General features: G+C 39.9%; 3 protein-coding genes, 1 non-coding gene and 3 pseudogenes across 7 annotated transcripts; 3 read left to right on the top strand and 4 right to left on the bottom strand.

Annotated features, from left to right (window-relative positions):
• Nucleotides 1-2693: 2693 nt before the first annotated feature.
• Nucleotides 2694-13869, bottom strand: LOC147474221 (DNA-directed RNA polymerases I, II, and III subunit RPABC5). Its single transcript, XM_086586485.1, has 4 exons — nucleotides 13718-13869; nucleotides 13567-13625; nucleotides 3035-3129; nucleotides 2694-2912 (listed from the first exon to the last, which is right to left on the bottom strand). The coding sequence occupies exons 1-4, from the start codon at nucleotides 13751-13753 to the stop codon at nucleotides 2887-2889; spliced, it is 216 nt and encodes a 71-aa protein (XP_086442611.1). The 5' UTR covers nucleotides 13754-13869; the 3' UTR covers nucleotides 2694-2886.
• A 4105-nt stretch (nucleotides 13870-17974) lies between these two features.
• Nucleotides 17975-18045, top strand: TRNAG-GCC (transfer RNA glycine (anticodon GCC)). Its single transcript has one exon. It is a non-coding gene; the product is annotated as a tRNA-Gly (tRNA).
• Nucleotides 18046-18086: 41 nt separating this feature from the next.
• LOC147474217 (small ribosomal subunit protein bS16m/bS16c-like) lies at nucleotides 18087-39955 on the top strand (annotated as a pseudogene). Its single transcript, XR_015210074.1, has 4 exons — nucleotides 18087-18270; nucleotides 19005-19173; nucleotides 19311-19356; nucleotides 39519-39955. The product of XR_015210074.1 is annotated as a small ribosomal subunit protein bS16m/bS16c-like (transcript).
• On the bottom strand, nucleotides 19789-33286 carry LOC147474218 (putative mitochondrial protein AtMg00370; annotated as a pseudogene). Its single transcript, XR_015210073.1, has 2 exons — nucleotides 32243-33286; nucleotides 19789-23528 (listed from the first exon to the last, which is right to left on the bottom strand). The product of XR_015210073.1 is annotated as a putative mitochondrial protein AtMg00370 (transcript).
• LOC147474219 (NADH-ubiquinone oxidoreductase chain 2 pseudogene) lies at nucleotides 23909-30044 on the top strand (annotated as a pseudogene). Its single transcript, XR_015210072.1, has 2 exons — nucleotides 23909-28114; nucleotides 29503-30044. The product of XR_015210072.1 is annotated as an NADH-ubiquinone oxidoreductase chain 2 pseudogene (transcript).
• Nucleotides 39956-50646: 10691 nt separating the features above from the next.
• Nucleotides 50647-51276, bottom strand: LOC147474216 (uncharacterized). The gene has a single exon (XM_086586489.1). It carries the CDS (start codon nucleotides 51274-51276, stop codon nucleotides 50647-50649), a length of 630 nt encoding a protein of 209 aa, XP_086442615.1.
• Nucleotides 51277-52573: 1297 nt separating this feature from the next.
• On the bottom strand, nucleotides 52574-54583 carry LOC147474215 (uncharacterized). The gene is made up of 3 exons (XM_086586488.1): nucleotides 53817-54583; nucleotides 53425-53752; nucleotides 52574-53281 (listed from the first exon to the last, which is right to left on the bottom strand). Exons 1-3 carry the CDS (start codon nucleotides 54581-54583, stop codon nucleotides 52574-52576), a joined length of 1803 nt encoding a protein of 600 aa, XP_086442614.1.
• Between the last annotated feature and the right edge of the window lie 4661 nt (nucleotides 54584-59244).

Below are 59244 nucleotides of genomic sequence, written 5' to 3'. Positions count from 1 at the left end.
AATTAGATCACGGTCATCTCATCTTGAGATCGAGGGACCAGAAAAAGTGTGAGATAAGAGTGTCACTATAAGAGTGGCACTCTAGACAAACAGATATATATATATATATATATATATATATATATATATATCGATGATATATTAGATATATCAGTGATATTTTGGACCTTGCGAAAAACACCGATTAAAAAAGGTATCCAACTTTACAAGTTTTGATAGTATGGGGACTATATTTTTTTTTCGGTCAAATTGGGAACCAAATTTTTTAATAATTTTTGTAATGTGGGAACTAGTTACATATAATTTAAATTTCTCACACAGTGTTTCATAATTCACAAATTACATATATTGTTATACACTTCCTTATCAAAGTATATCCATGCTATAACCTCATGACCATATAAATTAATTCGAATTGTGAAACACCGTGTGAGAAATTTAGATGTCATGTTACACATATCTCCACATTGTAAAAATTAAAAAGTTTGGTCCCCAATTTGATCGAAAAGAAATTTTAGCTAGTCTACATATTGTCAAAACTTATAAAGTTCGATACCTTTTTTAGTCGTTTTTTGTAAATTTGATTGTATAAAATATTGCATTTTTTTGTGGAGCTCATTGTGAATTCCAAATACATCGTTAGTATGAATTTTAACAAATTAGGCAGAATTAAGGCCTAATTGAATTCGACAAACTATTCAGAAATTTCAATAAAAGTTTCAATGTGGTGACAATGTGCGCGCCTTCGAGATCTTTCCGAATTTGGGTCATATGCGCGATTCTGACACCCGTAGCTAAAGTTATGGCCAAAATACCAAAACACAACCCAATTTACCCCAATTAGGAAAATATCACGATTGTTTGCCATTTTTGCGCTGATCCGCAAACTCATGATACTTTAGTGCTATCAATGCACAATCTGGCAACTCAGCATCATCTGACTCGAATCCTCCTCCATCACTCCTTGAGGGGAAATGAAGGCTACATTTGTTTCAAGCTGAGTTTGGTTATCAGTGTCACTTTTAAATTCTCCAGTGCGTTGATGAAATCGATTATCTCGAGAATGTATATACAAACCTTTCCGCAAGTAAAGCTGCCAACTCGAATAATCATAGTTTTGCTTTGCCTCCTTAATTTTTTCTGTATAGGACTCTAGCTAGTCTTGAGTTCGAAGTTGAGAGTAGTGAAACAAAGTCAAAGGTGTAAAGGTCGAGGTGATGATCAGGAACATGTCTCCTTCCTCAATACAAATGGACAAAAAATCCAAAAGCAAAAAGTGCGCGCATGAAGAAGGGAAGGCAACTAGGCAAGTACGCCTTCCTTATAAAAAAGAACCATAATGTTTTTACTTTATAGCAAGTGTGATCTAGTCCTGAGGAGACATATCCTTGTTGCAAGAGAACGAGGAGGCCAAAGTCGTATTTGTTGCTTGAACAGTTTCAAACCTGCAGGCTTACAGTTCTTAGGTGACATCAGTCTCTTAAATCTTAATATATCTAGAGAAGTGCATGTTATATACTGGTCGTTGATTGATCATTGAGATGCACAGAAAACTGAGCTGGATATGGTGTTGTGATACTGATGCGTGTTCACTTGCCATTGCGCCAGATATCAGAACGCCGCTGCATATATAATCCAACAAGTGGTGGTACAAGCAATGGATCCATTGAAGCCTTGAAGGAAAATGAAGTTTCCACTCTCCAATTCTTGCATAAAGGAGGATATACAATAAACTTAAGATATATATAATGAAATGATAATGCGGTTAAAAGAAAGCCGAGGAAAAATACACATCCACTTTTTAAGACAGGCGTAAGAATGTCTTATCTGGTAGAATAACATCAAACTTGGTCCGGGGCGTACTTTTCACTGAGCAATAGCGGTGGACCAAGATTTGAAACAAAGGCAGTGCTAAGTTTTTGCACAACTTCGAAATTCTGGGACTAGTATTGGTGGACCATTAGAAACAGTGAAGGAGAAGTCTTACTGGCGTACACAGGTGCGGGTGGAGAGAGATCAGTCCTATATCAGGAAATGTTGGCAATCTTGATGGGACTTAAAAGGTAGGTAGCTTCTGACTCAGAGAGTTATACAGATTTTACTGAACAACGAAGATGTACTTGGTTGATTAGATCCAGCTGACTTTATTCATGTCTTCAGAGGGGTTGCAGACTTCTTTGCACTACTTCGAATTTTTTTTATTTTCTTTTCCTAACCAAGAATTCCAAAACGATGGGTCACAAATCTGCTGCTTTAAGGAACGACTAGTAGATCATCCCTTAAAATTTGACCCTGCGGCCAGGTGGACCTTTCAAGCCTGACACCACCAAAATTGTCTCCAAGGTCCAAGGGGGTTCGTTTTGTTAAGCTGGTGTATGTGCTACTAATTGCCATGGAGAGTGAAAACCACAACAGTTCTGTTATAGTTGAAGGATGACCAATTACTAGTCATCAACGTAAAGTTACTAAACAATGTCTAATACGTACAACATAACACTATGAGATAACGTAATGCATATTTTTTGTTTGATTGGCAAGCTTGTTTTAAATGAGATCAGTAACTTTTTGATGCTGGCGGGATTCGACCTCCAGACCTCTGGTATCATCACCCAAAGGTTTTACCAACTTTGCTAGTTGACACCTGCAACGTACTGCATATTGGTCCTATAGCAAATTCAAAATACAACCAAATCTTCACCCGAAATCATCTCATATTTGTTTTAAAATCAAATCACACGAGTTAGTCTCATATTTTAATACTGAGTTCAACCATGTCTAAACATCATCACCATGACCGAAAACCACAATTTTAGTCACATAGATGATCGGTCACCTACAACTGATACAATATTAGGATGCCAGCTGAGCCGCCCAACTGTCGTCTCATTAACTGGTCTCTGTTTTCTCCAAAGCTGTAACAGAGTACCACAAGTTAGTGCAATTAGCCCACTGAGGGCAATGTCAATTAATATTTATATATGCATACGAGAGAGAGAGAGAGAGAGAGAGAGAGAGAGAGAGAGAGAGAGAGTACTGTTGTAGTTAAGCAGCTTCTCAATGAGGTCAACATGGGTCATGAGCATTCGCCTACAGCAATAGCGAACCAATCCGAGTGCATCAAGAGCATCTCTGTAAACCATGAAAAGATTGTAAAGATACAGCTCCAAAGTCTTACTCAAGAAGTGTTTCAAAGAATAGGCAGTGCATTTCTAGATTTTATTCTCGGCCCAGTCAACTTACCAGAAACCTTGACACTAACTATAAGTAAGAATATGACCGTTACGAGCAGAGATATCATAGTAATGAAACAATTAAAGCTGTTAGGCTGTTCTTACATCGAAGAAATGAAACAAAGTGGGATATCATAGTCCTAAAACTCTAAACCACATGGAACCCCTATCCAGTATATGCATGACAATGTGAGACTATTAACCCGTGGGAATATCATTCTCCGCTAGCCATGTCAACAATTTTCAAAGGGTGATCATATCAATTTCCATCAGTTATGATTCTCTATATCATAAAAATTACTGACTAGTGGGATTATCATTCTCGGTATGAAAAGAGTTTTGATTTATAAATCAAAAGCCTTTTTCCCACTTGCTTATTTGTGAGGGCATTACCTTATGTAATATTCTATGATATACTATAGTAACACATGGGTAATACGTCAAATAAAAATGAAAGTCATATGCTACATGTACATGTATAGATATTAAATCATACATCTCATATACAACCATCATATGCATATAACATGTTAAAAATTGTTAATTTCATAATGATTTTATTCCTGAAATTAACAATCATCAGCAAGTTACTGTCGAAATCCTAGCATTCAACAGCTAATATTCACCCTAGCTCAATAAGGAAGGAAAACCATTCCAACGAATGAACTTTACCAGTAATGGCGATGAAATGTGGTTTTCGAAAGCAAGCACAACACCTTCATTTGGCTTTATTGATATTACATCGGGTCAAAAGTATCATATCAAAAACTATAATCAATTTTCTTTAAAAAATACTTTTGCGTACATGCAGCAAAAACTTCCCAACCTGCTATTGACAATACTGAATGTCCACTCTACTAATAAATAGCCAACTCTTCATTTGGATGCATGCCTATACAAAGACCAATGGACCTCAAAGCAAAAGGTATTAAACTCGCATCTATAACCTCCCATGTATTAGACTAAGTTACAACATCAGAGATTTGTTTTACAATCTAGAAACATATAAATGATCCAGAAAATGCAAGGGAAACATCACTACAACAAATAAATAGTCATCAATTTAATGCATTCAAAAACCAAGAGAGAAGAGATACGCACGAGAAAGGCATGGGCCTCCGAAGCGAGGGAAGAGTAGTCTCTCCTAACCAGCCAGAATTAGCAGATCAGCTCAGCTGAAGAGAAGGAACCAATCAGCCATGGGAGAGGAAAACTCCGGATCCTGTCTTGTCTCCAAGGACCTCTCGATTGGATATATAAGAATCGCGAGATTGGACCCCCTCGTGACTGATTCCCTTATTTTGCTTTGAAAGTAGCGAAATAACGCATTCTTTTTGCCTCCTGTTGTTTGCACCTTAAAGATGTGCTGCTAAGGTTTGGAAGCAAAGGTCGAAGGACCTGTTCTTTGATACGCTTGGAATGACCTCTTTATGAGGGATAACAGCTCCTAACCTCTGGAACGATGGATGTTTTCCCAAGGGCGGAAGATCTGCCTACAACAGGCATGCTCGTTGTAAGGGAACGCAAAGGTTCTACACTTCCTAACCAGCCTACAAACGAGGAAGCGAAGGATGACCAATAAGACCGATGAATGACGATCTTAGGACAATGGGTCAGGAATTATTAAACCTGGTCTGCAGAGTCGTTGGAGCCGCCCTCTGGTTAGATCAGATTGGAGATCAGAAATCATAAGTCAGAGAACCTGAAGTCAGACGCCCGAAGCCAGAAGTCACATACCTGAAGTCAGAAACCTAAAGTCACAGACAACAAAGATCTAAAGGATTGGGAGCCAGAAATAAAGGAATATAAGATTACAGATCGGCCTCCCTCATTTTGAAGCTTCAGGGCGTAGTAGCCGTTCTCAAACATTGCTTGCACCATTCTTTCCATCTCCCAGAAGGAAAGGTAGGCTACATAGCACCCTTGCACTTGTGCATTCTGATGTATGGGGAAATCTCCGTCCCTTAGCGGGTTGGCTGGTCATGGGGAACAATTGACTCTCAAGGATAAAAGCATCCGGTGAGTTAGGTGCAGTCTCTCACTTAATTAGTGATCAGGCTGCCGAATTCCAAAGGATGGTAGCCGACAAGCATTCACGAGACAGCACTGATGGGATGGATACCGGGATTGGCTGTTCCGGCGAATAGTTTGAACCCGTCCTTCTGTAAGAAGGTATAGAAACTTTATTCCCCTTCAAACACATCTCATTGGATAAATCCTTAAGAGTCCTTATGGCTTGCTCTTGAAAAAGAATAAGAAAATAAAACTTGCTACAGAACAGACATTCCATTCCATTCTTTGCTTCCCCAGCACTGACTGACCTCTCCGGTCAGATGTTACAGTCGGCTCTACTTCTTAGTCAACTAGTAGTCTTTCAGTCGGAAATCGCTTTCACATCTCATATGACACCTGTACCAACAGAGTTCTTCGGACACCTGTAAGGTAAGTAGCTACTCCAGCTGATCTAACTCCAGATGATCCAGCTTCTTTTAAGGATAGGCTAGCTTCTTCTCCTTCAGGGGATGCAGCAAGACTACGTTCTCATCGGAGTTCCACTTCTTCCTCAATCTACTCTAAGAAAAAGGCAAGTACAGCTACTCCTTATCTATCTAAAGAGTCGATCCAGCTTTCGCTTCTCCCTCGGGGTCTCAATCAAATAGGGTATGTGGTCCTAAAACAATTCTCATTACCTCGCTGAAATAAAGGGTTTCACTACTCCGCATGGTCCCTTCCTCCTTTTAGTTGAGTTAAGTACCTTTCCTCACCAGTATGAACAGACGGAAAGAAAAAGCGGGCATTTCCTTGCTTAACAACAGCTAAGATATTTCATAACCTTTCCCTGCGAAAAGACTTTCATTAGATGTACCTTACCTCATGTGGCATCCCGCACCTCAAGTGTCAGGTGTAATGGGCTAAATCACAACTCATTCTCCGATGGTGTACTAATTTCCCGCTACCTCTTCGCCGATCAATGGTCCTGATTCCCCGAAAACAACCGATTTTCCATTTCTTTTGGATGACTACTCCCCCCTTAACTCCTACCCTGCGGCGATATCTCTTTAATCCCCGCAAGGGCTACCATTCAAGGGGAGACGGATTACTTCCTTTCTTTCTTAAATATCCGCCCTAGGTAAGATCCCTTTAAGGCCCCTACGGGTGACTTTTTATGAGATAGGAAGAATTCCTTTATCCCCTCCTGCGGTCCGATTTGAACCCCTGGAAGGGGATGACTCAGCAGCAGCCGTTGGAGACTTTGATAACATAATAAGGCTCTAGAATTAGCATCTGAAATGAAAGATCATAGGGGCACTGGAGGATTTTCATCAGGGTCTTAATCAGAAAGCGAAAGAAAAGACGGGCGAACCCGGCTAAAGTAAAGGGACTTGGGCTTGGCTAGACCAACTGGGAAAAGGCTACCGCTCTCATCAATCAAACTGGGAAAAGGCTACTGCTCTCATCAATCCAATTTTAAGCGCTTCAATGAATGAAGTCCTTGGTTCGGAAAGACCTGAACCGCTTTTCCTAGAGATCGGCAAAGCACGGATAAAGGAGCTTCAAAGACTGAAAAAGGTGCTTGTTGGCTTAGTGAATAGAATGGGGGTGAGAAAGAAAGATTGGTTGGTGGGCTTAACAGCCCCCTATCCCCGTTCCTACCGTCCAAAACTGGCCTATGGAGTATAGCCAAGTGGTAAGGCATCGGTTTTTGGTACCGGCATGCAAAGGTTCGAATCCTTTTACTCCAGATTATGAACACCCGATTGGATCTGTCAAGAACGAGCTGACGACTACAGGGGAAGCGGCTGACTGCAGTCCCTGAGCCCAGCTTGTAGCAAGCCAAAAGTGTGACTTGAGCCTACTTTGCTAAGAGAAGAGAGAGAAGGGAAAGACAGACGGCAGAAAGAAATCCTTCCAACCGGCGGAATTGAACAGAAGACTGACTTTGGCGATCGGTTCAGAGTATGACCCTCTCCTGTAAGCTTAAACCGCCTCTTCTGAACCGGGGTACTTACTGACTGAATCGGATTCTACTGAGCATTTTCATCGGGTTGGAACTACGAAGATCTAATCGGGAAGTGTTGAAATATCCCCAGCCCCTGTTTTTTTTTAAGCTGCTATAGTTGCATACCCCGCTGGGAATTGCGTGTGAGACTGTTGGCTTATAAGATAGAGCTTGAGATAGTCTTTCTGCTTGCCAATTTTCAAGACTACTGCTTTGCTTGACTATTTGACTTCTTAGCTTGCAACTACTGTAAGGTAAATCGGGAAATTAGCAATAAACCAAGGGGAAAGAAGGAAAAAACTAATAGTTGAAAGAAGGAACAACATAACATGTATACGGATGCTCTATAGGAAGACTACTTAAGTTAGAGAGTTGTTGACCCGATCTACGCATATCTGCGAACCGTTGACTGGCATCTCAGACTTTCCTGCTGGCTTTCACACTCTTGCTAATCTTTAAGAGCTCTTTCTGAAGCGACCTATTGACTAAGCGGCTCAAAGGCCCTTTCTCTAAAGGCTGCTAATGGGAGTAAAGATGTTAACTTAATTAGTCCTTGGCCTTGGACATCTCTTTCATTTAAGCTGGGGAATTTAAGACTACAATAGAGTATAGGTACTACCCGCTTGTCCTAAGGGTTGATCACAGAGGGAATTAATAAGAAGAGATATACTACGCTAAATCAAGAGTAAGGAAGATCTTTACTTTGGTTTAAGGAAGTCCATTAGGGTGGGGAATTAACTCTATCAAGTCCCTTGTATACTGTCCTCCGCTTACATCAAAAGCTGATCAGCCTCTTAAAAGAGGATCCTTTCTTTGGTCTTTCTGATGACCCTAACTAAGGACAGACGAAGTGAAGGGTGAGCCTTTTTTCGTATCAAAATTACTATATTCTACCTCACTCACTCGGGGGACTTAAAAGCTGCTTTCCTAGTCTTGTCTTAGTTGTTAGAACAAAGCTAATGAGTTATCTGTCCTCCAGTCAAAACTCCTAGCTTCCTTGCTAATTATTTTTCATTAAAGGAAGACAAATCTACAATCAACTAAGAAGAGCTTGTGTTAAACATTTAACTACGTTCACTTACCTTTCTAATCGATCATGGAAATCATACTCAAAACACGGTGTTTACGCGGCTGATTGACCTATCTTTCTATTCGATTCCCAGCTATCCTACTCTAAGATATATGTTTCAAAAGTGGGAGAAAATCGGGTTTCATCTATCTCTCATCCCATTTATTTGTCCCGGTGGATTTCATCTTTTTTTTCGTCTTGCAGGGTAGGTTTTTTTTATTTGTTGATTATGGCCCAGCGCTCTTTATGCAAACTTTCATACTTTATGGTTTGCGAAAAGGGTGCCAAAATCACCCCTTCTTTTTTGCGGTCTATATTACTATTTTAGTCTGTATCTGGCTGGGCCCCAGCATACTAAAGGACATACTCTCCCTCCCCGTGGAAGTAAAGGACATACACCCCGGGGCACTAAAGTGGATACTCTTCCCCCTCTCCGGGGCTTTTACAATTGACTTTTTTAAACTGGATACCAGTGGAACAGAGCACTTTATTGCTGCTTGTCTATCTTATTAATGCACTATTTATTTGTTTCCTATATAGGAACGAAGAAGCCGACCGCCTGTCTATCACGTAAAAGCGGAATGAATCCAAATAAGCCCTTCCCACGTGTCAAGTTGAATAAATGAAAGCAGCCGCAACCAGAGAGATCAACCTGCTTTATTTTAGGCCCGGCAGAGACGAACTAATCCAGCGACCAGCAAGTTTTTCGAAACCAGACTGAATTGTGACTTAAAAAAAAGAATGCTAGCTGAAAATAAAAGAAAGAACGCCTATTTTCCCACGTAGTTCGTTGGTCAAACCAACGATTCTCGATAAAAAAAGTAATAGAGAGTCTTTCTTTTTCTAGTTAAACTTCTATCAATGCAATGAAAGAACCATCTCTTCCTATTTGTTTGTCCTGTCAGATAGAAAGAAAATGAGACCCCATCCCTTCTTTACCACTTTTAGGGGTGGGGGTGGTGAAGGGGGGGTTTTACATACAACCGAGGCAAAGTGGTTTATGATTGAATCTCAGAGGCATTATTATCATTTGGTAGATCCAAGTCCATGGCCTATTTCGGGTTCACTTTCGGGCTTTGGCAACCACCGTAGGAGGTGTGATGTACATGCACCCATTTTCAGGGGGTGCAACACTTCTAAGTTTTGGCCTCATATTAATCCTATATACCATGTTCGTATGGTGGCGCGATGTTCTACGTGAATCCACGTTGGAAGGACATCATACCAAAGTCGCACAATTAGGACCTCGATATGGTTCCATTCCGTTCATCATATCGGAGGTTATGTTCCTTTTTGCTCTTTTTCGGGCTTCTTCTCATTCTTCTTTGGCACCTACGGTAGAGATCGGAGGTATTTGGCCCCCAAAAGGGATTGGAGTTTTAGATCCTCGGGAAATCCCTTTTCTTAATACCCCTATTCCCCCGTTCATCCGGAGTTGCCGTAACTTGGGCTCATCATGCTATACTCGCGGGGAAGGAAAAACGAGCAGTTTACGCTTTAGTAGCTACCGTTTCACTGGCTCTAGTATCCACTGGCTTTCCAGGAATGGAATATTACCAAGCACCCTCCACTATTTCGGATAGTATTTATGGTTCTACCTTTTCCTTAGCAGCTGGCTTTCATGTGATTATAGGTACTCTTTTCTCGATCATATGTGGTATTCGCCAATATCTTGGTCATCTGACCAAGGAGCATCATGTTGGCTTTGAAGCAGCTGCATGGTACTGCCATTTTGTAGACGTGGTTCGGTTATTCCCATTTGTCTCTATCTATTGGTGGGGAGGTATATGAAGGAAGTCAAGGAAGGAAGAAGTGGATTGAGGAATGAAAACTCGAAGACAAAGAGAACCGGGCTTTTCAAAAGAATTACTGCAGCTTTCCCACTCCCTTTGATTCTCATATACAAAAAAGCCTCTTCCACTTCCCTACCAAATCTCTCTGTATTCTGGCACATAAATGAAGGGATCGAAGAGATTATGGCAGATCATGTTCACCAAGAAATGACCCGAAATTGGATCTTGGTCTATTTTAGATTGTTCCTTTTAATCGTAATCAAAGATGTTTTCTTGTCTCTCGTTTTCTAGGATCTTCAAGTAAAGATTTTCATTTAGTGGATTGGATTTCGCTTGGACTATGCTATGTATGAATTGAGAGAAAGTCCCCTGAAGCGGTTGAGGGGCTGCTGACCAAAAGGAAAGCGGGTAAACCGCCGGCGTCTTATTGTTGTCAAACTGGGCCATACAGGATAGCTTGGTAAGCAAGTAACCATCGGCAACTTCCAGTTTATTCTCTTCTTTCTTTTTGTTGTCACAATCGACTAACGGAGAAGTCACCCGAAAGGGGCAATATTGGTTCAAATCCAATTCGTGAGAAGAGTCCAAGCGAGATAGGCCTATACGCTGGAGGCTCTATCATACATCAATTATAAGTTCAAGACGGGCATCCCCATAAAGTAGTTGTTCCTTTCCCAACTATAGCTGAACTTGCCCGAAGGAAATGTTGGAGATGCTTGCCGGGAAAGAGTTTTGTTACCAAGTTCAGTTACCATAAGCGGAAGTGCAACCCTTATATCTCCGATATAGTTGGTTGCATACCCAGTTGTCCTCGTTTACTCAGATTCAGTTGGAGCTCAAAAGCTTGTTCCAACATCCGAGCCAATTCGAGTACCGGAGCTCGCAGCAGAGCCTGCGGCAAAGGCAGAGTTTTTGGTTCCATTTCCCAGTTGCAGTTCGAGAAGACGAGAACCAATGCCAGTGGATCCCACAGAGGTGAAGGTTGGAGCAAAGATGGAAGCAGCTGGAGCATAGTAGGTAGCTAGAGCATAGGCAGAGACAAAGCAAGCGCCAGGGTGGGAGGAAAAAGAAGGGCATTGATTTCGACTTTATTAAGTCGTCGTTTCTTAAAGCCTTCCTTTCTATTTATTAATTTCTTTATTTATTTGAATTGAGTTGTTAATCCTCTACTAGGTACCTATACTTATGGCTTTGCTTATGCCTATGTTCCTGCCTTTGTTCTTGGTGTTACCGATTGATACCTTTGCTATTGGTAGATAAGCTGGAACTACTGGATCTTATACTAGGTATACTTCTATCTTAGCTACAGATGCTGCTGATACTATTGATGGTGTGTATGGTACTTCAAAAGGATCTGGTACTGGATACACTACTGGATTTGGGTATGAATAAGCAAGAACTTGAAAATAAAAGTTCTACAACCCTAGTTTATGCCGCCTATGCTACTGTCTCTGCCTTTGCTTATAGGTATTATTATAGGCACTTAATATGCTACAGTACTTGTTATGCTTCACTTAAAAAGTAGCCATCTTAGCTACTAATGCTACTGGTCTTTCGACTGGATCTACCCTTGTTTCCTATGCTGCTACTGATACTGATAGTTATGCTGGTGGGTTGACTGGTCTTGTTACTGGTGCTGGCTATGCCACTACTGTAACCTCTGTCTATGGTGGCTGTGCCCCTGCCCTTAATGCCTTTGCTTCAGCTGATGGGACTGGTGCTTTGGCTGGGGGATTCAATAGTTTGTTTGGCAAGGCACAAACTTGATTTTATGTATATAGATGTCGGCGCGCAGCAGGCAATGACGAAACCCCTTTATAGGGACTGAAAGAACTCCAACTTCGGTCTTGAACTGACACTGGAATTGGATTGACTACGGGATCTGCTTACTCCCCAGCACCCAGATTCGCTTTTGACTTGGTCAACCAGATATGGAACTTAAAGTACTAGGTAAACTCTGGCACCTGGCACGAGAAAAGGATCTTTATCTGGGCAAGAGATAGTAATGGCTTTCGAAATTCAATGTATTTGCTTTCGAACCGGAACAACTGGAACTACACCCAGCAAGAAAACACCCCTATCTATAGCAAGAAAATGGATCGCTAACGCGCCTTACTAGTTTTTGGGCTCAGTCCGTTGCTTGTTTGCTGCTACTTCTGGTTGGTGCTCTGATGCTGGTCATGATTCGATAAAAGAAACTGCTTACTCGGAGGCATTCACCTCTGCTACTAACTTCATTAGTAAGCCCTCCTTATGGTGTTCAGTGACTCCATTACACCCTTGCTCTTTCTCCCCGCCCTTGTTCCTGTCACGGGTTGTGCTCCCGTGACTCTCTGCGCCTAGGTTGGTTATAAGCCCGAGATCGGTATCGGTAGGCAGGCCTATGGGCAGGGCCCCAGCCGCAGAGCTTCTTTCATTCTTATTGATCGTGCCTTGTAAAGGTTTCTATCGAGCGATAAGACAGAAAATTGATACCGCTGCTGACTTTTCTCATATAGCTTCAAGAACCTCTTTGATAGGGACCCACAGCCCACTTCCCTACCCCTGTAGCCGCAATGGCACGGGGACTCATTTTTAGCTTCTTCTTCTTTTATTCTTTGCCCTCAACTATGCGAAAAAAGAAGTTGGACCGAAATGAAATAAACAACCGAAAATCTTAAAAAAACCACATTGCCCAATATTGGGATTGGGCAATGACTCTGTCAAGAAACTGCGCTTGCATTTCCTGTATGTACAACCCGTTTACCACATCTAATCCGCGGTAAAAAATCTCAGATTGAACCCCATTTCTCACTAGATCATGATATGAGTGGAGAATGCTATCAAAATCATCATATCTAGTGAATAGGTGAAACAAAACTAAATTGCGATAACCTTCCCTCCAAAGGTCGCCGCTAGTTTCTCTCAAAAGCACCTCCAGGTGGTCAAGTAGCACCCCTAGTACGACTTCATCTGCCTGTTCTTCGACCGCCTCCTCTGCAGCCTCTCTCGTTAGTTGACTAAGGTGAGAAAAACGGAGGTTATGGGCGATTATAAGAGATAAGCCAAAGCCGACTTCCCAACAATAAAAATTCTATGACTTCATGTTCAGACATTTTATTTCTTATTTCTTTTTGGCTGACTCCCCTTCCGGCACCTATTAATTTCGCTTCTTCTAACATTGATAACAATAACACAAAAAACAAATTCGAATCTTTAAACTAAAAAAGAAAGAAGAGAAAGAACTGGGAGAAAGAAAGCTACAAAAACGAACTAGAATATCTCCTTCCTATAATACGAATGAGATAAAAAATGCCATCATTAGGGCAAACAAAGTAATAGCTTCGGTTAGAGCAAAGCCTAAAATAGCATAACCAAATGATTGTTTTGCTAATGATGGATTCCTAGCAACAGAATGGATCAAAGAACTAAAGACGTTTCCAATACCTACAGCAACTCAAACTCACTAACCAATATAGCATTTTATAAACTTACCCTTCAGTGTAGTCAGCTTGAAGAAGATCGAGGTACGTGTCCCATTTGTTTCCAATTACCTAACAATGTCATTAAACACAGAAAAAAACAAAATCAAAATTGACACGAACGAAGTAGGGTTAGAAATTAAGATTTTTCTTTTTTTTTTTACCTTCCCGCAAGTGAAACATCGAACGGGAATGATCATCTTTGCTGTGCCCTAATAATTTTCTGGAAAAAAAAATGTCCTAAATGTAACGTGACACCTTTGGTCCGAAACTTTGGTCCGGTCAAATTGTGAATATTGAGGGCATGCTGCCTTACACTTGGGCTAAGTCCAATAGTTTGGTGCGCTGTCCACCAAACCACAATAGTACAGTGGATAGTGATAACCAAGGCCAAATATTTCGGGATATTAGGATATATCGGAGGGGCCAAAAAAAGATATATATCGGATATATCGATATGTCGGAGAGATAAATCGTTTTTGCCTATTTTGGTGATAAAATTAAAAAAAACGAAAAATCGGAATATATCGGAAATATCACCGATATATAACGATATATATCGGGATATATCGGTCAACAGTCAACAAAATCGGTTAAAAGTCAAACTGTCCAACCAAGTCAAACGATATATATCGAATATATCGGAATATGTCGAAATATATCGCTGATATATATCTTTATATCGGTTTTACCGATAGATATCGGTTAAAAAAATATCAAATTTTCGGAGCCGAAATTTCGGATTTTTCGAAGTCGGATGGCTGAAAAAACGATATATATCGGCGATTTTTCAAAAAATCGACCGATATTTTCGGCCTTGGTGATAACGGGTTAGCGTTTTCAAAACCAATGGTTTTTTTGACAGCCGCCAATACTAATGGCGTATAAGAAGGAATTTAGTTTTTTTTGGACTCTCCACTCTCCCAGCCGCCATTCCCAAAGACGTGTGGGAAAAAAGATTTAAAAAAAAAAATTATACCCGCCACACAGTGTGGCTTGTGGGTTAGATTTCTTCTATCCGCCACTCATACTGGCATGTAGACTTGATGTTATCTCTTTAAAACTGGCGATATAGATAGGTAAACTTATACCGATAGCGGTGGCGGGTTAGCGTTTTGACACACCATTAGATTAAAATTTCCGTGATATTTGATGTTTTGCCACACTATTGGACTTAGCCTTAATGTGGTAACTTACTGTAGATATAATTTCAATAAATTGGGCGCCAGACACTTTCTCTAGGGTGTTTTTTGTCTAGAGAAAGACCAATATTATTTTTTGATTCTACTCCAATTTTAGCAACACGTCACTTTTTGGGTGTATTAATAGTTTTTAAAACTTCTTATTTTTTCCTTTTACCCTTTCATTTGTAACTGCCAATTTCTTCCACAAATAAATAATACGAAAATCTACTATCGCTTGAATTTTGTAGGGTGTAAAAGGCCAATCGAGGCCACTCATCATGCAAGGGTGCGTGTGTATTGCTCCAAGATGTACTGCAATCAAATAATACAATTGTCTTATAAAAAAAAAACCATTTGTCCTTTCACAATTTCACAATTTGAATTACATCAAACAAAACTGCTTAAACATGCTATTCAAAATTATCATAGATGCATTTTAAATTGCTAGAGCTGTATTGAAATTAGTTGTAATCAACGTACATTTTTTCCATTTTTAAAGTTGATGTTTTCCACATTGTTTTGGTCTCCCATAAATTTATCTCACTTTTAATTGGAATTTTGTAGATTTCGGATGAATTTTAGTTATTTTGATTAACCCACTACTCTTTGGCAACTAATTTAGTTCGCAGCCTTTTTTTTGTTGGTAGTTGATTCTTTAGTTGGGACTAATAAAAGAGGTCAAAAATGTAAAATTCAATTTGAAATTTGAGACAGATGTCAAATTTAAGTTTTTATAGAGGAAAATTGATTTTTTTTTTTTGCTATTTCCTCTTAACTTAAGAAATTTGCAGCTGTGTACCTATACAAAATTTTCTGATATAAATTTCACGAAAAACAACCATTAAAAAAGGTATCCAACTTTACAAGTTTTGCCAGTACGGGGACTATATTTTTTGTTTTGGTCAAATTGGGGACCAAACTTTTTAATAATTTTTGCAATGTGGGGACTAGTTATACATGCGTGAAGATCACGGTTGATACAGCAAGAGGGTTGTATTCCAACAAGAGAGTCAACAAGAGGAACTATAAAATTGGTGTATTCCAATCGTGATCTTTCCGAATTGGGGTCACATGCGTGATTCTGACAACCGTAGCCAAAGTTATTGTCAAAATACCAAACACACATACGAACTTACCCCAATTAGAAAAAGATCACGATTAATTGTTGTTTTTGCGCTGATCCACCAACTCGTGATACTTTAGTGCCATCAATGTGCAATATGACAACTCAAAGATCATCCGAATAATCGTCTCCGCATCAAACACGCACCTAGGCAACATCACGGATACACACCCAACGCAAGTAGTGGTGGAGGCAAGGATTTGGATGAGGGTTAGACATGAAGATAGCCTAACGCCCTAACACACACAAACAAAAAAAAGTGACGCAATTTCGTTTTAACTCCCTAAACCCTAAACCTTAAACCCTAAACCATAAACCTAAAAATAAAAATAAAATGATGATGATGATTTTTTTTAATAGTTTTTTTTGTAGTATATACTCTACGAATAAAAGAAAATATTGTTGTTTTTATTGTTGTAATTTTTATTATTTTTTATTATTTATAATATATATACTCTTCGAATAAAAAAAAATGTTTTTTTATTTTTATTTTTTGTTTTTTTTGTAGTATATACTCTTCGAATAAAAGAAAATTTTGTTGTTGTTGTTTTTTAAGTGGAAATTTTATTGATAATGATAACGAGTTTTACAAATAATTAGGACAAGCGTGCAACAAGCTGTGACTCAAGTCCTTTATGAACGGCAAATCCTATCCTCTTGAATACAAACTCGTTCGAACCACCTGCCATTAGGTTGCAGTTCATAACTTTCTGCAATCACTTAAGGAGCTTAACAGATTGTTGTGGCAAGAAACCAAAAGTGTCGAAACTGAACAGAATCAAACAATGCTAGTTAGCTTTACAAGCCTCCTCGTGTTTCTAAATCTTACCTGCTGCTGCCTCATTAGTTGTTTCTCCCAACTCAAATATTGCATTCCCGAGCCGTACCAACGGAGAGGCTCTAGTTACATCAAAACATGTATGCCACCACACAAACCAACTTTAGACCAATACATCCACATGCCGAAGTGTTAATCTTCCCCCATTCGGATCAGTGAAAAAATTCACAGGAGCCTCTTTCTTCACTTGTACTTCAACCCTGCAAAATGCATCACATAAAATATCCTTGACATGATCATATCGGTATTTGAAACCTGAAAAATGTATACAATGTGCTGTTAATGATACTCCGTGCATGAATGTTCAAGAAAAGATGTAAAAACTATTGCGTACATATTATATTAAGTTTCAAATAAGAAATCCTAATTCGAATACTAGTGTGAGATATCTAGACAATTTTTTCACCACAACCTACATCGGTATAATTTACCATTGAAGCTTCTTTAGTGAATTTATTTGGATTTATCCTCTGAAATTGAATATGGTGGATGGTCTTTTATAAGTTTACTAAGAATAACAAATATGCCAAGTAAAAAACCAATTTCAACCCTATGTGCAGCTCCTCTAAAATCCCATGGTCAAGTGGTGAACCTGTCTCCAGTGGCGCTGAATATCGGAGTGTATGTCGTGGGGGTTCACAGGATATTTCTATGTCTATTTCAAAGTCAATGTATGGTATTTTCAATGTGTGAACTGTGGTCCTAGCATATATGTGAAACATAACTGTTTGTGTACTTACTAGCTCGTCAATCAAGTGCATTGAAATTGCACGATTTCTCTAATCCTGATTCGGATGGCTTCTGTTATTATCATCGCTCAGCTGAAACCTGCTTGCTCGAACCTAATTTCATGGAGTACACAGTTTCCTGTTCTGAAGCTGACTACAAGGCTTTGTGGATGAGATCCTAGCCTTGAAAGGGTGACTACAAGGCTTTGTCTTCGTGTTCCAATTTTGAAACGAAGTACTAATTCAATCTTCTATACGACACTATACAGCCATTTAGAGTTTTCTTATCATATTTTCATATTTATGTTGCCACATAGAGACGAGACATATGATTAACCATACTCTATTCACAATACAATACTGTATATATAACTTATTTTAGGTGGGTCATTTAATTGTAAAGATTCATATATTTCACATTCTTCATCCATTTAAACAAAAATTGTCGGTTGTCTTCAAGTCACATATAGTTTCTTTCTCCTCAGTTCTCAAGGTTTGTTCTTCCTTAAGTTGTCATGAGATTACTACGTGCAGCAATTTAACATCAAGCACCAGTGGTCTAGTGGTAGAATAGTACCCTGCCACGGTACAGACCCGGGTTCGATTCCCGGCTGGTGCAAAACTATTATCAGCTCTCTTTTTTATCCGGGTCCACAAGAATATATTTGTTTATATTTCTCTCTACTCACTCTCGGAGTGCTCAGAGCCTCAGACAGTCACACTCAATTTACTCAAACTCGTTCTTATATTTCTCTCTACTCACTCTCGGAGTGCTCAGAGCCTCAGACAGTCACACTCAATTACTCAAACTCGTTTCTGATTCTCTCTCTGCTGTGTCACAAAGGTGAAACCGTGAAACCTTACTACTCTTCAATCAATTTTTAATTTTTTTATTATAATTTTATAATTTCATTAACATGCTATGACCTTAATACTCTTCAATCAATTTTTAATTTTTTTATTATAATTTTATAATTTCATTAACATGTTATGACGCTAACTTGCCTTCAAAGGGGGTTGGGGAGGGGAGGGGAGGGGTTCCATTTTTTTTTATTATTTTCGTTCAATTTGTAGAAATAGAATCAGAATTACTTGTAAAAAAAATCAATGATTACTAATAACTTAGTATGAAAATGAGTGATAGTTGACCATAATTTTATAGAGAGAGAAATTTCAAAACCATAGATAATTCTAGGGATTTCGGATCGGATTGGATCGGATTAACTTCCTTAACCTAATATACTAGTCAAATCCGATCGGATTCAAAATATATTTTCAATTTCGAAACTTTCAGAAATTTCAGAATAATTTGGGAATTTCGAAATACTTGGTAAATTTTCAAATATCTCTTTACTTTCAATTATTTTTAGAATATCATACGCCAATGTTCATTATAGGGAGAGAAAACCATGTCCACAACACCAATGTACCAATAACAATATAAACCCTTCTAAAATCTCCACTTCCTTAAAATCAAATTTTCAATTTTTATTATAATTTCACAATCACACCAACTTCCTCTCAATTTGGTCTCCGAATTTTTTTCAATTTCTAACTTTTTTCTCCCTCAATTTACAGAGATATAAAGCCATACTAGTTTATTTCAGTTGCAAAATGGCGGTAAGATTGAGACTATCACGATTTGGGTGCAAAAACAAACCATTTTATAGAGTTATGGCTGCAAATAGTAGATCTCCAAGAGATGGCAAACATCTTGAAGTCTTGGGCTATTACAATCCTTTGCCTGGTGCATTTCCCCCTTCCATTTATTAATGATTCTTATCAGCTAAAGTGTTAATTTTTATACTGCTCATTGTTCAATTTGAAGTTATTTATTATCCTTTTTATTAAATTTTGTAATTTTTATTTTCTGAGATTATGTAGGTCAGGATGGAGGGAAACGGATGGGTTTAAACTTCGATAGAGTGAAGTAAGTATAATATTTTAGATTATGATAGTCATTGTTATGGTTCTTGGTAGTCTATGAAGTGATTTTCTTTTTGAGAATTGCAATATTAGTTCTATGTAAATGCGTAATGTAATGACGGTAGGGATGTAGGTGACCATTGTAGTAGCCATATTCAGGGATGTATCACATAAGTACTGGGCCAAGAGATAAGGCCCAGACCATAGTGTGTATTGGGCCCAGAAAATAGGCTCAGGACCAAACTATGTCCAGGGAGTAACCCTAAGAGAGGGAGAGAAAAAGGGAGGGAGGAGGAGATAGAGAGAGAGGGAGAGGTGAACTACGGCGGCTTGATCCCGACTAGTTAGTTACAATAACATTCCTACTGCTGGAGGAGTGCACTAGTCATCATGTATAAAGGCGAATGGCCTTCAATACATTAGTCTTCCCTTCCCCGTCTTAACGGATGGATTTTAAGATTGCATTCCCTTCCTCCCCCGGATCCGGGATAGCAAGCAATAGAACGAGTCAACCGATCGGTCCTAGTTCTTCCTGTTCCGCTTCCCTTTCCCCACCTCCCACCCAATGGATGAGAATCCAATCAATAAAGGTAGGCCTCACTTTCTTCCCGTCCTGGTGGAAATGCAACAAATAATGGAATCAAGGAAGGAAGGGTTTGACTTAGATGTGGCAAAGGATGTCGACCTATAACTATAACCTTGGCTCAGCCCGCTTAGGTTTCATGTAGTGGAGTCAGCTTCAAAACGGAAGGCTTAACGCTTCTGGCTGAAAAAGCTGTTGCTTGCTGCTTGTTGTCTACTTCAGCGAGCCTTCACTGCCCCGTTCTGTAACATCCCTTCTTTCGTCCGTCCACGAGGCTGTAAAAAGAGAGAAAGGGGGCTATCTAGGGGGAGTCGTGGCGGTTGTATGCCACGAGGTCCCTATGGACAAGGGGACAAGTGAATCATCGCTTTTTGAAGCAGGCAGCCCTCTACCATCCATCCCATTGCATTCCATCGTCTCGTATTGTACTGTACCGTATCAGACCAGAGAATCTATTGAGAGATTTAGAGAATTCTCTAATTCTATATTCTATATTTGTATATTGATAGGGATCCCCATTCATTCCTGGATTCCCGTCACTACGGATTGATTGTCCCTACCTAACTACACGGTAGTGGTCTAGGGAGCGCAATTGCTAGAGCACGGAGAATTAAGAGTAATGATTTCAGCAAGAGCCGCGGACGGACTACTCTAGTGAGTCTAGTGACTACTAGAGTAGAGTAAAAAGGTATGGTATAGCAGCCTTTCGAGCGAGCCTCTGGGATCTCCTGTAAACCCCATGATGTGGTAAAGGGAGGATATTAGGGGAAGCAGTGAGTGGAGATTCCCCTGCGGAGAGTCGGATGAGGGGAGACCTTCACGCCCGGTTGAGGGCGGGGATATCCCGACCCTACTATCATTATGCCTTTGCAATGTTACTTGGTTCAACTCCATTTGTGACCTTTTCATTATGTGGGACTCTCTATCTTCTTGGGTAGATAATCGATCGTCTTTCATTTTTATAGTGAGTCGTTTTTATAATAATAAGTCAAGTCAAGAATAATAATCGAACTGGAGGAGCTTGCCAGGATGGCTTGGTAAGCAAGCAACCAGTTATGTAGGCGCCAACTCCCAGTTCTTTCTCTTCTTTCTTTTCTATTTGTTTGTTGGAGCCACTTCATGGAAAAGATTGTGTATTTGGGATCTTTGTTTATCTATGTTACTTTACTATTAATGAATAGACTACGGCTTATTAAGCAGGGCGGCTTCTTTTTTATCGAGAGACATGGCTCAAAAGCACTTTGCCAACGCAAGCGCAATAAGTAGTCATTGGTAACAGTGGCTGATTGAATCCTTCCTTACACAGTAAATAAGCAGCTCTACCATTTCGGGAACATGAGTCTTCAGAGCATCATAAGTGTAACCCATCTGCCCGCCGCCCTTGAGAGCCCTAAGTCGATCGAGAAGCTGCAGTCCCGGGATAGATTCAGTGAAGCGTTAGTACACGGAACACTGACTAAACCGCCTGGAGCTCTAAAAAAGAAAATGGCTTTAGTGGAAGGCTTCGTAAGTGAGGGAAGGTTCTTAGCCACGGTGACCGGCCTTAGTAAGGCACTGTTGGGCGATGCTTTCTCGATCTCTCTCTCACTTGAAGGAAGATAGCCACTTCTCTTATCTACGCAATTATGATAGAGTTATTTTTGAAGATGTCCAGAATGGAAAAAGCATGCACTACTTCTTCTCAGGTCATCTATCCTTTTTCTTTCCCTAGCGACTGAAGTGCCCCATAAGCTATAAGGGCGAGCTATATGTATAAATTCCGTGAGCAGCGATTGAACTGAACGCGTTCCAAGTGCATCCAGCAGGAATAGAACCTACTGAATTAGCCCCTTCCTTGTATAGGTTAGCTTTTAACCATTCAGCCATGGATGCAAAAGAGACTCGGCGAGTGAACTAGGTTTTGGTATTCCTGTCTAGAAGGCGAATGAGATAAAAAATGCCATGTGTACAAATCCATGAAAGAAATAATATCAACCAAATAACCTGATTTGCCAGGGCGCCCAAATCAGCGAGGGCGCTTCCAGCCGACGTGCAAAAAGTCTCCGAGGGTTTCCCTTGCGCCAACAAATCATGATAACAGCGAATAATGTCTTCAAAAGAAGAAGAGGAAGTGAAGAGGCCACTTGTTATATGACCGTGAAAGTCCGGGTCTACCACAGTGCCTGTTCTTTCGAAAAGTAAGTCCAGCTGGACTAAGACCTCTTCCTCCAATACTTCTTCCGCCATATCTTCCACGGCATCCGGGCCTCCTCCTTCGAGAGACGACCTAAGTAAGAAAAGCTTAGCCGCTGGGCAACCACAATGGCAAATAGGAAACCCAGGTTGCTAAACCCGAAAAGAGGTACTCCAATTTCTAATAGTTCATTTATAGCTTCGAAAGATCTCTAATATCGTTCATTTCCTCATTGAGCTCAGCTATTTTTCAAGCTCAACGCAGTTTTTAATCGAAAGGTTTTTGTCTCAGATTAGCTCTCCGTGGTTCCATGGTATGTGCCACTAATAGTTGGTAAATCGGATCGTTCCGCATTTCGACCTATTGATGGTTTATTGGCCGCTTACCCAAGAGTCTTTTTCGCTATTTTCCGGGCGGTGCCGGTCAAATGCCTCCGTCCAGCGGAGAGAGCCTCAATGTGGGTCTCCTTCCGAATGCACTCAAATGTTTAGCTAAACCTGCATGCAGAGGAATAACTTGGGGTTAATGCTTCAATGAGAGAACCCTACAAAAAAGGAGGGGATGGTCATTGCAAAAAAGATGGACACCTATCCCCTTTCCTTGACCGAGAAAGGGCAAGTCCGGCCAGGAAAGGACCGCCTCTCCCTCAATTTAATTAGGTTAGGTCGAGGTGCACTGATTGAAGAAATGAGCAGATGGAACGGGCGATCTCACGAATCTTAGCTCAATCTAAGATGGGTGCCAATACTTCCCCAGTTCAAACTCTCGGCAATGGATTAGAACCTTAGGGAGGACTAGCTATAACTGGGAATCAAAACATGTTATAACTAGCTCCTCCTAAGGGTACCCGTTGTCAAGTAGGACCTCACGCACAAGAAGGCAGTGATTGGGTAACTAGTAGCCTCCAGGACAACTGTCCTTAAAAACTGTTTGCTGCATGGCTTAACTTTTTCATGGGTCTAAGGAACCCTGTGATAGAACATCGTAGATTCCTTGTCTACTGGCTTGCTTTCGTTACATTGTTCCGTCACAGTTCGAGGATCCATTTTTCTCAAAAAAAGTATGAACGATGGCTTTGGACTTACAAAAGGGTACCCCGATAGCATTAGCAGCCATAGTCACAGCAAACTTGTATTAGAGATGGGTGTCATCACAACGATAGCTAGGGGCGTAAAGTGGAGTCTTTAACCGTGTACAGCCGATTCGATTTACTTCAGGCCTGGGCATGGGAACGCTTTCCCAGCCTCAAGATGCCATTTCTTTTTTCAAGCACGGCCCTCCCATCAGACTTTGAAGATGGAACAACCTCGATAGCACTGGAATGCAATAAAATTTGGATCAATACATACACAGGCCGTATAGTACCGTCCCCTTCTCTAATAGGGCAATAGGGAAAGGCCAAAGTATTATCAGGATCCGACTAGGATGAGAAGTGGTGCTAACTCGGTTTCACCCCCTGCCCTGGGTAAAAGACTTTGCCATCATTACGAGATGTACATGTATCACAGGCATGATGTAAGGCCAAGGACAAAATGGGGACTCCACAGATGGCCGGAAGCATCATACCGTAAAAACCGCGTAGCAAGACAGTTTGGTTTTGACCAAAAAATTCCCCTCCACGGAAGTGGAGACGAATAGTATTCGTGTGGCCAACTTTGTTACGAACATTTCCCAAAAGAAGCTAAAGTCAATATTATTTCTGCAACTCGGCAAGGCAAAAAAAAACCACTGCTAAGTACGACAAGTGGTGGGAGAAATACCAGAAAGCCTGTGGAGACATGTTCGAAGAGTGAGCAATTTAAAGCGAGCAAGCCTACCAATATTAGTGAATAAGATGATTACCGTTGATTGCCAAAGAAGCCTAAATATGGCAAGCACTTTAACACCCGTGATACACCTTCAGAACCAAGAATAATGGCAAGACGAGTTCCGTGGGATCAAACTAACTAATGCAATCAGTTTAGTTCATGAGCTTTACCCCTTTCTGACCAAGGGGATGAATCGGAATGAAAAACTTCTTTGATTTGCCCTTTCCTTCTTAACAGAGGGCTCCGATAGAGCTTTCTGAGGCTAGGTTCCTATTCGAGATCCCTATCTCTGCTTGGTGAAAGAATGCCTTCGTCTTCAACCGATAACTATCATTCCGATATTCCATCCCAAGCATCAAATCAATGGGGTGAAAGGCGGGCTCGAGAGTCGATCGACTCATATTCTTCAATAGACTTCGGAGCCAATCGCGGGATGCTAAGACCCTTTCTTAGCTGATACAACTAGCGAGAAAAAAAGGGGTAAATGTGAATTCCGACCTTAGCGCTTCCAGGTGCTTTTCTTCTTTGGTGGAAAGACCAGGAATGGAGGTTTTTGATGCTTCAATCGTGGACGGGCTGGGTCCTGCTTTTAGAGCAATTCCTTCTAACGAAATAAAGAAAGACTGACCCCTTGAATATGAGTAAGACCGCTCATCTATATGGGTAAGAAAGTCCGCTTTAAATTCAATAGATAAGGGAGGCTTGCATTCCTCGATTAACATGTATCGGCTTATCCGGGCTAGCTCCAACGGAAAGCAAAGCATGGTAGAAAGAAAGATGATGCACAAAGAAAAAGGGCGATGCTAGCGGAATGAGTAGGCCTAACTCCTCTATTTCAGATCCATCACCCCCGTCGCCGTCACCACCATCATCGAAATGGGGGACGCGTCATTGCCGGAACAAGAAAAGCGAAGCGAGCCGCGCCAGAAAATGGGGTCAGTGATAATTCTTTATGTAGTCCAACCGAGCTCATTGGGAGCACTTCTTGCTTCATAGTGACTTCATATGGGCTATTCAAAGAAAGCATCGAGATAGATTTCAAGTTGAGAGGCCAGAGCCAGCTTCACCAAAGTTGGAGCCGTCATCCTTTGTACAGACAGCCCTTTTCACATATGCTGAATTACATTTCAGCAGTGGATGGGGAGCGGGGGTGGAAATGGGTACAAGAACGAGGGAACTTCAGGCTCGGGGCACCGTACGTCGATTTCACCCTGCGGGCCGCTTGAACGGGAATAGAGGAACTGGGGTGGAGAATCTGACAAAACTGCCTGAAAAGAGCGTCGACATTCAAAAAATCGGGTGGTAGCAAGGTGCTAAATGAAACCAAAAGCAAAGCTCAATTCCTAGCTGCTAGAGCTACATATAAGGCGACTACCTTAGCTGTTCTAGTAGCTCCTTTGATTTAGCGTAGGGAGGGTGTAAGCTCTATAGTACAATAGCTTTGGGCTATTTTGTATACTATATAGGAAGAGATAGCAGCGGCTGGCTATTAGCTTTGCTTTTGCAATTAGCTCTAGCTAGTACTTTAGGAGCCATTTGGTGTAGAACCACCGAAGCTATTGCATTGATAGGTGGGGTAGAAAGGTTGAGCGGAGGCAGGCAATTGAATCCTTCGCAAATGTTGCAACTACTTAAGGCCATTCGAGCGAGTCTCCTCAACATCAGAATGGAACCAACCCAGCTTTTCTATCTCCATCCCTTCCAGTACCGAAAGTGATTTATTGCAGCAACTTATTGCTGACTTGAGCATGAGCCAGGGTACAACTTATTCTGTTGTTCTGCTAATACTGTGCATCAGGTATCAGGTACTCTTCCTTGTCTGTCAGTTCATCTTCTAACGTGTCGGAGACTTGGCGCCTATTATGTATGTGTTTAAAGCCCACTTGCCGACTCGGGCCATGGATACTAGTACCTTCTTTGAAAGATTCCGATACTCCTTAACCCTTAAGTCAGCTACTCTCCTTCGAGTACCTAATTGCATTACCTACTTTATCCTTCGTAGTGATTTGTTCTAGTCGAGGCCAGAAAAAACCAACCATTGCAGCTAGACAGCCACCACTGCATTCCTATGTTTTACGGTCTTTAGCGACTACAGCCGATCGACGGAAGGCATCTCTGATTCACCACTGAACGGCTTTGGCTTTATTATTCTACTCGACCGATATAGTATATGACAGCTTCGAGGGGGATGAATGCGGAAAGGAATTGATCGGCATCAAGGGATGGGAGGGGGCCAAGCTCGATTCGATATAGTATAATATCCGTATGGGGTTTTTCGAATGCCCTTAATTTCACGGAGATCACCAATTACGATTTCGCTTATGGTAAAGTAAGCTAAGCGAAAGCCTCTCTGCAATGAGGGACAAAAGCTGGCCTTACTAGATCGGGGCGAAAGTCCGATTGGTTGAATAAGTCAGGAATCAGACATAGAAAAGGGATTCTAAATGAGAATGAGGGATTGCCATCATAAGCAGTAGTTTCACCGGCCAACTAACTCAAAGCGTTGATTCCGATTTTCCGTAGAGTGAGCAATCGATCGATTGGCTTGGAGAGGACGAGAGCAGGTAGTGCAGTTGACTAGCAATGTCGAGTTCTGGCTGGAGAGTTCCATGTTCAGATTCGGCGAAAGGACAAGGTCAGGGATCTCAAACTAAAAGGCTCACTAGTGTAAATGTGGTTGAGGTTTCGATTCAGGCTATTTCAGTGGAATGGAAAACAACTGCCCTTACTAAAAGCAAAAAGGAAGTCGTAAGCGCTAACAGTAAATCTTAATGAAGGCCTACAGGTAGATTTTGCGGGCATTCAAAGGGAAATGAAAACAAAAAGCAAACACCTAAAAGCACATCTGTCTTTACGTTCCGAAGGTAGTATCTCTTAAGTGATTATGATGAATCCTTAATTTGCTCAGTCGTCATTGATTCGTGGGGGGGTCATGGATGTAACAAAATTGGGTTCGACTCCCATAGCCCCGATGTGGCGAAAAATACTTATTTTTCTAATAGACTCTCATGACCATGAAAAATCGGTCCCAACTTACTTCGAGGTTTTCTATTTCCCATAGAATTTTTTTCCTTATTTACTATATTCTGAGTGTTATTCTCAAAATTATGGATCCCGCCTATTTGAAAACTGTACTTTTGAGAGTGGGCTTACTTTTATTTGGTGGGGCCCTTTTTTCGATCCTCGGGCATTTTGGCCTTTCTCCCTCTTTGTCTTGGGCAGTTGGTTTAGCTTCAAGAACCGTAGCTGTAGCTGTCGAAGACTCCCCTCTTGGGCATCACATGATGCCGCATGCCGGGGCAGGTTCGGCTCCAGCGTCTAGCTCAGTCAACGTGGAGTTAAGCCTCGCTCAGCCAGGGTAAGGTTCGGCTTCAGCTCCAGAGGAGCCTGTTCGGAATAATTTGGATCTCCATTTTCCGCCCGAAACTGATCGGAATCCAGAACCTGAGGTTCAGCAAGTCCCTGAAGGGGGGGGGTGAGGTCAACGTAGAACCACCTTATCCGGATCCGGATAGGCTTGAGGTGCGTGATTATAAAATAGAGTCATTTTCTAAACTCATAAAGCCTATTATTGAGCATCAGGTTTTTCTTTAAGGGTTTCGAAAGAGAGCATTCAGATTCCATCCGCCCGAAGTTTTTAGGTGGAAGCGACTCATCCATGAGTATTCCACTCCAAAGCGAAAGGGTGGAGTAGGGACCAGACCGGAACAAAAGGCTCTTAGTGACCTTAACCAGTGGTTAAGCACCTATATGAATGCCATCAATCGAGAAGGGATGGGTAATCCACGCGCTAATGATAGGTCGAAAGTCAATAAAAGAAATTCCGACATCGGTAAAATTATAGACCAACTCGTCGTAAATTACCCCCCTGGGAAGTCGTAACAAGGTAGCCGTAGGGGAACCTGTGGCTGGATTGAATCCTTCCATCCCGGTGAGTCAGTCACCTTCCTTCGTCGGCGTGCAGCCTGCCTGCTGAAGACCGTAAGTAACTCAGTGCTCCATACGGGGGAAATGAAAGCAGAATTTGTTCGGATCCCTCCCACATGTTCAATCTTTTTTTAGCGGTTTCCCCAGAGATCTTTATCATTAACGCAACCTTCATTTTGCTCATTCATGGAGTTGTATTTAGTACCTCTAAGAAAGATGATTATCCACCGTTAGTCAGTAATGTGGGTTGGCTTGGATTACTTAGTGTTGCGCGCCTAGGAGGGCAGCGCTTTGGGATGGAGGAGCTATTATCGCCCAGCTCCCCTAACCTAACGCGGCACCGGTTGGACTGCAGGGAACCGTAGCATGGGGGCGTCTAATCCTTTTGCCGCCGCAAGGCTGGCTAATCGTCGCAGCAGGAGCAAGGGAACTCCCCTGGTTCTGGAAGGCACATGAGTCCGAACGCTATTATGAATGTGCGACCGACACTACACTACGTAGGTACCTGTGCAGGTGGGCGCCGGTCGGTCCTAGAAACGGCGCAGCGCGCCGAGGAGTTAACAACCGGACGTGCGTGCTGCAACCTAGGGATCACCAGGCAACTCTTTTCGCTCTATAGGGATCGGGGGCATAGCACAATTCTTCTTGGAGGAGGGTTGGTTTGCCCGGGTGACTGATCCTGCCATAATGTACTCCTACCTATAGCACCGGCAACCAAGTCGAGCATACATAATGACGATCTTCATGCGTGAATAGCGGGAGGAAAGAAAGGCGGTAGATGATAATGAAAAAGATGGTCCGGGACGGGCGGAATGGATGAGCGAAAGGTGCCATGGAGTGGGGAATATCCCGAAGTCTCATGTAAGACAACTAAATGCACCTCGAGGCCGAGGAACTGGGGACCTTCGAGCACACGGGATAGGCAATTGAGAGATAGAGCTAGCCTATTCGTTATGGGGAATCAATGCTCCGGGCGAATAGAGCTTACCTCCGGCACTGGCTTTCTCCGGGCGATATTAGCTTAGCCGCGCTCAATAGGCGGTTTTGCTTCCTCTCGGCGGCCTTACTTACCTTACCCCGCTACACTCCCACTCCAATCGCCGCCGAGCAAGATGCATTCGCGATTTCCTCTTACGGTGGACCGGAGTATGACGGGACGGAAGAGAAAGACTTTTTCTCTGGCGGGCTTTCTCGTAAAGCCAAAGGCGCCCCAAGACAAGGTACAACTGTTGGGAAGGGGACATGATCAATAGAACTGGCGGCAGGATCCCGGGATAGTGGCCCATTCCTAACCTCGCATTCTTTTAGGTGTAGTGTAGTTAGCAGCGGAACTACATGAGAAGAAGCATACTTCAAGTTAGCAACCGCCGAGGTTGTTACGGCGAAGAAGCAAAAGAAAACTAAAGCGTTAGCGTTAGCTTTTAGCGTTAGGCTTCGGCGTTGCTTGTTGGAGTGGAGAGCGGAAGTTTCATGTAGTTCCGTCGGCCACGCGCGCAGCGCAGAGCGGAGTTTTCACGCAGGTTCGCTCATCTTTGGAGGGAGCATCCCCACTTAGTGATCGGTCCGCTAGTTCCGCCAAATCAAAAGAAGTTATCGCGGACGAGCCACATGCGGGAAACTTGCACGTGTGGTTCGGCCGGGGTTTCCTTCGGTATCTAATAAAACCTTGCTTACGCTGCCCGGGAAATCACCTCTCCTAACTATTGCCCATTTATTCGGAAGAATCTTTTTAGGAGGGACAATTCTACATATTTCTACCAAATCCTTCTATTATTTAGTACGGCTGGTACCATTTCGATGTGTTTCGATTCTTCCGAACAAGAGAGGTTTGATGCTTCGAAGCCATTGTATTAATTCCACTTCCTACTCGCGGTATGCTCTTTATGATTCCGGCTCATGATTCAATTGCCATGTATTTAGCTATTGAGCCTCAAAGTTTATGTTTTATGTGATCGCAGCATCAAAAAGAAAGTATGAATTTTCCACGGGCCGCTCGAAATATTTGATCTTAGGTGCATTTCCCTCACGGAATATTATTGTTCGGCATGCGACCGACAACAGCGTCACGATATCTATTAATATCTTTTCTTAGAATGTTGTTGTTAATTGATATCGTAAACTATCGGATCGGGTATTACTTAGATGTGAAACTTGCGGACCTCATTGGTTGTGATATTGATCTTACGGGGAATTCAAAATGATAAGAATATATATATATAGACTTGTAGAGACCCTCTATGTAGATTTGTCTATCTAGGGCGATCGATCTACATCTTTCCCCATAGCCCAGGGCTGTGTCTCGATCTCCTACGTCGCGAAATCTGAGGGACTAGTTCCTATAGAGATTCATTCCCCTTGGTCTAATTCCACGGCGGAGTCATGGCGCATAAAGTGAAGATTGGGGGAGTAGAGCAAAATCCCCTTATGGGGTATTAGAAGGTGTAACCTAGGCAACGAAAAAGGGCCCGATACTTCAACTAGAGGAGCGACCGGTTGGTTCACCAAACCCGACCAGCGTCCACACGTTCTCAGTCGAAGGGATCGGTGCCCTTATACCGCTCCTCCCCGAATTTCGTTATCGGGCCGAGCGGGGAATGGCCGTTAGTGGACACCCACCACTTTTCACGGTTAGAGGCCCTCTTTAAAACATTAATAAAAGATGTTTTACGGGGGCGGAAAGACTTCGGTCATAGGAACTTAAGACCACCACTACGCTACCGGTAAACGAAAACCACCTCGACCGGATCTACCGAGCGAATCGGGCCGGGCCGCCTTGCCTTGAAAGAATTCACGCTGCCACCCGGCTTTCCCAAAATAAGGGGAGATCTGGCGCTTCTGCTCACGGAAACATCCGACCTATACTATAGTAAAGTCGTCCGCGTATCTTCGATCTCCTTTCCTTCTATTCATCAGATTTTTTGCTTTGACCAAAAGTGATGGTGTTGGCTAAAAAGGGGAGAGAGGCCAGCTTAACTTCTTCATTTTGTTTAGGTTCTCTCCGTTTAGATGCGTGAATGGCGGTTCTCGGGCGAGGGAATCGTTAGGCTAGAATGAAACTTTTACATGAAAATTCTAACAATTATTTTGATTGGTATGAATTTGTTAGAAATGCCGTTTTTTCCGTTAGTATAGCTTATTTGAATATTTATAAGCGTTTCTTTTATATGGTCCAGCTTATTCATATTTTGAATTTTAACTTAATCAATTTTTTGTTAAAATAGGTCCTAGGAGAATTTTTTGGGACAAAATACTAAATGTAATATATAATTGGTCATATAATCGAGGTTACATAGACCATTTTTATGCAAAAACCTTAACTAGGGCTATAAGAGGATTATCGAGAACTAACTCATTTTTTGATAGACAAGTAATTGATGGAATTACAAATGGTATTGGTGTTACAAGTTTCTTTGTAGCGAGAGATTATAAAATATGTAGAGTATCTCTTCTTATCTCTTTTTTACTTATTTGATATATCCATTTTTTATTAATTTACTATTTACTTGAGTTTCTTCCTTGTCTAGAGCTTCAATTCGGTTGATAAGTTCGTTGCTTTCGAGTTTTTTTTGTTTTGTTTATTGGTATAAACCCAATGATTATCTGACTCTTACGAGGATAGTTTTTGTGCAATGAGAAAAACATCTTCTGTTGTATCATTTCAAAAGCGTTGACAAACTAGGTGGGTATGTAAAAGATATTCTTTGTTTTCCATCACCGGCATGTATAAAAAAAATATTGTGACATTTCATTTCTCACAGCGTTTTCAAATCGATCCTTTTTTATATATCTCAATGGGCGATTCCATCGTTTATAGTCGAAAAGAAGAGTAACAAGAGGTTTTTCAAAACCGAATAGGTTTTCTATATCTTTATTTATTTCTAACCGAATTTTCTTGATTTCCATCAAGATAAGAATTTTCATAAACTGGGCTATTTTTATAGTATGTCTCTTTAAAGTGAAAATTGAATTCATCCTTTGTTTTTTTTTTTTCCATTCAAATTCACTTTCGGATCTCTTCCATTTCATCTATTTTGTCCGGATCCTCCTTTTTTCTTCGAACAAAGGAAAGGGGAAGGGTCTTCTTCGGTGGATCCCTCTTGTTCTGTTTAGTCCCCTTCGTTTAGGAAGTTGTTTCTATTTCTACATCTTTTCTTCCTCACTTTTCCCCTTTCTTCCTTTTTGAGGTTTCTTTCGGTTTCTTAGTGACAATAGGCGATGGTATTACGCCTAAATATAAATAGTAGACATTGGGTGATAAATAAGAGAATACTAAAAATTCGAGCCATAGAATTTCTCAATTCGGACGCTATAAGGTACTTATTCGATCTAATAGAATTCTTTTGCCGTATCGAATAATACCAATCCAACCCATTTCATGAATAAAATGTGACCAATTAACCAACCAACAAAACTACTTGTTACAAATAACATCTTGTTGTTGCATCGAAACATATAAATGTTGACTAATCGGCTAACGTTGAACTTGGTAAAATGAAATGGTTGAATAATTGAAAAATGAGATTATTCAAGAATACACATTGAATCTTTGAGATTACGCATTGAATTTCTGGTAGTAGATCCATAATAAAAAAAGTGTTTGTGATTGTTCGGAAGAAATGAAACAAAAGATACGGTAGAACTAGGGCCGGTTATTGTATGAGGTCTACCCAATGCTAGATGAGAGGCGATAATAGATCGATATGAACATCATGAGCTGTCCCCAATAAAACCGGTTATTGTTGATACCTCCTTCTCGGTTCCTTCTTCCATAACCGAGCTCGGAGAAGGGAAGATATAAGAGGGCCTATGGAGAATGTGGTCGAAATCCATAATAGAGTCCGACCACAACGAATTGATTATCTTCATGCGTAAGGATAATAGATTACCTAGTAGAAAATATTTCAAAATCATCACAAACCTCCCTTTTCTCTTTTCTATTGCAATTTCTCGATTATTATATGATGATTTCTTAACTTTCCATATATAGAAATAGAAACAGATAGGCTAGAAACGACATGGGATGTAGGTGACCATATCTTCAGTTAATTGTCAATTCATGAGTTTACTTTTAGTTTGTGATAATATACAGAAGAATCAGGGAATAATATATGTGTAGTACTCATATGGAAGAAATGCTCTCACCTTATCAAGGGATGACCCCTTTGGTTGTTTTCTTTATCTTATTCATTTGTCAATAAGTACTCTCCTTAAGTTCCATTGACACACCTATGAAGTATCCGACACGGCGTAGGTATATAAGCTTCATAAAAAAAAAATATAAGCTTCAATGACTAATACACGGATAAATATCCAACTAGTATTATTTTTTTCTTCTCTCTCTGACAACACTTTTTGTACAACAGTTTATACAACACCCTTGAACTAAGAGCTAATACTTTGTAGGTATGGTATTATCACCATAAAGATCATATATACAAATTTTGAGTTCATTCGAAATCTCTACTCCCTTCAAAAGTTGATTTGAAAATGTGATTTTTTTTTTAATGGTTAGGGATTTAAAATTTTGTAACCTTCTTTTGACATCTTTAGAAATTTCCAAATGAGCCTATTTTTTTGCGGGGTTGTCATTCATGGTAGAAAGATGTCATCCACAAAAATCAATTAAGTAAATAAATTTGTAGAGTGAGATATAGTAGGGATGTAAATGGGGCTGGTTTGCCATCTCCATCTCCGTCCCCTAACTTCAATTTTATTCCCCATACCCACCATTCCTCATACCCGCCCCAATCCCCACTTGAGAGTAGTCGGGGATTCTTTATCCCTGCCCCGTATGGGTACCGGGTCCCCATACTCTCCCCATTCCTCATTAACCAACTTTGAAACAAAGAAAAAAAAAATCATGACTTGTACTCATCATACTCACTTTTAATAAAAACTAATAGGCTTTCACAGTAGTCTAGGTGGTAGATTAAATTTGCTAAGTACAAAAATATTTGTGCTTCCCTGCGTTGTTTAACACATACTCCAGAAGTTATGATCCTTCAGCCTGTAATATAGATTGTATAGAGCAAACAGAAGTTTCTTGTATTTCATTGTTTCTTTCTAATATAAGGCATTCCCCCTTTTTACAAAAAAAAGACAAAAGACAAAAGGCATAACAAAAGCCTCTTCCACCACAAAAACCAAAAAATTGTTTTTTTAATGACTTCATGGTTCTGTCTCAAGGATCAGTGCAACCGCCATCCTACAACAATAAATAATAGCAATTGGTATCAATATATATAATCAAAATCAGATTAACGTGATTTCTTATAAATACTTTGCTCTATCATTTACCTCATCAACATCCATGTCTTCAGTGTATAAACTTTTCCCACATGGTGTTCCTAGCACTAAAAGAATTAAAAAAATGATTAGCTCACATTTAACTAACAAAAAGTACAGTTCAACTTTTTCATAAAGAGATTTAACTACTTGAAATTTCATCCCATAACCAATCTTGAGCACACATTAATATCTCCAAGGTCTTTGGAAGGAGTTTACTATGATGCGGACTGACAATTCTACCACTAGTACTGAAAGCAGACACGGAAGCAACGGTAGTCACTGGAATGGCTAAAACATCACTAGCAATAGCAAGCAAAGTAGTATATTTATTTCCATTTGTTTTCCACCAAGCCAATAAGTCAAAGTCATCTTTTCTGGGTAAGATATGCTCCTCCAAATAATAGTCAAGTTCTGACTTAACATGCTCAGTAGTAGAAGTACTACTTGAAACAAACAAGTCGAACATATTAGATAAATAACATCCTTTCTTTCCATGAACCCCTTGTGATCTGAGAAAACCCTTCACTTGAAGTTTCACCTATATGACGAGCTTTCACATTTGATTTCTCATTAGCTTGATAATCTTTTAACAACCGCACAAAGATCCCGAACAACTTTAATTTCTTTTTCCTCACCATTTGGAAAAACAAGAAGAAAATAGAACTTCGACCCCTTTCATCTTATATCGTGGATCCAAAACATTCCCTACATCCATTATGCCAAGAAGAGATCCAATACTTTTCAATTTTTTTGATCATTTTACATTTGCCATGTGGTCGAACTTCACGCTATAGTTAGAATCCCCCACTCATTAAGTGCTACTCTAATCTCACAAATTTTAGGAAAAACAAGTTAATTGTGGGATATTTAGTTCTTAAAACAATTCCGTTATAAAAAAAAAAATTCCAACCTATCACAAACTTCATCGCTAACAACCAATCTTCATCACTAGGCCAACACTTGTATAAGCTTCACGATGTTTCAAACAAAAAAGGCATCCTTGTATATCAAAGCAGTGTGAAGCATTAAATAGGTTGAGTTCCACCTAGTTTACGCAATCTAGGGCTAGTTTAAGAGTGTTTGAAATGTTTAATAGACTTTAACCGCCTCGGAAAAAATTTCCTCTCTTTTTTTAGGTGTTGTTGTCCAAGAGGGCAACACCATCACGAACTTTCTCAATACTGTAGTAATCAAATCTAACCCATCCTTTGCAATCAAATTCAAAATATGAGCAAAGACCTGGCCTTGCATGGAGTGCATCACCACCTAGTAACAATTCATTACAAGAAAGCTTCTCCAAAAGAAGGGCAACCATAGAATCATTAGTCGCATACAATTATCTACCATCCAAAGTCGATAGTTTACGATCTAGATTCCAATCCAACAAGCATTTAATCAAAGCATCGATGAAGTCTTCGAGGAGGTATGAGGACATGGTACATATATAAACCTTGTACAAAATGAAAGATTAAAATATTTAGCAAATGCAACATTTACCAAATGCAAAAAAACAAAAAAAAACAAAAATTATGAAAGAGAGAAACACCAGTACAAGAGTCCAAGAGTCATCAATGAAATGTGTTGTGACAACCATAAATCTCCTTTTTTGGTTAGAAGATGTCCACATATCAGTAGTAATGGTAATTCTACTCCGAGTTTTTCCCATCAATTCCATGGCTTTACTCTTTGCATCTTCATAAATCCTAAAAATTTCTTTCTTCACTAAGTCTTGGGAAAAATACGATAACATGGGTTGGATATTCTGCGTAACTCCCTAAATCCATAATACTCAACCATTGCAATTGGATACTCGTGCAATATTATCAATTTTGCAAGCGAGTTCAATGCACTTTCTTGGTCGAAGGAATAGGTGCTCATAATGGTTTTCCCATCAGCTTTTTCGAGAGCAACTCAACATTGGTTGTCTTATATCCGTTAAGGACATATCCTTAAATGATTACACAAGTGTGATGTCCCATCCTTAGGCCCCCTACAAGCTTATTTGCACAATAATTACAAATAGCCTTCATTGCATTATTGATTTTCTGTTTTTGAAGTGGTTCCACACTTGTAAGTAGGTCTTCTTTTTCTACTTTTAAGTAAGTTGACTTTCATCACCACCCGTTTGGAGTTATTTGGATTCTACCAAAGTCGCGGGAATAGATTGATCGAAGAGTAGTAATTGTTGCATGACTAACATTACTAGCTTCATCTTCTCTGGCGTAGACATATCTCACTGAAAAGAAACCAAATATAAACAATTTTATACAAACACTTGAGTAGCTAGAGTAATATCATACCTTTCTACATTAAGGAAGAAAATTAATTGCAAATAGTTAACATTTTATGAGGCGTTGTTGCGACATGCAATATATGAAAGAAAATTATTATTAGAGGGTACATATTGATATGAGTTGGTCGGCATAATACAAACCACGTTAGAAAGAGAAGAAGCTTAGAAGCAATATGATATTCTTCTTTGTTAATGCTTGTTAATGTTGTACAAGAGAAAGCCACAAATATACAACATATAAGTTGCATAAATATTAAAACATAAACAAATTGATAAATGGTGGAGAGAGAGAGAGTGAACTTACCTAAAATAGTGAGATCTTGAGGGTAACACCGTAACAATTGGATTGTTTGTCTCTAAGAGATGAAAAATGCATGAGAATGGAGAGAAGATATATTGTTTGAGTGAAAGAGTATTAGTGTGGTATTCTTAGTTTCTTAGTAAAGAAGACACAGTAGCACACATATCGATAATGACTTGGGGAAGAGAAAACAATCGTACATAATCTTATTGACTTTTGGTGCTCTTTTTTTTTACATTGGTGTTCTAGACTTCCAGTCTAAGTATCTAATAACTAGTATCTTTCTTATAACAAAAATTGCCTTTGGTCTTGTGATTTGAGGGTTGCTTGTCCATAAGGGAGGTCTTGTGTTCGACTAGTATAGAAGTGAAAACCTTTTAATTAACAATAGAAAAAACACTATAATACATACATACATAATCAGGTCAGGGGTTGGGTTGGAGACCCGTCCCCACCCCATCCCCGCTTGAGACCAGTCGGGGATTCCCCGTACCCGCCCCCATACCCATTTAGTACCCCCCATACCCGCCCCATTAGGGTTGGATCCCCATGGAGCCCAGTACCCATGGGTAATATTTACATCCCGAAGATATAGGCCATTGTATAAACTGTCGTATAAAAAGTGTTATATATATATATTTGGAGTGTCGATGTTAAATAGCTCACTGGAGTTAATGGCCTTCGGCTCATTCTTCGACATAAAAAAACTTTAGTATAGAGTGTCTTAGTTTATCACCTCTTGGAAGTAGTCCTACAGTGTTCCTAACTTAATCCTATTCTTAACGGCTAAACTTCATATAACTTATCCTATCTTTAAATCTCAACGTCTTCAATGCGTATTGGGCGTCCACTATGCATATATAGTGATTTGGAATTAACTGTGGTGTGGATTACTTGGGATAACGGCTGTTATACCCTATGGATATAACATGATCCATTAGCTAAATTTGCAAGCTTCCTTTGGAACTTCAAAACTAATGGAAGGCATTCATTAGAAGGCTGGCTTGTTTGAAACCTGTTTTTCTCCTATTCATAAGGAGGCTAATTATCAAGTTAACGTTAGCTTTACTTGTCTTTCTGTAGTACATGGTTTTCAAATTTTTCCATGATCAAGACTTTGATACATTTTTCAAATTGCATGAAGCACACCTCTATGGTCTAACTGTCCCCTAATTTTGAGGGCAGCATCTTAGGTATCCAGATAACCCCACTCCTTAGACTAAAGTACCAAAGATCCAAAGTGTTAACTTCTAGATATTTCTTGTTTTCTTTAGAAATATCTTTCTAAAAGAAAGCATTTTTGTGCATCTGCTCAAATTTAAAGTCATTAAAGTTAGCTCAGCTGCTCTTTTATCTTTTTTCGTATGGTGGGGAAGGGGTTTCAATATCGATAGTCAGTCATCGATCCAATCTTCCACAAACTATGGATCACATTTACCTGGTATACATCTAAGTCCATCTTCTTAAAGACAACCACTTGAGTACTTGACAATGCCCATATCACAAACAATAAGATATGGATTAGCGAGCTGCTTATTCTCGATCCTTATTCCTTAATTAATTTTAGTCGCAATCTCATGACTCTCTTTTCTTTTTTCCATTACATATTACACAACTTATTTGAGTGGACACCTAGGTGCTTCTGACACTGTAGTGCTCCTTGACTAAGTCACTAGCAACCTTGTGAAGATTTACACCTAGTTTCACTATTTGTTGAAAAAGATTGGCTCGTTTAAATTTAGCCTGTCATACTGTTCTCTATTTTTATGTTTCTTTACTATCTCCCACTAGTTCATGGTATCACACATGCCGCACCATTAGATGCTGCTTCTCTCCTTTGTGATTTTCCTTACGTGTGCCCTGTATTATTTCTCTATTCATTATTAGTTATTTAGTCTTCAAAAAATAACCATCACATATAGGTCTCCATCGCTGACATACTTTTATTGGGTTCTCATCTGACCCTAAGAAATAAAGAAATAAACAGGGCCATCTGCTTTCTCTGACATGCTCGATTCACTTTTCTCGCTCCGCTTGCTGCTGTCCATTCTGTATGCCCTTAATATATGCTTTCTCACTTCTAAGATGAAAGGGAGCCTGACTGCTACCAAGCTGGTGCATATGTTACAAATTGATATTCACGGCTTCACATATAATCAGACCACTAAAAATAGAAGGGTTTGCCTTTTTATTTTGGAATTTTAATCTCAAATTTTGTGAAAAGTCATGCTGTCTCTTTTAATTGTTATCTGTCTTCACTCTTACCGAGGACTGTCTTGGCATCATTTGTTACCTATGTTGTTGACTACGTTTTTTTCTTTGTTTTTTTGTTAATAGCCGTTTGGACAAGCGTTAATACAATACATATAGCCACTTACAAAGGTCTACATGCCTGGCACTTCTTATCCTTGTCCAACATGTGTGATTCTTTATTACATAATCTGTACTACCCACTCTAGTATCAAACTTTCTCACTTTCTTGTCTCAGTTGTTAATTGAAATGTTTTCACCTTTTGTGGTCCTCAATCGATTGAAATGTGTATGATAGTTAAATATTTTGTGCAAGATCTTGTCAGTGAGGCTATTTAACAACTAATCACTAATGAGTGCATTCTTTGTTACTCTTCATGGTGCAATTACTTGCAATGGTTTCCTCAATGATTGGTAGAGCTAAAACACTCTGACAGGTGTTCTATTTCTTTACTAGAGTTGCCAAGATTTCTATGTTAAAACGTTTCTGCATGACTATTGCTTATCTTGTTTTCGCTTTGTCTTCTCTCTATTCTGTTGCAGGTACTGGTTATCAGTTGGTGCCCAACCTTCAGAACCTGTTCAACGCATTCTCTTCAGGGCGGGAGTTTTACCCCCTCCACCAATGCTTGCAATGGAGCGTAAAAAGCGGACCACGTGATACCCGGTCCTATTAATCCTATGACTGGGAAATACATCACCCCCAATAAAAGTTCTGCTGCTGATGAATTGAAAGAGACTGCAGACGATGGAAAGGATGCCAGTGAAGACTCATCTAATCCGTAAAATCTCAGTAAAAACTAAATTTCTTTCTTGGATGTTGGGTTTCATATCTTTGAAGAAAGATTTCAAATAAGACTGAAAATCTTCTAGATTAATTTCAGTGGCCATATTTTCTTGTGTTACTGTTAGGGAGTTTGATTGAGACTCTCATAAGACATACAATGAGAATCTTTACAGAGCGTATTGTGTCACCTCAATTTGTGTGTGTCATACTCTTAATTATGTGTCACATGCTCAATTGCATCTCTGTCTGTCTAGGCGTATTGCAGAAGGATGGGACTGCTAAGTAGGTCTGAAATCTGAAGTGTGCTCTTTGCTTGTTATCAAGAAAGCACTTGTGAGGTTCAGAATATCATATGCAAGGTTGTTATAATTTATAAAAACGGTCTATATATATATATACTAGTATTTTGGGCACACTCTATGAGTGTGAAATTGAGAGTCCAATCAACCAAACCATAAAAGCAAGCCCACCAAAAGCCCAATCCATGTGGCAATGTTGATTTTAAAAAAATTGCAACCGAATCCAGTCAAAATAAGCCAACCAACCAAATTGCAACCCCGATGTGTTTTTTTTACGATTTATTTTATGCTACTTATTCAAAATTGAAATCAATCGAGTTAATAAAAAAATCCCGATTCCAAAATTCAAATTTGAATTGATCATAAAATTTTTAATTTCCGACCCGATTTGTTGCTTTAGATATAAAGAGGTCCCACTGACCCACTAACTAATTTAGACTAAATGTGTTAAATTTGTCGGGATAAAAAAAAAAATGAAATAATTTCCGAATTTTAAAACATATTGGAATTATGTCTGGATTTTTTAAGGAATTGTCGAAATTTAATTGTCTTCTGGCGTGAGCGATGCTACAGTTTTTTATTTATTTATTTATTTTTTGTACTTATTTTATACTATCTATCCGACACCGAAATCAATCGGGATAATAAAAAATCCTGATTCCAAAATTCAAATTTGAATCGAACATAAAAATCTAAATTCCTGGCCCGATTTGTTGCTCTAGATGTAAAAATGTCCCACTAATACACTAATTTAGACTAAATGTGTTAAATTTGTTGGGATAAAAATAAAATAAAATAAGTTCTAAATTTTAAAGTATATTGAAATTTTGTGTGGAATTTCTGATGGAATTGTCGAAATTTCATATTAAAGAGAGAGATGAGATAATGAGGATAAAAAAAATGAAGAGATGAGATATTAAGGAGAGAGAGAGATTAGAGATACTAGCATTAGTGCGTGCTTTGCGTGGATGTTAAAAAGACTTTCTAAAAAGAATGTGATCATATATAGTTCAGTATTTAAAACTTAAGAACCTTTTTTTTTTTTTATGATTACAAATGGCTTTTGATTCCCGATAAGACTAATACTTACTTACACGTGTCCCATTAATGCATTTAATATGGAAATTGTAAAAAGGGTTTTCTTAAAGCTAGGTAGAGTTAGTTAGATAAAAGCCATCTCAGATATGCACGTAACTTATATTAAACCACATGCTATAAATGGAAAGTAAAAAATAAATTACAATGTTGTCTCCTTGTTCGCCAACGTTTTTTGTTTTGTCTCAACATGTAGTAAGGGTTTTTTATAATTTTTTATTTATTAGAAAATTGATCAGACAATTGGATTATCATATTTTGCAGTGTAATAAACAATTACATTCTAACACTACTTCAAAGCTGATTTTTTTTTTTTTTTTAACAAACATCTACTCGGTAAAAAAAAATGATGGAATATCACTAAGATATTGGTGTAGCTCAATAAAACTAACTACACCATTTTTTTCATATGATTTTATGGTATTTCTAGATAATCCAAACAAACTGTTTAGCTATATGTGTTCAAATAGTATGTAATAATATATAGATATGGGTACTATCACTATCTTAAATAGTACCTTTGTATAACTCCGAACAACAATCCATTTACCCAATGCCGTCAGATGAGTCGCAAGTTTTCTTCCTACCACAATCCGTTTTCTAAAGGGAATGTGATTATATATAACATTCATTATTTAAAAGTTAAGAAGACCTTTTTTTTATGAGGATGCATTTTTTGGATTTACTGATAGTAGTAATAATCAAGGCCCAAAATATCGATATCGATCAATATATCGGTGTACCCAAAAACCGATATATATCGGATATATCGGATATATCCATTATTTTGGTGACTATTCCAAACTATTTAAAATATCGGAAATATCGGACATATAATATCGGAAATATCGGATATATATCGGAAATATATTGTAAATATCGGATTTATATTAAAAAATGGTCAAAAAGTCAACCGATATATATTGTAAATATCGGATATATCGATTATATCGGCGATATAAAGTTTTATATCGGAAATTCCGATATATATCGGAAAAAAAGGGTTCTATATTCGGTGGATATATGTCGGAAATATCGATGTCGGTGTACCAATATACCGATATATATCGGCGATATATCGGATATATCGGCGATTTTTTGGTCCATGGTAATAATTACTGACATGTGCTGCATTAATGTATTTAAAATGGAAATTGCGAACATGTGTCTTACAGAAGAAGTAAGTATTTCAATAACAAAACATATTGGCTAAAAAAATATAATGACATGGTTTAATATCTTTACTGAATTTAAAGCAGTGATATGTTAAACAGTAAACATACATTTGCTTAGGTCTAGACACCTAAAGCCACTTTCCATAAAAGGAGTAAAACACAAATAATTATTGTTAACAGTAAAACTTTTACTGCATCTCCAATCTCGTTTTCCTCAACATCAAATCTGTTGGACATGGTTGTTACTGTTGTTAAAGAAAAAAATAATAAAAGTTAAATAAATTAATCATACGTTAGTTTGATGCCAATTCCAACAATTATGAAGTATAACGAAATAGCATCTTTGAAAAAAAAACGCAATAGTATTGTAAAGAATGTATAGAAAATCAAACTTAGTTAAATATATATTTAAAAATGATATATATTGTGTGGGAAAAATGGCTCAACTTGGTAAAGATAACGACTGGGACAAATAAGTCATCTGATTTGTTATTGTTATAATAATTAGTATTATTATGGTTATTATGAAAATTCTTATTTTCTAACTTACAATGTTTGTTTGTTTGTTTGTTTTTTTTGTTTTGTTTTTTTTTTTTTGTTTTTGTTTTTGTTTTTGTTTTTGTTTTTGTTTTTTGTTTTTGTTTTTTGTTTTTGTTTTTGTTTTTGTTTTTTTTTGTTTTGTTTTGTTTTGTTTTGTTTTGTTTTGTTTTGTTTTTTTTTTTTGTTTTTTGTTTTTTTAGTTTTTTAGTTTTTTTAGTTTTTTTTGTAGCTTGATCTTTTAAATCAGTTAACTATTAAGTAAAAAAAAAATTCGAAGGTTATGATGATCTGAAATGGAAATCGTATGAAGAACACTGTAACGGATGAATAATATATTTAAGGTAGAAACGACATAAAATAAGCGAAAAAAATTTAAGAGAAGAATTACCTGAGGGGGGTTGGTGGTTGGAATCCACGAGATGCGAGAGGTATGAATACTGTGGTTGAGTCGTTTTCTTAAGAAATTAGAGAAGAAAGAGATAAGGTTAATATGTCAACGTTAGTCCGTGAGTTAGAGAAAGAGGGGCCCGTATTTTTTTGTGTAAGTCCGTTGGAAATTTTTAATATATCGTGGGCAAAATGAATTTAAATTTTTTAAAGGAAACGCTTTAGATTAACGTGACTTACGTAAATCTGATGGGATGTTGGATAGTAAGGGTGGTCAACCTAATGTATGCTATATATCGACATAGTATAATAATATAATTGGATTGTTCATATTCAACTATATTTAATGCGGCGTGTCAAAAATCTTCATTTTCATCCAATGGTCAAAAAAAGAAAAATGTTTTTTAAACAAATGTATTATAAAAGGCTACCCAGAACTTTTCATAGCAGTTATTTCTTTATATGGTTTTTTTGTGTTAAACTCTTTCTCTTAGGTTGATAAGTTTAACATAAATGGGTGGAGCTGCTTTTCGAACATTTGTAGCAACGAAGGTATTTTAGATAACTTAATTTAAAACTTCATTTGTACAACTCTTTTGTTATTAAATTAGGCACAAAGCTTAATTTAGCTAACAGCAGGAGTAAGTACATCAATAAAGACCACATCATGACATGAGTTAAATTATGATATTTGTTTTTGGTTAATTTTTTTAGATTTGTCAACTTTGTGAGCAAGAAGGCCACACAGTTCAAATCTGTCCTTATCTTAATCGAAGATGGAGGGAAGCAAGCTGCAGAGGTATTATGTATTTGGTTAAGTGTTGGGATCGATCAGGTAAAGTTGTTGAAATGTGGCTTAAATGTGACTGGGTTGGATGTTTTAGTAAGGAGATGCAATTTACTGCTTCAAACCAACCAATGTTGCCAAATGAAAAGAAAATCACCCATGTTGTTAATTGTGATGTTTGTGGTAATGAGTGCTGTTGTCAGATTGATTATACTATTTAGGTTTTTTAGCGTGTCAGGTGTGATGTTAGTGCTATATGTATTTTTTTAAGGGCAACGTAAACGTTTATTAAAAGTGTTTATTTGCTTCTGATATAATAATAGATATTACACACAGTATGCAAAGACATAAATTCATAAATTCACACAACGAAAATGTGCCATAACTTCAATATTACACAACTAATACGAATCTTAGAGAAGACAATTGATGACCTTTAATTTGAAGCATGATTAGATTACGCTGGCCCAGGCGGACGATTATAACGGGGAGGATGTGGAAGAAAAGTTGTGACAATAGTGTGAAGTTGTTCTATATGTTGGAGAATTTGTTGTTGAAGGTCTCCTTGGTGCTCGAAAATTTGTCTTTGACTCTCCAAAATTTGTGAGTGGTTTTCTAAGAACTGCGAGTAGCTTTCCAGAAATTGTTCCTGTTCTTCATCAAAGACTATAATACGTCGCTGTAAATCTGTTAATTGTTCATGCATAAATCCTTGACATGCATACATTGCCTTGATACACCCGTGAAGAATATGGATCCCTTCAATGGGATCAACTGTGTTCTGCAGGGCATTTCCAGTGAAGTAATCTATTTGGATCGGAGGTGAGGGAGGGATTCTCTGACGGTTTGGAGTCATTGAGAAGTTAGGTTTATGATGAGGAGGAGTAATGAGACTGGATGAGGAATATAATTATTGTATGAATCAAAATATAAGCGTGCGTGCTTTATAGTGGCAAAAAAATAATTAAATATTAAGATATAATTAAAAATGTAAGGACTCTATAATAATTTTAAGTTGATATGTAGAAGCGTAGGTGGGCTCTAAAGAAAAAGTTGAAGTGTCAAGTAGGTAGAGAAGGTTACTTTCATAATCTAGTTTTAAGCCACGTCAAATGTGCAGAACAGATACTAATTTCTGCAGTAACTGTAAGTTATCTCAATCAAGCAATGTGCACATTTTTTTTTTATTTAATTCTTATGTACGTATTTGCATGTTCCAGATTGAGGAAATAACATGTATATGTCTGCCCATAAATAAAAAAATAACATTATAGAAAGCTTTAAAAACTTAATAAAACGACGCCACGTATTTTGCTTAAATTACAAAACAAATTTACAGATGGATAAAAAAGTTTGGCCACTATCGATTTGAGCAATTGGCTGTCAAAGCCGCAGAATCGAATAGTTAACAAAACTAACTCTGCAAACTTGACAATAAGGCAAAAGTTTTGCAGCCTTTGGAAGCCATCAACGTTATAAATGCGCACGCCGTTAGAAAATCTTGCTAAGCGTCTGTCATCGACAATGTTGGAACTATATATTGTGTAGCAGTTCCTGGCAGTAAGTTAATTTAAAAAAAAAAACAAAATGCAATTAAAAAAAAACAGAACTAACTGTAAGTGCATTCTTCGTTTTATGTAAATATAATGCATGTGACATGTATCAAGCAATTTGAGAGCACCATGAGTTACATGTTTGAAGATAAAAAAAACAAATGCAAGGGTCTATTGATGACCTTCTTTTTAAAGCAGTGGAACTGTTATAGAAGAAGCTTTGCAATAGTCTCATTGAGGTTGATTTCTTTGTTTTCATTTCTGCATCAAAACAAACACAACGTGATTATCGTTATTGATAATGCTATACAAAAGATTAGCTTATTTTGAAGTAGTAAACAATCCATTATGAGAGTAAACTAATTTTAACTAAAGTGTACGACACGATATAAAATTTTAAGAAATGTTAAATTTTTTTTAAAAAAAAACAAAGACCAAGTGAAGTTTAAAACTGTTATTGAATAAGGAGAAAAAGGGTGTTTATAAAAAAAACAATAAAACATAGAAGAAGGAGTTAAATCATGATAAGTTTGACAATACTAAAAGAAAATTTAAGTATAAAGTGTTTACATCAAGCTAAGTACAATTAAGACGGTTGTTAACATCCAATAATATATGATTTTCGAACGACTCAGTCGTAAATGTTTTCTTAATCGGTAAACTATAAAAAAAAAAAAGAAACTGTGTTGACAAAAATCTGTTGGTAAATTTTCACTCTCTTTCTATTACAATCTCTCTCCCTCACCTTAGCTTTTCTTTCTCCCTCTCTTCTCCTTCTTCCTCTTTTTTTATACTTCACTTCCCCTCTTTCTCAACTGCCTTCTGTCCGTCGTCCATCTCTCCTCCATCTAGCGTCCTCGGTCCCTCCACCTGTCAAGGCAGTTCCGAGCAGTTGGAATCCTGTATCTTCTCAACTGCCTCTTCTCCTTCGTTGATCACTCCTTGATCCTACGTCCTCTGTCCTCCCAACTGTCGCGGTAGTTCTTAGCAGTTCCCAACGGTTGGCATTCCGCGGACATGATCACCAGCATTGCGCCTCCTCCAACTTAACTTACTTACGGCCCACTTATCACCTATAACCTTCTATGTCATGAATATGGCCTCCACAGATGCCCCTCTCGGTTCCTTTGCCGTCGTGGGAACCCTGTAGTGATCAGCGGACAGCCAATGGGACCGAGAACCTCTGATCATTCCTCTCTTCACTTCGCGGTATGCTGTCCTGTGTTGGTTCAATTACCTTCCCCCTCCTCATTGGCCCAGGGTTCATCATGGCATCCAGCTGTCCCACGTGCACGCGCATTTGCTCTGACATTTACCATATCGAGGATCCACGTGTCTTCCTCCCTATGGTCCCTTGTGCTGAATTTACCTCTTTACCCCCACCGCTTAGACTCCCGCTTAAACCCCTCTCTCTTCTCCAAATCTATCACTTCAACCCTTCATTTTCTTCTCCAGCCTCTCCAACTTCTTCTCGTTTTTTATTTTCACCTTCTTGAGATCTTCAAGCTCCGATCGGGTTTCTTTAGAGCTGCTCCTTGGTTGTGCTACCTTGCATTCAGGTTTGTCTCCTCTTTTTCCATTCTCTTCTCTTGTTATTTTGCTGCATTCACTTGCTTCACTGTTTCACTGTTTCACTCCCTTTATCACTCGTTTCCCCCATTGTTGCTTCCCCTTCATTCTTTATTTTAGTCCGACATGTCAGCATCTGAATCAGCGGATACCTCGGCCACTCGATCCGGACGGTTCGATTCCGGATCTAGCGGATATATACCGCGAGTCCATCGAATCCTCGAACCCCGATTCTAATTTCTGCCGCGGAACCTCTACCTCTGGCGGGAAGACTAATCTTCCACCCTCACCTTCATACCATCAGAGACCTAACCTCGATGCCATCACGGCCGCTTTATGTCATTCGGGTGACTTGGTCCTAGAGCATGTGCCCGGCCACCCATTTTCCACATCCGGTAAAAACCTCGGCCGGTTGTCTCATCGCCATCGTAGTCGATAGCCGCCGCTTTGCGTTTTCCTTTAACCCTTCTAGATGTCGAGGTGTGTAACCACTTCAATATTCCGCCCTGCCAAGGCATAGGCAATTTTTGGCGTGTTATGTATGCCGCGAATCATTATAATAAAACTCAATCCCCTAAAATCCAACTCCGCGATATAATTACTCATTTTTATATTAAGAAGAGCACCAAGTTTGGTAGTGTAGGGTATCAGTCCTTCTGTACTCGTCCGCAGAAGAAGTCCTTTATTCTCCACCTGACCACCTCTGACAAAGTATGGCATTACTATCCACTATACGTGTCTGGGAATTTTCTCTCCGCGGATCTCCCCTCCGACGTTTCTCTAAGGCACCTCAGTTTTCTTTCAAGTGGTACGTACCGCCTTTTACTTCGCTGTGCTCCTTTCTAACTATATTTTTAACTTGTCTTTACTTGGTGATCCAGGTTGGAGACCCGATTCGCGATCTCGAATCTACACCGGCCTTTCCTCCGAAATTTTTCAACACATCCGCGATTTAGGCGGTGCTCAATGTGCCCTTCTCGGTATTGACCCCGAAAAAGGTAACCCTCTTTTACTTGATCCATCCTTGAAAAACATCGGTGACTACCAAGGTCCCCTCTATCGTTTTCCGCCTCCAAAAGAAAGAAAACCCAAATCCTCTCCTGTCCCTAAAAGAAAACCCCACAGATCCTTCAAATACACTACCAAGATCTACCACTCCCAAGCTGTTGCCCAAAGGGCTGCCGCTAAGCTCCGCTCCCCTACTCCCCGTACCGCCCCCTCTTCGTATTCTGCGTTAGCAGATTGGGAAGACGACATTAATCCTCATCCGACCACTACTTCAGCCGCTGATATGGCCGCCAGCAAGCTCAAACTTTGGGATAGCGACTCCGATGGTGATGACTCGTGGAAGTCGTTCTTAGAAGTCCGCCCCCGAAGAAAGCCAAGTCCGCACATCCTTCTGTCTCTCATGTTACCAAGCCACGGCCCCCAGCTCCAGGGCGTCGGCATGGGAAGGAAACCACTGCGTCAGGTTCCTTGCCCTCTGGATCTGTTGAAGTCTGGCGACCTCGATTCAAGGTGAAGGACCGCGATGTCAATACCATTGGAGATTCCGTGATTGACAATCCGGGCTGTTGCCGCAGCTCTCTTCTTCGGTTCCCATCTTCCGAAGGATCAAGCCTACGGCGATGCTGGTTCTCTAGCTTCCCACAAAACGTCTATCTATACTGGTTTGGAAAGAGTAAGTTCTCTTCTTGTATATCCCTAGCGATTTCCTGGATGCGCACTCTTTACTAAATGTTTTTTTTTTTTTTTTTTTTTTTTTTAAATTTATAGCTAAGCCTCGGATATTGGACATGTGGTCCGCGGTTTGACTAGCACTCTGGACTCCTTGGAGACTATGAAGCAGGAGATTAACGGTCTGGATGGCTGGAAAGTGAAGTATGCAATTTGAAAAGGACCAGGGATGATCTGCGCGATCGCGGCAATGAAATCGCGATAAAGCACTTCAAAGAAGCCAGAAGATCAACATAAAGATTATGTAGCTGGGGGTCGCTTCAAACTGGAAAGCCAACGGAGGCGGATAAACCGCTACTCAAGCCGCTGTGGACAAAGCGCTGCAGAGAAGCACCGACCGCTTTCGGCCCTAGCCGAAGAAGAAGATAAATCGTGCAATCAAGCATCAACTTGATGGGCTCATCATCGCCGGGCCGCTTCGCCACTTTCTCCTCCGACCATTTCGTCTCCAATCAATGATATTCCTCCGATGGTGCCTCTCGAGGCTGATATGCCCGCTACGACCCATTTCTACCCGTAGCGGTCACTTCCCCATGGCCGAGGATGACGATCCTACACTTGTCGGGGGAGGCTGAAGTTTCATCTCGGAAGGATGGGGTCGACAGCCCAACCTAGAAGTGAAAACCCGCCCATGGGCTTAATATGTCTCTGAAGATATGAACATTGTTTGACTATCATCTGCATTATGATTTTGTTCTTTATCCATAACACAATTTAGATTATCTCTTTTGACGCCGTGTATGTGAATGTAGCCTGGTTTCTGGGTGAGCCCAGCAGGTTTACCTTTAAGCTTTTTTATATGGGGGCCGTCACTCTGTTCTTTTGAAGTGTTTGATATGAAGGTAATAGTCCATTAGAAAATGTATCATGTCTACTCTCTTTGCTTTCTTTCATTTGTAGTTGTGTAGCTGTGAAGCCTTGTGGGGTAACTCAGTTTGCCCCCAGTTTGATTTGGACTATTGTCCGCGACGGACTATTTCCCCCCGCTGTCTTTGGCGGCTGTGAAGCCTTGTGGGGGAAGCTCAGGTTGCCCCCAGTTTGATGTGGACTGATGTCATGAAGGGCTCTTCCCGGCTGTCTTTGGCGGCTGTGAAGCCTAGTGGGGGCAGCTCAGTTTGCCCCCAGTTTGATGTGGACTGATGTCCGCGAAGGGCTCTTCCCCCCCGCTGTCTTTGGCGGCTGTGAAGCCTAGTGGGGGCAGCTCAGTTTGCCCCCAGTTTGATTTGGACTGATGTCCGCGAAGGGCTCTTCCCCCCCGTTGTCTTTGGCGGCTGTGGAGCCTTGTGGGGCAACTCAGTTTGCCCCCAGTTTGATTTGGACTGATGTCCGCGAAGGGCTCTCCCCCCCCGCTGTCTTTGGCGGCTGTGAAGCCTTATGGGGGCAGCTCAGTTTGCCCCCAGTTTGATTTGGACTATCGTCCGCGAAGGGCTCTTCCCCCCCGCTGTCTTTGGCGGCTGTGAAGCCTTGTGGGGGCTGAGCTCTCCCCCCTCTGCTATGTGTCGTCGATATGCCTGTTGAGGCCGCTTCTTCTGTCATTCTCATTCATAAGACATATAGACAAAGTAAGCCCTTTAATATATGACAAGCAACAAAATATTGACCATCTTCGATTCATACATGGAATTTCTTTAACATTCTAATGTTCCACGGTTTCTCAACCTTTTCCCCAGCTAAAGTTTGCAATCGATAAGTTCCAGATGTACCCTTTTCTCTCACAAGATAGGGTCCTTCCCAGTTAGGACCTAGTTTTCCTTCATTTTCCTTTCGTATCGGTGTAACGCGCCTTGAACCAAATCCCCCACCTCGAATGTCCGCGGCCTCACTTTCTTGGCATACTGCCGCTGTAACCTCCGATGATACTCTTCCAATCGTATGCGTGCAATTTCTCTCTTTTCTTCTATCAGACTCAAATCACTGGCTAGTATTCTGTCATTTCTTCCTGTTTCTACTGCATTGGTTCTGGTGGTGGATACTATCATCTCCACTGGTATGACAGCCTCTACCCTGTAAGTCATTGTGAATGGTGACTCCATAGTCGATGTTCGCGGTGTTGTACGGTACGCCCAGAGTACATGGTTCAGTTCATCGGCCCATGCCCCTTTCCTTGCTTCCAGTTTCCTCTTGATATTATCCATTATGATTTTGTTTGAAGATTCTGCTTGCCCATTTCCTTCTGGATTATATGGTGCTGAGAACCCTTGTTTTCCTTTTAAATGCCTGAAGGAACTCTCGGGACCTTTTTTCCTCGTGAAGCGTGTTCCATTATCCGCGATGATGATGTGGTAAACCGAACCACGCATATGATGTTCTCCCATATAAACTTCTTTACATTGTCTTCTTTCACTTGCTGCAATGCCACTCCTTCTACCCATTTGGTAAAATAATCGGTAGCTGCCAACATAAATCGTCTTTTGCCGCTTGCTGTGGGCAGCGGCCCAACAATGTCCAATCCCCACATGGCGAATGGCCACGGGCTGAATACGTTATGTAGCGGCTCCCTCGAGCATGTATGAGTGGCGCCAAACCTCGACACTTCTCACATTTCTTGGCATACATGGTGGCGTCTCTCTTCATATGTGGCCAAAAGTATCCCCTGTGATATCAATCGTGGGTTGTCGCGCCTCATTTGAATGATCGCCCATAATCTCCTCGTGTATCTCGGCCGAATTTCTTGGATCTCAAGGCGTCCCACGCATTTCAAGCATAGGTCCATTGAAATTTCTTTTATATAAATCTCCTTCGAAAGCAACGTGTATCTTCTACTAGTTTGTTCCATCTTTCGTCTCTCTTGTTTGTCTTCTATTTCCTCACCCATCGGGGAAGGTTTTAATTGGCATCATCCAACCCTCGTTTCTCGCCACTTGTAAGCCAAACGCCTTTTTTTTTCTTATGATGTCTGCCGGGTCTGCTTTAGAACTCTCACCTCAATTGTCCGTCCCTTCGTCCCTCGGCAAAGATTGCCGCCACATAGGCCAAAGGCGTCGGTGTCTATTTTCACCACGCCTAGATGTGCAAAGCTAATTTTTCGAACTTGCTTGCTCTCTGTTGCAGGACCTCTAAGTACCTCGCCATCCTTGGGCAACGGGCCATAAATCCACCATTCATCTGACAAATTACTAAGTTTGAATCAGAGAAAACAGACAATTCTCTCACCCCCAAATCCTTTGCAAGATCCAAACCTGCTATTACCGCCTCATATTCAGACTCATTGTTTGAAGCCGCAAATCCCAGTTTCATCGACAGCTCCAGCCTATTGTTCTCAGGCGTGACCAGGACGACTCCAATTCCATTCCCTGTATCTGTCGCGGATCCGTCTGTGAATACTCTCCACCCATTCCGCGGATCCCAAGGATCCAATGGATCTTGACTTGATTCCCCTTCGGGTTCCATGACCATTTCTTCTCCCCATGTTGGGTCCTCGGCCGGAAATTCAGCCAGGAAGTCGGCCATGGCTTGCGCCTTTTCGCCATTCGAATCGAGCATCGATCTCATAACAACCGAGCATCATCGCCCACTTTCAAGATTCCCGCCGATTTATGCGCCTTTAACGCTTGCTTTAATGGCAAATTAGTTATTACCACCACTGAATGTGACTCGAAGTATGGCTTCGCTTCCGGTGTTGAAAATATTAATGCCAAAGCGTACTTTTCAATTATCACAGATCGGGTTTCAGCGCCCAAAGATGGTCTTACTTTGGAAGTAAACTGGCTTTTCTACTCTTTCCACCAGTCGAACTAGAACTGAGCTCACGGCGTATTCTGACACTCCAAGATACAAGTACAGCTTTTCCCCCAGTTCCGGCCGCGATAGCAAGGGTGCTTTTCCCAAGTAACTTTTTAATTCTTGAAAGGCCCTTTCACATTCCTCTGTCCATTGGAAATCTGGTGTTTTTCTCAACAAACGATATAGCGGTCGACATTTATCCGAAGATTTCGAAATAAATCGGTTCAATGCCGTGACTCTTCCAGCCAACCTTTGTACTTCCTTTACATTTTGAGGGGACGGCATCTCTATCAGTGACCTTATCTGTTCGGGGTTAGCTTCTATTCCGCGATGGGTTACTATGTATCCCAAGAATTTGCCCGAAGTTACCCCGAAAGTGCATTTCTCAGGGTTGAGCTTCAGTTTGTACTTCCGCAGTATGAGGAAAGTTTCTTGCAGACCCTCTAAGTGTTCTCGCTCTGACATGCTCTTTTCTACCATGTCGTCAATATATATTTCCATCCCTTTCCGAATCTTGCCCTCAAACATTTTTTCTCCTAACCTCTGAAACGTGGCCCCAGCATTCTTTAATCCAAATGGCATTCTCGTGTAACAATAAGTTCCACCTTCCACCACGAAGGTTGTCTTTTCCTGATCTGGTCCGTACATTGCGACCTGATTATATCCATGGATGGCGTCCATAAAGAGAATAATTTAAACCCCGTCGTTCGGTCCACCAGTTCATCCACCCGTGGCATTGGATAACAATCTTTAGGACATTCTTTGTTTACGTCTGTAAAATCCACGCACATCCTAACCTTGCCATTCTTCTTTGGCACCGCGACTACATTTGATAACCATTCCGTGAATTCGATCTCCCTAATTATCCCGGCCCCTTTCAGTCTAGTCACCTCTTCGCGTATACCCTCCGCATACTTCGGCCTCACGCTTCTCATCTTTTGTCGTACAGGCTTTGCATTTTCATTCATATGCAAACGATGACATGCAAACTCAGGATCTAACCCCGTAATATCTTCTATTGCCCAAGCAAATATATCTTCGTTCTCTGCCAAAAACTGTACTAACTTACTCTTCCATTCACCTGGCAATTCCGAACCCACCGAAGTAAATTTCTCCGCCGTCTCCCTTTGATTCACAATCTCAATTTCATCCAAAGTTTTCGGTCCAAGTGGTGGCTTTCGTATATTACCGCCGGCCTCCTCCTCCTGTAATTGCTATCTTTGCCCCGGCCCTCGCAATCTCTCCTTTAATGCCGCGGACCATATTTCTCACTGTCACCTGCTGAATATTTTTCGCGGCCACTTGATCTCCTTTTATCTCATACGTACCTCCATTCGTGGGGAAACGGATTACCTGATAATAGGTTGATGGAATTGCCCTCATCTCATGAATCCACCGTCTCCCTAGGATTGCATTGTACTGGGAGGTGGTGTCCACCACCATGAACCTCGTGAATACGGTCGTCGGACCAGCGGTTACCGGTAATACTAGTTCGCCCACGGGTTCAGTCATACTGCCGTTGAATCCAAACAAATTGGTTCGCGGTGCTTTCATCTGGTCTCTATCGATATTCATTTCTTCCATGGCTCCTTTAAACAGCAGATCTACCGAACTTCCGCAGTCTATCAAAACCCTCTTTACCAAATAATTCCCCATTGCAATGGTGATTACCAAGGCATCCTCATGTGGCGAAATTACTGACTCCAGGTCCTTTGGAGTGAACGTTATGGTTTCCTCTCCCTTCGCGGTTCCACTAACTAACCGCGGAATGCTCACCACTTCATTGACCTGTCGCAAACTTGCTGTCTTTCTGATCTTATCGCGGTGTACATTTCTCCCAAGTGTTTCCCCGCTAAAAATAATGTTGATAGTTCCTAAGATTCTAGCTGGTGCCGGCAATCTTTCAGCTTGGCGCCCCTTAGTGATAAATTCTCTAAGCATCCCCTTTTCAATCATCCTCTCTACCAACCATTTCAAGGCATAACATTCATTGGTCGCGTGGTTCTGGATCTGATGATAGGCGCAAAATGGCTTTCCCTCTATTTCTCCTGGTGTATTTCGCGGACCTTCATAGTACTGGAGACCCTTAATCAGTGGCAAGATCTCCTCCAACGGTCTGTTGAGGGGAGTTTGCTCTATTCCGCGGTACGGCTTCCTTTCCCGAACATCTCTCCTACCACGATCCCCAGTCCTCTCTGGTCGCGGTTATGCCCACGGTATGATGTCTTATCCCTTTCTTCTCTACTGCTCTTACCCCTCCGGTCCTCTTTGTCCACTGCCTGTATAGCCTTCCCTGATCTCCTCTGTTCCTTTGCGTTCCTCTGCATTATGTCCTCATATTGTATATACTTCTCCACCTTCGGATACAGAGCGTGTAACGTGGTGATTTCAATCTTGGACACCGACTCGTGGACTCTAGTTCCCTGTCTCAAACCATGCTGGAATGCTATTACTGCTGTATGTTCTTCCAAATTTTCTACCCTCAGCGTCTCTTCCTTGAACCTACATAAAAACTCCCTTAACGATTCCGCAGATCTTTGCTTGACATTGAATAGGGCCGCGATATCTACCACTCTCCGCTTCTGATGTATGAAATGATCGACAAAAGCGCGCTCTAATTCTTCAAACTTGTTGATGCTCCTCGACGCTAATCTATAATACCAGTCTGATGCTCCCCCTTTAAGGCTAGCCGGGAACATCATGCATCGGAGTCCATCATACTTGCTTTCCTGCCATAACGGCATCTGTTGCCGGAAGTGATGTAGATGATCTGTTGGATCCCCTTTCCCATCATATCTTTCAAACCACGGGTTGGTGAACCTCTTGGCACGCCGAATTCCATACCATATCTGCCGGTTCTTATTGAGATTCGCCACCTATTTCGTCGCTGCGCGCCTGGTTCACTTTCTCCACCCCTTTGTTCGCTTCCCTATCTTTCTCAATCATCGCCTGCACCACCTCCATCGTGAGGCCCGCTATTTGTTCCTCCCCTATGGATGGAAATTCTTCATTCTCTCCCTCCATTCCACTATCTTGCAGATCCCTCCGCTCTGTTTCCACTTGGGTGGCCTCCTTTTCTTTTCTCAGGTCATCATTCTCATTGCGTAACCTGGCTATCTCCTCTTGCAATAGTCTGGTGGTATCCGCCGCTACCTCAGATGTCTCTTCTTCCCCCACTCCTTCTACCTCTGCGCTCGCTTCTTCTTCTTCTGGCTCTCGAACTGCTTCTTTTCTAGGTCTCCCTACCGCTCTTTTCGCTATGGTGGCCATTTTCTCTCGGTCCCCACAGACGGCGCCAAAATGTGTTGACAAAAATCTGTTGGTAAATTTTCACTCTCTTTCTATTACAATCTCTCTCCCTCACCTTAGCTTTTCTTTCTCCCTCTATTCTCCTTCTTACTCTTTTTTTATACTTCACTTCCCCTCTTTCTCAACTGCCTTCTGTCCGTCGTCCATCTCTCCTCCATCTAGCGTCCTCGGTCCCTCCACTGTCCAAGGCCGGTTCGAAGCGGTTGGAATCCTGTATCTTCTCAACTGCCTCTTCTCCTTCGTTGATCACTCCTTGATCCTACGTCCTCTGTCCTCCCAACTGTTGCGGTAGTTCTTAGCAGTTCCCAACGGTTGGCATTCCGCGGACATGATCACCAGCATCGCGCCTCCTCCAACTTAACTTACTTACGGCCCACTTATCACCTATAACCTTCTATGTCATGAATATGGCCTCCACAGAAACTTATGGAGTTAATAATGGTTAGGGTGGGATTTTTTTTTTGGGAAAAAATTACATATCAAATAACTTTTTGATCGATTTGCAATATTTAGTATTGAAAAGTTTTTAAAAAATATATACAACAAATAGACAAAATCAAAACGTTTTCATTTTTTATTTTTTTTTGAGTAGTAGAGATGAACATAGTAGGTTAAATATTCATGTTGCAACTGCAATAAGAGGTGTAGGTGTAGGGGCAGGTGTTAGTGTTGCTTCACCTTTTGCTTTTGTTATTATATAGCCACACTTTGAAAACATTTATCTCAATGCCATTTTTCAAACAAAACTGGCTAATGGCAACAACATCACTTTTTTTTGTTTTCCAAGCTAATCTGTTAGCAAACACGACCATCTGTTTCTGCTGAACTTCTGTAAATTTTGTTCTAAATCTCTTACTCTTGACACTCCTAGAACCACCACTGATGCAAACTTCTTTGCTCATATGATTACCAGGTTCATCTAACAATCGTTTTTTATCAACCTTACCCAGACTCAAGAACTTCTGCTGATGAAAATTCCGATGACACCCACAGGCAGCACATTTAAGTGATAAATCTCCATTGACAACAGTGGTACTAAGTGAAGGCATTTGCATATATTGGCAACAACCATCATTAGCATATCCACCAACTGAAGCAGCATGGTTTTTCATACACTCTTTATAACTCACAGTAGTATGCTTTGGATTTATGGAATTGTTTTTTTTTTGTTGGACTCAGTTTTTGTTTGCATAAATGAAAGAACTTCAAACTTATCAAATCCTTCCTGCATCTTTTATAAAGGAAAAAAAAACTTGTTTTAGTATAGCGAAAAGCTCGTATGATAATGAAATGATTAATGACAAATTTTATAGTTTAGTTTGTATAGTATTTTAAAAGTTATCACATGTTCATACTTGTATGTCTCAATACATGTTTGATATTTCTAAAAGTACTGATCTGATAATGCGCATTATGTTAGAATGAATTGTTATTGAGGGGAACATGCGTAATGTTTTCACTTATAATTAAAGTAGTTTTTTATTGACTATTTTGTAAACAGTTCTCCCTTTGCCAATGATGTAATCCTTAAGCCTATCGCCATGACTTTTGTATGTTTTTTTTTTTTTTTTTTTAAATGTGGCAGACAACATTGGAATGCGGGTTTGAAAATGTGTCAGATGATAATTTAAATAACAGAGGTGGGCCTTATATAATTAAATGTTTTGGTAGTTGGGCCTTATTCAAGATTCAAAGTTACTGTAGTTCGTTTATTGTACTCATTGGATTGACTCACTTGGTTTGTAAAGGCGAACTACTTAACTCAATCATAGGCGTTTTAGTATATAAAGTTGATTTGTAGATTTTTATTTAATTTATTTTAAACATTATGGTTTGCTTTGTCTTTTTTTTTTTTTTTTTTTTTTTAGTTTAAAAAAATATAGATTCTTTAAGAAACGTCCGAGTTTCCTTAGACATACATAAATTCGCTTCTTGTTCTTTAACAGTTTGTGATAGTTTTAATTTTAATTTTAATTTTTTTTCTAATATATTTAATTATTTTTTTTGTCTGAACAGTCAGTAAAATTTTATATGATGAAATACTATTTCGCAATGATGAGTAAGGAGGAGCCAACAAAGAAGGGTCAAAGGAAAAAATATAATGGGCTCGATTTTAACGTCAAGGTAATGGAAGGATATATACGAAAAAATAAGTTGTTAAAGAGTATTGTTTGTGAACATAATATCAGAAAGAGAAAGGGGTTGAGTTGAAGGAGGTGTAAAAGGCTAGGAGCAGGAGGTATGGCAAAACTATAGTTTAAAGCGTTATTTTTTTTTTATTACTTTTTTGTTAAATATGCTATATTGGGCTATTTTAAGTTAGTCATGGTAATTGTCTCGTGTAAGAGTTATGCAAGGATTTATATACATATGATTTTTAAAAGACGTTTGAAATAACCCTCAAGAGAAAAAAACGTTTAAAAAAAGTAGTAAGAGAAAAGAGAGAGAGAGAGATGTAAAACAGACTATATAATGGTTTGATGCATTTTTTTTTTTTTTTTTTTTTTTTTTTTTTTCTGTTATGAAAAAAGGCAAAGGGTGAAGCTGCCGAGGAGCATAAGAAGCATAAGGCTATGGAAGAGTCTTCAACACGTTGAACATGTACATGCTCTTGTAGGGATTGTCTAAGCATTTCAAGTGTCTTGGAACTAAGCGTAAGAAAACGTCGGTCACTTAGTTTTATAGATGGGGTTGTTTGGGATGGGAACAATGATGATGTCAGTTGGCGAATTGCTAAAGCTCAAAATGGATTCACCTCTTTTTTTTTTTTTTTTTTTTAAATTTATTGACTTTCTTGTTAGATTTATAAAGTAAAATGTTTTGTTGGTAGAACATATGGAAGAATGTTTCTCAAGGTAGTTAGACCAACACATATATACATAATTGATGGTGCAAACTTCAATACTGGAAGCTATTTGGAGCTTATAGAGTAGTGCACGCGACTGTATTTGAGCAGAATAAGGATAGCTTTGCTTTTCTTAGATTTTTTATTTTTTTTTATTTTTAAAGTAGGTTTTTTTATTATTATTTTTTTTATAGTTTTTTATTTGTAGTTTATACTCTCCGAATAGAAGAAAATATTGTTGTTTTAATTGTTGTTATTTTTTTTATTTTTTTTATTTATAGTATATACTCTTCGAATAAAAGAAAATGTTTTTTTGTTTTTATTTTTTGTTTTTTTTGTAGTATATACACTTCGAATAAAAGAAAATTTTGTTGTTGTTGTTGTTTTGTAAGTGGAAATTTTATTGATAATGATAACGAGTTTTACAAATAATTAGGACAAGCGTGCAACAAGCTGCGACTCA

The sequence above is a fragment of the Coptis chinensis genome, unplaced genomic scaffold (assembly GCF_015680905.1).
Source record: "Coptis chinensis isolate HL-2020 unplaced genomic scaffold, ASM1568090v1 utg10707_pilon_pilon, whole genome shotgun sequence".
In the NCBI taxonomy this organism is placed as follows: Eukaryota; Viridiplantae; Streptophyta; class Magnoliopsida; order Ranunculales; family Ranunculaceae; genus Coptis; species Coptis chinensis.
Note: the sequence above shows the minus strand (reverse complement) of the source record. Positions and strands in the feature narration are given on the sequence as shown.

Bases quoted from the DNA above. Each gene is read 5' to 3' on its own strand.
- LOC147474221 (XM_086586485.1), bottom strand. From the start codon at position 13,753: ATGATCATTCCCGTTCGATGTTTCACTTGCGGGAAG. The intron at 13,626-13,717 runs GTAAAAAAAAAA...TGACATTGTTAG, and splicing joins GATGTTTCACTTGCGGGAAG to GTAATTGGAAACAAATGGGA. The intron at 3,130-13,566 runs GTAAGTTTATAA...CATGGTTTACAG, and splicing joins CAAGCTGACTACACTGAAGG to AGATGCTCTTGATGCACTCG.
- LOC147474216 (XM_086586489.1), bottom strand. From the start codon at position 51,276: ATGGGTAGAAGGAGTGGCATTGCAGCAAGTGAAAGAAGACAATGTAAA.
- LOC147474215 (XM_086586488.1), bottom strand. From the start codon at position 54,583: ATGATTGAAAAGGGGATGCTTAGAGAATTTATCACTAAGGGGCGCCAA. The intron at 53,753-53,816 runs GTAATATACGAA...TGTGAATCAAAG, and splicing joins ACAGGAGGAGGAGGCCGGCG to GGAGACGGCGGAGAAATTTA. The intron at 53,282-53,424 runs GTTAGGATGTGC...GGATATAATCAG, and splicing joins TGCCAAAGAAGAATGGCAAG to GTCGCAATGTACGGACCAGA.